This window comes from Onychomys torridus, chromosome 16 (assembly GCF_903995425.1).
Source record: "Onychomys torridus chromosome 16, mOncTor1.1, whole genome shotgun sequence".
NCBI classification, from domain to species: domain Eukaryota; kingdom Metazoa; phylum Chordata; class Mammalia; order Rodentia; family Cricetidae; genus Onychomys; species Onychomys torridus.
In genome coordinates, this window is record NC_050458.1 from 10,803,708 (window position 1) to 10,875,796 (window position 72,089).

Consider the following 72,089-nt stretch of genomic DNA (forward strand, 5'->3'; position numbering starts at 1 on the left):
TAGAACTGTGATCATGAGCAAACAGACCACAGTTACACTCAGACTGACTTACTGGGCATGCCTTTTTGACCTTATCCAAACTCTTCCTCTAAATAAAGCTAAGTCTCACATCAGTACCCCAAAGATGGTATGGGGCCACTGGACCCCTTGTTCGTTCACCTTCTAATGCGTCTCCTTTATTGCATCTCTCTTCTGTGTTCTTCATCATTTCTTTTCTCCTTAATTGGTGTCTAGTGCCGAGCCTAGTCTAGTAGGACCTACTAGACTAGGCTTTTTGACCTAAAACTCTAGGAGCAACGTCTGTTCATAATTCTATACACTAGTGAAAATGACCATTCCACAAACCTGCTCCTCTACCTGCACTTGTCAGTTTCTGTGAGTCCCTTGAATTGAGATGTAGCTGCTTTTTTTTTAGAGTTATTGGATTGCCTTGAAGAGACAACGTATAGCCCTCTGTGATTATATTAACCACAGCCAGTGCAGAGTTAATGATTCAAGCTAGAATTTCTGTGGTTATATATATGTTTGTCCTATTTTGAAGTGTGGATAAAAAAAGGACACACCACTATCAAAAATATAAACTTAAGACTAGAGACATGTAGAAGGTAAATCCTGAGTTCTTCTTTAAAAAATAAAATCTTATGTAACACCATATAAATGTCTACTTATTATTAAATTTTCACAGATTGAATTTGAGTGAAAATCAATTCCCTCCAAACTCTAGAATTTTTTTAAAGAAATGATTATAAAAAAATAGAAATAGGCTCAGAATCCATAACAAATTAAAAACCTTTTTCTTTGGGGTTTTATGACTACAAGAATGCATTTTACAGTATTCACTTGGGGCTATTAAATGTTACACTATTTTATAGACAATTCCAATCAGTATCACTGATTTACATGTAAGGGAAATGTTGAGTCATTACAGTTTAGAAGGAGAATGTCTGGCACAGTTAAAAACTGAAACTCTAAGGTCTCGCCAGCTTCATTTTGTAAAGATTCACTAACTACCAAGCGTGAAACATGGTGTTAAAACCTGGAGATGTCCAATAGCTAATCAGAATCAGTGTCTATGTTTCTATATTTTTCCACTTAAATTGGGGAGAAAGATGTGAATGTAATTGATTAAGTATGTGCTTCTCTTCTGAGGTCTGGGGGTGGCTTGCCCAGGTATTGGCCAACTGGATTAGAGCTTTTAGAATTCTGGAACTTGGGCTAGCAAATATTCTGAAGTATCCAGGAATGAGCCAAATTACATGGTAAGTAGAACCCAAAATATAACAAACATATCCTTGGAGAATTCCAAGATCGATTATTTTGAGACGTGAACTTAAATCACCATAAATTAAAATCCCAGGGACTAGCAGTCTGGTAATCACTAAGACCAGGTATATAATGAGAATAAGATGAAAGAAAATGAGAAGATTCATGGCCAGTGTGGAGAGCAGATGGCTAGCTGGTGACTCGTTTCTGGGTACTCCTGGCCATGTAAATTGTGAGTGTAATATCTGAGGTAGAGTGACACTAGTGAATACCAGATCATCAGGGTGCAAAGCAAAGACATGGATTCTATGAAATCATATAAGTTAGTTACTGTTTTCAGCAGTCTCATCTTTGAATCTTGGGGCATGGGAATTCTCCCAGAAGCAGCAGGCTGATGTAAAAGAGGTATCCTAAAAGAACATATCCATACACACTTGCACTTACTGTATTAGTTCTTTTAATATCATAATCTTGCCTCTAGATCTAAGGGTAAAGCCATATCTTCTGGACACACAAGAAATGATGAAGAGGGCGTTTCCAAAGGCAAAACTGAAATATTGTTTCCATATTGTAAGGGAGCTAGTTCTGCAGCAGCAAAAGTTGTGGAGGGAAAGTTGATCTATCAAATACTTCCCAGAACGAGGATTGTGAGAAACAAATAAAAACAATCCCAAACATGAAAACTCAGTTGGCTGCTGGAGGCAAGTTCTGGGCCAGGCAGACAACCCGAATCTTGGTTCATCTATTTCATACTTTTGTAGTCTCTAGTTAATCAAATAATCTGAGTGTCAGTGGTAAATCTAAAATTATGATCCATACCTAATAACTTAAACATAAAGGTTAGAAGATGTTTCCAGTTTATAGATAGTTAATTATTGTTGACTTTTGAGAGAATGAGCATTTCAGTTGTGAAAACTGGAAGCTAACCTGATGACTAGAAAGGAAAAAATAAACACATCATGCCTATACTATCCATTTGATATAAGTGAGGCAATCAATAAAAGAAAATGGAGGAATCACACAATATCTAGATGGCAACAGTAGGCAAAACTTACTTTCACCTTTCTAGGATAGGAAAGAACTTTGAAAGTAAAAATAATTGGTAAAGATAACCAGCATGAAGAAAAGAATATAGAGGAAGTACAGAAAAAGGACAGAAATCAACAAGTGATTTAGCTGGGCGGTGGTGGTGCATGCCTTTAATCCCAGCACTGGGAGGCAGAGGCAATTGGATGTCTTGAGTTCAAGGCCAGCCTGATCTACAGAGGGAGTTCCAGGACAGTCAGGGCTACACACAGATACCTTGTTTTGAAAAACAAACAAACAAACAAACAAACAAACAAAAAACCCAAGTATTTAATGTTTCTCAAGGAGAAGATTATTTCTCCTTCAAAACTAAAGACAGGAACAAGAAGTTGAGTAGAGCTAGCGATGGTGACAGACAGGTGCCTGGAGTTCATCCACACTGTCATGACTGAACTTTGCACCCTCACTGTGCTTAAGTGTTCCAAAGCAACTGATAACTTCTCTTCAGTCTCTCTTCCCAGAATACTTTCTTCATTTGAATACCATGAAATCATTCTCTCTCGATTCTCACCCTTTCTTCAGCTTTGCAGATTTCCTCTTGTGGCTGTCCCACCTGATGGTCCTTAGCAGGCTTCTCACCATGGTTCGTCTCTTCCCATATTATTCTTAGCCCATAAAGTTGCCCCCTTTTGGTCCCTTAGTTATATTTCATTGTGGAAAATTAGCTATGATATCCCAACTGAAATGATTTAGTGGAAGTAGTTCAGGTCAGTGGGCAAAGAGAACAGATTGTAACCACTGACCATTCCTTACATCTGTAGCTCCAGTTTGCAGGGATTGAAAAGGTTACTACCATCTTTCCGACATTCTGTGTATAGAACAAAGACAACCGTGGTCTAACTATAACAAATTTGGTGTCCATCTTTGTGCTGAAATGTGGTTTGGTATTTAATTCAAACCCTTATTCCCAGAGATTGACTAGGATGATACTTGGAAAAGAATTCCACATGGTTAAACCTAGGGGCCTAAAAAAATTCCATTCAACTATCTCCTCTGAAACATTTCCTCTTGATTATGATTTGGATATATTTCCATTTATTTTAAGCCTTTCTGACTTGGAATCACCTAGTCTAAGATTCTCAAATCAGTGGCGAGAGAATTGTTGGCCAAAGTTACTGCTTCCTTTATGCAAATAGTCCTTTTTAATTATAGGATTTCTACTTGAAAGTGGACTTCTATGGTCAAGATGTTTTCAGTTTAAGATTGTGCAAAACTGGTTTGTGATTTTTGCCTCAGAATCTGGTCTTTTTCTTCTCTCCCTTGTCATTCTTGTGTTTTCTCTTTGCTGAGGTCATCTGGAAAGCACAAACAGGTTTATAGGTAATTGCACATTGGCTTTTTTGTTTGCAATTTAAGGTTGGAGCTTTTAAAAGAAAGGGGGCATTGGCACAGATCACAGTTTATTGCTTAGAATTTCAATTCTGCTCAACAAACACTTATGTAGTACTATCTGTGAACCATTACTGGAATCCCCTAGGTTTTCATCTTTCTAAGAAGTTGTGTCTGAGGAGGGACTTCAGTGAGTCCTAAATCACACCATGACAAGTGCTGTAAGGACAAGCAAGGCGAACTTCAAAAGCACCAATTCCAATCTGACTCTACATTGATGATATTGGTCTCCTTTCTGGCTGGGTGAGAAAAGGCCTTAGAAGAGCAGTGGTGATGAACCATCAAACAGTGTACAGGATGGAAAGGGCCTTCTAAGGAGGCAGGACTTTGTGAATCTAAGGAATTCTATCTACCTTATGAGGTAAATGAAAAATAGAGAATAATGACAAAAATCAACATTGGTGGAATAAATGATTCCATTACAAGCATTTACTATCTTCAAAACTCTAATTTTTGGGGTTCTCTAGATTCTGGTGATTAAAGTCATTTTTCTGAGTGAGGTGAAATATAGTGGTACACAATGATTGCAAAATATATTATAAAGGTGGATGTAAAGGGACATTTCCTGTCCCTACTGCTTGGTCCCAAATAACTGACTCAGAGGCTGAATATGAGTTATAAATGCTCAGCCAATAGCTCAAGCTTGTTACTAGCTAACTCACACATTTTAAGTTAACGCATATTCCTTATTTACACTCTGCCACATGGTGGTACCTTTATTAGCATGGCATGTTCGGCTCCTGTTCCTCTGTGTCTAGTTGGTAACTCTTGACTCTGCACCTTCCTTTTCATCATTTTGTTTGGTTACCCTGCCTATACTGCCTGCCTGGCTACTGGCCAATCAGCATTTTTTAAAACCAATTCAAGTGACAAATCTTTACAATGTACAAGAGATTTTTTTCCACAGCAGGTGGATAGACCCATAGGGAGGATTTGAGAGACAGAGCCTTAGATATTATGGTGAGAGAAAGAAGAAAGGGAGAAAGGACAGAGGTAGTGGTAGAAAATGAGAAGGGAGGGATTAGAAGAGACAGAGGATGTTCCTGCATGTCAAAAGCTATGATAGAAAAGTACCACAACAGAGAGAGATAGGGACTCCTAGAGAAAGGGCACACTTAGACAACTGGGCCCAACTAGGTAGCATCATTTTATTTTAACATCTCTCATTAATCATTAAACATCTTGATATCTCCAACTTCCCCTCTATCAACAGATGACAAATCAAGAGATAACAAATTACAGTAGGAAAGGCCCGATTGAGAGGTGCCAGAACCCAAAACTACCTTCTCCCATGGTAATAAACACATTCTGTGGCAGAAACAGGATCATTGGCATATGAGAATAGCAATTACATTGTGCAAGTAATATGTAAGTGAATGAATTCATCCTTGTTTACACACCATCAGTAAGCAAACAGTCACAGTGGGGTGCTTCCCAATGGGGTAGTCTTTGTTTCAACTGGGGAGATAATATTAAAATGAGTGAGAACAAATGCCACTCTGAAATTCTGAATATGTAAATAAGCATCCAGGAAAAAAAATCAGAGAGGAGTGACAGCAGCCCACCATCACTAACAGTGGCATATGCTGAGATAAGAGGACTATAGAAACTAAAACCATGAAAGGAAGGTCTTGGTCTCAAAGACTTCTGTATTAGCAATAACACTAGAAACTCAGATATTAAATATGCAGGAAAAATAATAGCTCAATTAACTCATAGAAAGAGCATACCGTCATCTCAAAGAATTGTAAATGGAGTCACTTTAAATCATGTATATTTAAAGTGAGAAGTGATCTAGAGACCACTAGCAGTGGTGTAGGTATGTGCACTGATATCAAGATTTAAAGGAAGAGAATGGTGGCAGTCTCTAAAGAGCAAACACTTAGTACCTCCATACTGAATTCCTAGCCGTACTACTTTCATCAGGGACTGATACAGAAGTCAATAGCTCTGGAGAATCTATTCCACACAATGTCCGATTCAAAAGAATGCTCTTACATCACACAAGCAAGTATAATATCCACTGGAACATGAAATAGTTGGATAATTGTAAAGATAGACCATGCTATTAGACTAAGCATAAGAAACAAGTAAACATTTTCATTTGCAAAATGATAACAGAAGCAACTAAATGCATATGTCCTTTTTACCTCCATATTAAAGGCAGGATAATGCAGGGGGAAAGAAAACCTCACCACATAACAGAGTAGTCAAACACTAGAGCAACTTGACTTTTTGGACATTACTTGTTTGGATTCAATGGATCCATCAGTTGAAAGTTACAGCAAAATATCTTAAACATGGATTCTATATATTATTAGGTAATCATGGGTAATATACAGTCCCACTAATATTAACTCAATAAACATTATTTATTTAATAGCCAGTTCACCATGTTGGAGTTATGAACATGAGCATGTTAGTGTCATTAATACAAGTATCTTGCCATCTTTTCTAACACATTGTAAATATAATTTGATTGTGAAGGAACAGATGATGATTCTCTAGAGCCTGAATATTGCTCTCATTGGTTCATCTATATCTTATCAGCCAAGATCCCCGTTAGGGTTTTAAATGGGACCACAGTTTTAAAATTAAAGGATGGCTCTCTTTTATCTATTTGACTGCATAGAACCATGCTAATGTGTCCCCATGACAACTTCTATGGTTCATTATCTCAGCATTGAGAGACAGGAAATTTCAAAACGTAAGTACATTAGCAGACATTATAATACATGCTGTGGTTACTTCCCATCCCTGCATAAATTTAAGAGTGTCAGGGTTTTCAAGGTTTGATAGTTTAAAACCGACCAACCAACCAACTACACAGAATCCAAACCAAATACCACACTTGTTTACCACACAAGAGAATGTAACATCACAAATAACTCAGCCCCAGTGTCACTTCTTAATGCAAATGATGAACTCAGGTCATTTTGTAGCATTAACTCTGATGATTTTGTTCTTATTTATTTTCTAATCCAACTTTGGTTCATCCATAATGGATTTCTTACATCATTTCTATAAAATAGCAAGTTTCATCCTGTACTTACAGGGCCAATGCCTGTTTCTCAAATTAATAGTTGCAGAGAGAAGTCTAAGTGATTTTGTGTGTGTGTGTGTGTGTGTGTGTGTGTGTGTGTGTGTGTGTGTAAGAGTCTGTGTGTTTTTTCAAAGTGGCCATTGTCACACTGGCTAGAATTGAAGGGGATATGTAATATGTAAACGCTATGTTGCTCATTTTCCTCTCAAGAATATATACTTTATATTAAAACAGTTTTCCCTTCAATGTAGCAAGTAAGAAAAGAGCTAAAGTCACCTTGGCCTTAAAACTCATCATCTGACCAATGTGTGTCAGTTTTTGTCCAGGTATGACCTTCTAAAGCTTATCCTTGAGGGATTTCTTCAAGGAAATGTCAATGGTTTCAGATTCCTTGATGGGCAGAGAGAAGGGACAGATACATTTCCAGTAACAATTTTTTTTTCCCTCAATGAGAGGACTCAACTTCACTATGAAGTCTTTGGACCTCCTGCTACATGTGTACTATCTATCACTTAGTGTTTTTTGTGGAGCAGATGTTGAAATACTTGATTGCTGGGTTAAAACAAAGTTCACAGTCCTTGTTAAGATAGGAGATTGTTTTATCAGTTTCACAGTACTGAAACCACTTGACACTTCTATATTTGATTTCACTACTCTATAAGTTTTCAAAACTCAATATTCCCTTTATCCTCACTAGATTGCTATAGACATGACTTCAATCAGTGAAATTCAAATCCCTTGGGTGTGTCAATGTTTAATTCATTTTCCCTTAGTGCACATAATTTATAAAAATAGGACTCCTAGTTCTTATTCCTTCTTAGAATGAGTATTGTAGAGTTCACACCTTTTCCCACCCACTCCATTACAGCTTTTTCCTTTCTCCTCTTTAAATTGAAAGAAACTGCACATCCAGTACCTCTCCCATAATACTGAGACTGATGTAGTCATCTGACTCGACACTAGTGATTTTCCTGCAGAGGGACAACTGTTGATTAAATAGTTTTTTACATTCTCCACATTTCCTGGTCCTGAAGCTCTTGTTTTCCTGACTTAAAGCAAAAAAAAAAATTGCTTGGTTAAAGCACCATGTTCTATTTCAAATGAGTTTGCCATGAAATTTTGGCAATTGGTATATCACTTAAAAAAAAAAAAACTAAAACTAAAACTTCCAATGTTTGAATAGTATTCAAACGACCCAAAATGAGTCAGGCATCCTCTTAGTTAGGTGATGATTTTACTATCCTGCTTTTAAATTACTATTTTTATTACCGTACTATTTTAGAAATCTAGTTTTATTTTTGAGAATATAATTGCATAATTTCCCCTGTCCTTTCCTCCCTCCAAATCTTCCCATATACCCCTCCTTTGTCTTTTTCAATCTCATGGTCTCATTTGTCATCAATTGTTCTTACATGCATAGATGTATATATACATTCCTAAAAACATAAGTATAACATATTCAGTCTGTATAATGTTATTTGTATTTATTTTACCATTTTCTTTATAGATATGGAATATCTATACTCATTTCTAGGAATTGTTGAATCTCTCTCTCTATATATGCACATATACATTATATATATATATATGAGTTATTTGTAGCATTTACATTTCCCACCTTGAGAAACAATGTCTGTTCGTTGTTGTCTAAATAATAGTCATTGTGGATATCTGAGTCACCCTACCATTTAAAAAATATATTTCACAACAAGAAAAGCATGAAAGCACCAATAGCCCTAACTCAGATTTCTAGTTCTGCTACTGATTGGCAATTCTCTAGCTACTGATTGTATGAGACATATTATTGCCACCATAAAGATGAGGTAGCTGAATCTGAGCACACTTCATTGAGTTGTTCATTGTCAAAGGGCACACTTATGGTGTAACCCGGGAAAGACAGGGGATTTCCAAATATACATGTTTGGATCCTATTTGGGGGTATTATTGTACATGCGCACATATTAAGAAACTTTGCTTCTTATCAAAGCAAAATAAATATGTGAGCTTGTAAATAAATTACCACTTTAAAAACAAAAAAAAGATATGAATGTATGAAAGGGACTTGTAATGAAGAGGAGGGATGGTGGGGTGGGGAGGAGGGTGATGGGTTGGAGAGGAGGGTGGTGGGTTGGGGAGGAGGGTGGTGGGTTGGGAAGGAGACAAGTGCGGATTCAGTGACAGTAATCAGAGTACATTTCATCCCTGTATAAAATTGTCAGAGAAATAATTCAATGAACAACATTTTAAACTAATTGAGGTATAAATCTTGAAATTCTTGGTCAGTTTGATGAATATATCCAATACTCCAAAGCCTTGTGATCCTACTTGGTCTAATGCACTGGGCAATCCCATTTAGTTATTGATATCTGCCCTTTCGTTAATCTAATTTACTCTGTAACCTCAGATCTGCTAGTTGTGTGCTGTCCGAGGGCACCTAAGATTTGATGACCTATGGAACCAGGGTCCTGGATCCTTACACAGCCTGTAAAATTCTCTTTAGAAGTCTTGGTACCTGTTTTGGTGACTGTGGCAGGATCATTTATCAGGGAATTTACAGATTTCTTCCTTTCTATTTCAGGCTATATTTCAGATGATCAAAGGCATTATTTTTTTTCTACTTAGAATTTCTGAACCTCAAGTATCATTTTCTCTCTTTCTGCTTCTCACTTCCCTAAAGTCTCTAGGTTTTTCTTTTTTTTTTTTTAAACAAAAGGTTGATCTTATGAGTGAGGAAAAGTGAATATAAGGAGGACACACCCAAATTATCCTGCCAAACACATTACTAGAGAAAGGTAATTATCACTGGCATTTTAATACTTGAAAAGGTTACCAAGCCCCAAAGCATTCTCTTTATCATTTAAGCTGAAATACAGAAATGTGGTTGATGATATTTGTGTTTTGCCTAAGAAGTAAATTATCTACCCTCCAGTTCTTGGTAATAAGTGGAAAAAACCTGATGATTATGTAGATCAGATTCTGATTTATAACCTCAATGGTAAGGGCTATTTTCTAAATTTTGTAAGATACAAATTTTATTCTCTGAAATCAAAGGAAAACACACTCAAAGGAAATCACATATATCTGCACACTTTTCTATTGTCAGCACAACAATGATAGCCACAAAATCAGATGAAGCAACAATCTTCTCCAAAGTGAAAGAACAGAGCTTTTGTGGTTGTGAGATGGCTCAGCAGGTGGAAGTGTAGGCTGAGTAAGCCTGATGACCTGAGAGGGCTCCCAAAGCCCACAGCTGACGGAGAGAATGGACTCCTAAATTCATTCCCCAAAGCTGTCTAATCTCCACATGGTCATGTTTGCAAAAACATGAATAAATGCACATACACAAACAATAAATACAGCTTTTTAAATGGTGCATTCTTCAGAAGAAGTGAACAATCTAATTTCCCTTCTTCACACACATTTTTCTTTTACTCAGGAATGTATTCTGCATAAGTGTTTACTCCAATTTTAGATAAATTATTTGGTCTACTGTAAAAAGTCCTTACTTTGCTCCACAATAAGAAATATGGATTATTTCCATTGTATTCTAGTGCTGCTGTGAAGAATTAGGCATTATAGACACTTCCCTGCAGTGTTAAGCATTGACTGTAGCACATCAGTCTGCATTGACTCAGAAGCATCCTTTATTTAAGAAATGCTACATCCTGCAAAGTGTTGGCTAGAAGCGGGGGGGGGGGGGGGGGGGGGGTGTATTTCAATTTGATCATGAGTGCTTTGAGTCAGATTTGGATTCTGCAGAGCTATTTAGCTGTGACTAAGCCCTAATTCACCCTAGGATAACTCTCCTCTATGTAAAAAATTAAAAAATAATAGTAATTTGTTTTGAGGCTTAACTTTTATTCTCTTACTTTTTTTTAGCTTATCAAAAGAATTTAAATCAAGTTAGTTCAGTATTTTAAGGAGCCTTGAATCTAATTGTATCAAACAGTTAAGCATCACTGTTTATATTTTTGTTGAAGATCTGTATTAAAAAATATTTATGAAGGTAAATGAATTTAGTGATTAGTGATTTAGAAGATGCCACTAGTGAACATTCCTTTTCATCCATGTTTACTCTAACATTAAGACTTAGCAACTGAAGGTGGGCAAGGTGGCATGGCTCTCTAACCCTAGCCTTCAGGGGGTTCAAGTGCGAGGGTTAGTGATCAAAGCACAGCCTTAGACAAACCCTACAGTCTTGTCTCAAAACAGTCATAAACCAATTATTGATTAAAATGACCATTGGAAAGCAAATGTCTTTTACAAAAGCTGGAGAGGTATCTTAATAGTCAGGGTGCTTGTTGCCTTTCAGAGAACTGACATGGAACATCTTGCAACTGCCTGTAACTCCAGTTCCAGAAGATCTAATGTATTATTCTACTGGCCCCAGGAAGAACCCACACATACAAATAAATAAAAATAGATCTTTATAGTAGAATATGCATTTTAAGTTAAATAAAATAGGTGGGGAAATGAAATTTTTATTTAAGAAATTTTTCTATTCATTTTGCATTATCAACCATAAATCCCTCTCTCATCCCTCCTCCTGCTCCCCCTCCCAGCCTTTCCCCCACTACCCTCTACCCCATCCTCTGAAAGGTAAGGCCCCCAATGAAATTTAAAAAGGAAAACATTCAGATTACAATTGACATCTAAACATAAGTGCTGTTTCTAAGTAACATTAGATTCATACTCATCACCTTGCATAAAATTCAGTTCCAAATGGGTCAAAAGATTCAACACAAAAGGAGATACACTGAACCTGATAGAAGAGAAAGTGGGGAAGAGCCTTGAATGCATTAACACAGGAAATAGTTTTCTGAATAGAACACAGTTAGACAGGCACTAAAATCAACAATTAATAAATGGTACCTCATAAAACTGAAAAGCTTCTGCACAGCAAAGGACACCATCATTAGGACAAAGTAGGAGCCCCTTCAAGGGGAAAAGATTTTCACCAACTATACATCTAATAGAGAACTAATATCTGAAATATATAAAGAACTCAAGAAGCTAGATATCAGAAAAACAAATAACCAATTTAAAAAATTGGGTACAGCTCTAAAGAGAGAATTCTCTATAGAGAAATCTCAAATGGTTGAGAAACATTTAATGTCATGTTCAACATCCTTAGCCATCAGGGAAATGCAAATCAAGACTACTATGAGATTTCATCTTGTACCTGTCAGAATGGCTAAGATCAATAACAAAAGTGACACCTCATGCTAGTGATATAGAGTAAGAACACTCTTTCATTGCTGATGGGACTACAAACTCACACAGCCACTATGGAAATCAGCAGTTCCTTAGAGAGACAGAAACTGATATACCTCAAGATCCAGCTACACCACTCTTGGACATATATACCCAAAAGATGATTCATCCTACCACAGAGACACTTGATCAACCATGTTCATTATTGCCCTTCATAATAGCCAGAAATTGGAAATAATTCAACAAAAGAATGGATAAATAAAATGTAGTATATTTATGCAAAAGACGATTAACCGACTATTAAAAAATAACATCAGGCAAATGGATGGAACTAGAAAAAATTATCATAAGTATCCCATACCCAGAAATGCAAATATGTATGTATATATATTAACTCATATGTTGATATTAGCTGTAACTCAATGACAACCAAGCTATAATTGACATGACCATAGAGGTTAGGTATAGAGTAAGGTACTAGAGGGAACAGAGTTCTCCTAAGGAAAGGGAAATAGAATAGATAGTTATGGATGAATAGATGGGTCTGGAATTGGAGCATCAAGTGGGGATGGGAAAAAAGATGAGAGTATTGGGAGGGAATATGGGGAGAGACAGTTAAACTTAAGGGCCACTTGAGGAGTAGTATGGAAACCCAATACAGTAGAAACATCCTAAAATATATTCATATATAAAGACAATATAAATGAAATCTGCAAATAAAGGGAAAGACAGAGACCTGACTAGCCATCTCTTGTCACCAAACAAAGCTTCCAGTACTGGGTTTGGGTTATATCTAATTAAATTGTTGGTCAAAGATGTACCATGGGAATCTCCAAACAACCAAACCTGTTGCCAAGACAATAGGTTGCTCTCCATAAACTGACAGCAAGACCCCATTAGTGAAGACAACACCTACACAACTTATTGAACATGGAGATGTTGATCTGATGCCTGCATAGAGCCTACATCCCTATGTTCCAGGGTCTTTGTTACAGGAAGGTACTCTGCATACTATCAAAAGAGAAACATTAAAACAAAGCCATCCATAAACTCTTCTTAAGAAATCGTGTGCTATGTGCAAGATATGCTAGGGTAATATTGACACAAATTTTGTAGGAATAGCCAACCAAGAACTCATCTGACTTAAGGGCCACTCCAAAAGATGGAACCCATATCCAATACTGCTTGAGTTTCTAAGAACTTGAGACTAGATAGTCCAGGGACATAGAGCAAAACCAAATACTACTGTTCTAAAAGAAGAAAGAAAACAGAAAATGGCTAAAAAGTAGAGATAAAATGACAATATTCTGCTATACTCCTAAATCAGTGCCTTGTTCAATCAGCATCAGAGTAGGTTCCTCCTGCAGTAGATGGGAACAAATACTGAGACCCACAGCCAGACATTACACAGAAAGTAAGAGACCTTGCAACTGTTAGCCCTAAATGGGATGTCACTATCAATTCCCTCCTCCCCTCAGAGTTTAGGGAACTCTGCAGGAGAGGAGGTGAAAAGAGTGTTAGAGCCAGAGATGATGAAGGACACCAGGAGGACAAGGCCCTTTAAATCAATAGGAGCAAAGCTCATATGAACTCATAGAGACTGAAGCAGCAAGCACAGGGCCTGCACAGGTCTACACCAGGTCCTCTGCATTTACATTGTGACTTCAACTTAGTGTTTTTATAGGATTCATGATTTTTTTGCCTTCTCTTAGGCTCTTTTCCTCCTTGTTGGTCTGTTTGTCAGACTTTGATGTGATAGTTTTTGTTTTATCTTATATTTTTAAAAAGTGAATGAATGGATGTAAATCTAAAATGAAAGAAATCAGTTTATCAAAACTGATTCAAGATGAAGTTAAAAAAATTCTGAATAACTTTATATATAATAAAGAAATGAATCCACCCACCCTAAGGAAACTCCAAACAAATATGACTCCCAGCCCAAATGGTGTTAGTGGTGAATTCTGTTAATACTTATGGTAAAAAGATGCTGCTAGCACACAGACTCTTAGAATGCTACCACTAAAAGCATAAGAAAACTGCAGATCAACACCTTTCATGAACACAAACAAATAAAAAATAGAACCAATTGTATGAAAATACCAGCATATTGAATACAGTAGAATATAAAAAGGGTGATACGTTATCACCAAAAGAAATTTATCCCAGGAATTCTAGGTCAATTTAACCTTCACAAGTCAATCAATGAGACAAGCCTGTTGGCACAGATCTATAATCCCAGCATTCTAGAGGAAGAGTTAAGAGTCTGGAGAAACAGCTCAAAGGTCATCCTTGGCTACATATTGAATTGCAGGCCCATCTAGATTGCATAGGACCTTGTCTCAGACAAAATGAAATGATAAACATTTGCATGTTAACACAATATAAAAATAAAAATTTCCGACTGGAACAGAGTCTCAGAGAATGACCAGTAATCATGTTCATAAATAAGCCCACTAGAGAAAAAGTTCAGAGAGAGTAACATACCTATGCTTAGTGGGATGATGGTTTGCAATCAGTAAATGGCAGGAAAAGTCAGATTTAAAGAGTGTCATTGATCCTGCCAAAGCAGTGATGCTTGAACCAGGTAACAACTCAGGATATAATAAGATTCCTGAAATATTTAGCTGAATATGATTGTGAGATACATAAGCTGAACTCAGCAGCAACGTGTGACGGTCAGCACTCACTCTTGAAAGTAGTTTCTTCTATACTTGACTGGCACTTTCCAACTAGCTTCAAAAGATACTCCACCCAGTCACTGAGCAGAGCCAAAGGTTCACTACCAGCTCAAGGTCCTGAAATGCCTTGATTTCAGGGTAGCATAAAAACAGGATTTTACTTGACCCCATATGCATGCTGATCTATGCCATCACATTGGAGGTTTGGATAGTCTCTGGTGCCAAAGGCCACCATCTTGTTTTTGTTTGTGGTTGCACTGAAAGTTTTTATATGATCAGTGGCCCCTGTGACCCAAAGAGAAGCAGGTGAATCTAAGGTTAGTGCAATATGAAAGTGTTTAAAAGGATTTTCACAACCCAGGAAACTCTTCAATGGGCTGGCTCTACTGAAATGTTGAGTCTTGTTTTCCATGGCATGATAGAGCTGGTGTTGTCACTCTGTGGTCAGGAGCAGGGAAGCTGGCAGGGTGTGGAGAGATTAGAGAGCCACAAATATGTAACTGGTATTGCACAGCAGCTGGGAGCTGACAGTCTACACAGACCACAAACAGGAGAAGAGCAACAGCTCAACTGAATTAAAACCATTTATGACCTAAAAACATAAGGTAGGAATGCATTTGAGTAATGGAGAATTTGGTAAATTACTTTACAGACAATTTTCATATTAATTACCTTAAAAAGCAAAGTGTTAAATGAGATAATATATGCAACGGAGTTATTGTTAGGTTGAGCATGATTAATCAATTAAAAATCTGGCAGCTTTTACTATTATGATGTACGTAGGAGTAGGTCAGCCAACCTCACCTTAGCAGCAAGAATATAAGACTGAAATTCTCCCTTCTTTTCCCCAGAGAATTTCGATCCTTCTTTGGGTTCCTGTACCTGACACTATGGGTGGAAAATCTCCACTCATGAATTTGGAAAGGGCAGGCACATTGCTACAGCAGCTGCCATCCAACCGACTGTGGTTGGTTTGGGTAACTGAAGCCAAGCCGAGTGAAGGAAGCATTAGCACTTGTGTCTTTCTATGGTGCTAAATAAAGAACTATGAGCCCATTTGGGCTGGGCAGGGGAGAAAAAAAAGCGTTCCTATCAGTAGGGAATGGCTTCACTTAAGACCATAGTCTGTGTTTAAACATTATCAAATATTGAGATAAAGCTACACAATAAAATATATTTACTTATCCAGATATTTCCAGAAATATAACCTATTGTTTTCCTGTCTATGAAATTAGGGAAAGCTAATGTAGAGCTGCTTTGTGGGGTGCCATCCTGCAGACAGGGGCACTCATCAGCCTCTGAGAAACTATTCTGTGTGAAATTTGCATAGAGATGGGGGTCTTCTGACATCTCTTCATTGGTATGAGCCAGTAATCTAGTTTCAGTTCCAAGGATTAATTTATACAGAGGGATGCACTTAATTGCCTTCACTTTTCCAGAACTATCTGAAAAGGATCAGCACACAAGGATTCTTCTGATGTTCAAGGACACTGAATCTTTTAAACTGCACAATTACACAAATTTCAGCCTTGGTGAGCAAGTGATTCAACTCGAAAGTTTAGCTTCCTGAAGTAGCAGAAATGTAAATAGAGAGTCCCAACTACCATATATTGGGGGACATAGATTGTTGCTCAGATGTTAAATTGGTCTTTTAATAAAAAATCTGGGCCAGATATTGGGGTAAATGCTAAAAGATCAGAGAGTCAAAGAAACAAGCCACTGCCACATCTTACCTCTAGGACTCCTCTGCCTGAAAAGAGCTTACTTCCTTTCGCCTCACGCTTATATACCTTTCTCCGCCTAGACATCATGTCCTTCTTAGAGCTGGGATTAAAGTCCTGTAATTCCCAAGTACTGGGATTAAAAGTGTGTGCTACCACTGCCTGGCTCTGTTTCTCTCCTAGACTGAGTCAATCTTATGTAGTCCAGGGTGACTTTGAACTCACAGAGATCCAGACAGATCTCTGCTTCCCAATTGCTAGGATTAAAGATGTGTGCCACAACTGCCTGGCATCTATGTTTAATCTAGTGGCTTGTTCTGTCCTCAGATCTTCAGGCAAATTTTATTAGGGTTACAATATATCACCACACGGATTTAAATCCTAAAACAACCACCATCTTCTGGTTTCAGTTACCTCAATGCTTACATGGATTCTCAGGAAGTCAAATGTTTGTAAAGAGGTACCCACCATTCAGAATAGATGCTTAAGAAATTTGCTAGTTCATCCAGTTGATCTTTTAGCCTTTCCCCCCCAATATTTTTATTGGTTATTTGGGAATTTCATACAGTGCACCCTGATCACAATTTTTTCCCACTCCTCCCAGGAGTCCACCCTCATACCCTTGCAGTCTCCCCAATCAAAATAAATAAATAAACAAATAAATGCACCAAGTCCAATTTGTGTTGCCTGTATTCTCATTGGAGCATGGTCAACCTCCCAGTCCCAGCCCCTTAAAGAAAACTTAATCATTTCCTATCCCCACCCCTGCCAGACACTGTAAGGAGCTATACCTCAGCATCTTTATCACAATTTTAAAGGACTCTCTTCAATGGCTTTCTTTCTAGACTGTTTATTTTGGGTGGCAGAAGAGAGATTGTAGAAGAAGCCTTCAATGTCTCTCCTTCTCCATTGGGGTCTGGAGTCACCAATACTACTGCAACAGAGGCTTCCTTGCTCATAACAGCTAGTAGTGACATATATCATGAACTTACACATGGTTTCTGGCAACTGAAGAGGCCATGCCTTCTACATGTTCTCCAGCAGCAGGACAGACCACAGACCTCATCATGGCCTCCAGTGGTAGTATAGACAGACAATGGACATCAACACAGCCTCCAGAATCTTAAGGGTAGCTTTAGAAGCATAAATTCTCAGCCTGGAGAGCAACAGAAAGAAAATGCTAGCATTAATCTTTTGGGAAAGGCTAATTATAAAAATACATTGTATTATTTATCTTTTATGATTTATGTGGACTAAGCATCGTGGGCAGTTGTGGCATTTCTGTGCTGAAGAAGTGCTCTAATACCAAGCTCATCATATTTGCCTTATACCATAAAAAAGAATGCCAGAAGAAATAATGCTGTAACTAGCATAAGACATTATGCCATTTTGAGAATCAACTAGTTCACCTAATAATCCTGTGAAATAATTTGATTATTTTCACACTCAGTGGGAAATTAATTTTAGGAAAGACATTCATGTTGCATTCTTTTCTTACCTGGTAGAATAGGTAACTAAAGGGAATACTCAGTAGCTACTAGAAATACTAGTCTCTGCTTTTGCTATCGTACAACTTAAGAACACAGGGCCTGTAATGGCCAGCTGCTGTGTAATAGCCTACAGTGGAAGCATCTTGACATTTTGAAATGAGAAGGCTTACTTTGGGTACAAGCCCCAATCATAGACAAATTTTTCAGAATTCCCAGAGATAAGTGTAGTTATCCCTTGTGATGACTTGCAGTAGTATTACAGAAAGAATGTAGCCAGAGAGGAGTTAGCTGGGCAAGAGCATGAAGAGGCAAGCATTTTTGAGGGAGCATTAATGCAAAAGCAGAACTCTAAAGCAGTTAAGTGATAGACTTCAAACAGATTTAGAGCAAGCTCTAAGAAGCACACAATACAAAATCAGTTTGTGTAGGGCAAAGAGAGCACATTCTTGGAAATGTGGAAAGTTGTCAAATCTAGAAGAATCCATTTATAATAAAAACATACATGGCCACAGTTCTGGTCAGTCTTTAAATTCTTAGACAAGTACTGCTTTCAAAACTATATTGAAGACTATTTGGCTTGTATGTAATACCTTGATTTAAGTTTAGGTCTGAAGAATTACATATTCTTTATTTCAAAAATTTCGTATATCAGTACACTGTGTTTGCATGATTTTCACCCCTCACCCTCATACTTCAATTTCTCTAATGCCCATTCCCTAGCCCTCTAGAGTTCATGGCCTCTTCTATAATTATTGTTGTTATATGTGCATGCCTCTGTGTGTGTGTGTGTGTGTGTGTGTGTGTGTGTGTGTGTGTGTGCATTCTAAAGTCAATGTAGATTAAAATATTTTCAAATTTTCCTATTGTTTTCACAAAATACTAAATTAAACATCCTCTTGGTTGGGATTCTTCTGAGGCATGTGTTTTTACACAAATACCAGAATTCCCATTGGGAATTCATTCCAGTTGTCACTGTGGTAGATGGTATAATAACACTTTCCAGTGTTTTTGTTAGACATAAATGCTCAAATTAGATGACTCAACTTGACTTTTACAGTTAAATACTGATGCCTGTATGAGAAAGCTCAAACAATCACTAATCTTTCAAGATTTATTGTTTGACTAAGGTGTTGCCAGGACCTCTACCTTGTACCATAGTTTCTAATGTCAAATGCATGAATTTCATGAAGACTTGATACTATGTGTTGTTCAAGTGACTATACCGAACTCCACACATGGGGTGAACCCAGGGGTTAATCCTTTCCCACTAACTGTGAAAAGTGGTGGGCCAGAAGCAGAGCAGAATTAATCATCCCCACCTTCCAGGGAAAGAAAAAGTTCTTAAAGGAATCTGGAAGTTGGAGAAACTCTCCACTCCCTTTCCTCTTCATTTGGGCTGCTTGTTTTATACAAGTGCCAAGTTTTCAGGTGGGGATATACTGTGCTGGGTGGCACAAGAACACATCTGTAGTCCATTCTTCTTCACCGAGGCACTTTGCTTTGCCATTGCCTATACCTGGCAAATTATTTGAGCTATAATCCTTACCTTAGGTTCTTCGTGGCAATCTAAAACTAAAACAGGGTATAATCTAAACTTGCTTAGAAGTTTCTAGAATGTGGCTCTCACTGTGGTTCCTCTGGAAAAGGAAACATTTTTTGTTTCTTCACATTGGAATAGTGGTCCTATACAGCCATCAGCATGCAGTGAGCATCCTCCAAAATCTAACAAGAAACTCTTTCAGATACCATATATGGTAATTGAATTAACATTTTAAAATCACAATTAGTGGAACCTGATGAGTAACCAGGTGTTCAGATGAATGGTGCTTCTGTTTCTACCCAGTATTATAAGCTCTGTAAAATAATTCTGGCCATAGCCTTATTCTATTTTCCAGAGCACATGGAAATAAAATAAAAAAAAAATCTATCAGCCTTTCATGGAGCTCAGTGGCAAAGAATTTATATTTAGAAAAAAATGACACAGAAATCTGGAGAATGTGACACACAGCTTAAAGAGCACTAGGATGAAACATGGACCTCAGCCCAAGCTGCCCACACCAGCTGAAAGATTCCCATCCCAGAGAATGTCATCCATTTGGAAATTGACAAGAATATATAGTATCGATATAATTTAGCAAGGGGAATTGTGAAACTGGGATAATGTGACTCATATTAATTTTTTAGTAAGAGGATAACTAGAAAAAGAAAAGCAAACAAATGAAAAAGGCAGAAAAATAAACACCAACTAGCTCTTAAGATGGAGCTATAAGCCGGGTGGTGGTGGTGGTAGTGGTGGTGGTGGTGGTGGTGGTGGCGATGGCGGCGACACTTGGGAGGCAGAGGCAAGTGGAACTCTGTGAGTTCGAGGCCAGCCTGGTCTACAAATTGAGTTCCAGGAAAGGTACAAAACTACACAGAGAAACTCTTATCTCAAAACAAAACAAAACAAAACAAAACAAAACAAAAGAAAAAAGAAGGAGGAGGAGGAGCTATAAATTATAAGACTTACATATAATGTGAGACAATATTGAATATAAAATATTGAAAGGTGATAACTTATTACTTTGCTGAAAGAATTTACTTTAGCTTACCAATCTAGGCCATGGTACATCATTTCAGATAAGCCTAGGTAGAAACTGAAGGAGCTAGTCACCCAACATCCACAGTCAAGAGCAGAGAGAAAAGAATGCAACCAAGTCGCCAGTCTCCAGTCTCATAGTTCAGGAACCACTGCCTAAGGAATAGTGTCACCCACAACAGGCTAATTATTTTCACATCAATTAACAATCAAGACAACCCCCCACCCGCCCAAACATGTCACAGACCAAACTGATCTAGATAATTCCCCACCAAGAATGTCTTCCCATGTAATTATAGATTTAATAAAGTTAACAGTTAACTAACCACTACAGGTACTGGTGACATGGCTCAGGAGTTAGCAGTGCATTCTGCTCCCGAAGGGAGGCTATTCCTCATAGCAGATGGCTTACAATTACCTGTAACTTCAACTCTAGGGAATGCAATGTCATCCATTAGTCTCTGCTGGAACCTGCACTCATATACATAGACACAGAATCATGTACGTTATTTAAAAATAAAATAAATCTTAAAAACCTAAACAGCACAATTATTTTGGGGAAGAACTATGTTGTTTTAACATAAGCACTCATATCTATAGATTTCTTAATTAGAAGTGCTTTAGCAATATCACAAAAGTCTGGTAAGTTGTATTTTCACTTTCATTTGACTTTAAGAATTTAAATTTTTTGTTCCTGATTTCTTCAGTGTCTCATTGGTCAAGAATATGTTATTTAGTTTCCAGATCCTAGGGTAGCTTCCAGAGTTGGACTAACAGTTGGTTTTTAGCTTTATTCAGTATGCTCTACTAACATACATAAATATTTTTGATTGTATTGTTTGATAGAACTTATTTTAACTCAGGAGAGGTCTATTTTATAGACAGTTCCATGGGTTGCTGAGATGAATGTATATCCTGTTTCTGTTGGATAGAATCTGCAGATATCTATTAGTTAGATATAATTGAAAATGTGTTTTAAGTCTAAGGGTTCTGTGTTGATTTTCAATTTAGGTGATTTAGCTAAAGATAAAAGTTGCATATTAAATACATCCACTACTATTGGTTTGTTTTTAATTTTTAAAAATTTATTCTTCTCTTATATATTGCATCCCAAGTATTCCTTTCTCTTATACCAGTCCCCATCCCCCAACTTCCTTCTTCCCCAGATCCAATTTTCCTCCTTTCCCTTCAGAAAAGGGCAAGCCTCCCAGGCAAATCCACCAAATATGGCATGTCTAGTTATAATAAAACTAGGCATATTAAGGCTGGTAGTAGGAGGAAAAGGGTTCCAAAAGCAGGCAAAAGAGTCAGAAACAGCCCTTGTTGCCACATTATGAGTCTTACAGGAGCACCAAGCTACACAACCATAACATATATACAGAGGACATAGGTCAGACCCACATAGGCTCCCTGATTACCACTTCAGTTTCTGTGAGTCCCTATGAACCCTTGTTAGTTGATACTGTAGGCCATTTTTCTCATGGTATATTGGACCCCTCTGGCTCCTACAATCTTTCCTCATCCTTTTCAGCAGGATTCTCCAAGCTCTGTCCAATGTTTGACTGTGGGTCTTTGCATCTGCTCCCATCAGTTGCTGGATAAAGCCTAACTGCTGATGATTATCCTAGGCTCTAGTCCTCCAGTCTACAAGTGGAGCAGAATATCATTAGGAATCATTTAATAGGAATCATTGACTTTTTTTTTTTTTTTTTGATCCTATTTGGTTCTATCCCTGGTCTCTGTCAGGGTCTTGAGAAGTCCCACAAAAGACCACCATCCATGTATGCAATCAACAAGAACATTTATTATCTCTAGAAAGTTTCTAATATACTGGAGCCGACCATTCTACACAAAGGCAAAATGGAGATGATCCTGAGAAGGGCATGTGGTCTTCTTTTAAACATAGCCAAGGGGAGGTCCTAAGGCAGTTAGATCATTTTAGATATGGTTGGATTAAGCAAGTGGCAATCATATTAGTGCATTCTAATTGGCCAGGACTATTCAGGGGTTGGTCAGGGCTACAGTTTTCCATTTTTGAGCAGGCCTGGACAAGTTCCAGGCTTTATCCTTATTAGGTTATTATCTTGGAGCTGTTGATTGCAGCTGGCTCAGTGGCCCAGGCTTGCTGTGTCCTATCTCCCTTGTCCCTTTTGTCAAGCACACCCATGGTTAATTGCCCTTTGTTTGTGGCTTCCTCAGAAACTGCTTGTTTAGTGTCAGGAAACTGAAATTGAGGCCTGATCTCTGAGAGAAGGCTAAGCAGGCTGTAATGGCATCTGCTCTGTCCTCTCAGTCTCTGGGCGACCCAGACTCTGGTTCCTGGCCCTTCAGTCAGTGTCAGGGATAGACTCTCTCTCATGGCATGGGTCTCAAGTTGGATCAGTCATTGATTGGCCACTCCCACAATTTCTGCACCACCTTTACACCAGCATATCTTGCAAGCAGGATAAATTGTAGGTCAGTGGTTTTGTGGCTGGGTCCACTATTATCATATCAGGATCTATGTATTATGCCTATTAGTATTTTATGAAATTGGTAACCCCAAATTAATTGTTCCCTTTATTTAAATGTTGTGACATTCTTTATCTCTTCTGGCTGGTTTGGTTTTGACATCTGCTTTACCAGATATCAGAGAGCTTTCACATCTTATTTTCAGCTTTTATTTAAATGATAGACAGAGTTCCAGTCTTGACTCTGAGTCTGTGAGTATCTTTACCAAAGAGTTGTTTTTCTTAGAGACAAGAGGTAGTTGTATCTAGTTTTATGTACTTTTATTTTTGTTAGTTAAATTTTGTTTTCTTTCTTTCTTTCTTTCTTTCTTTCTTTCTTTCTTTCTTTCTTTCTTTCTTTGTTTTGTTTTTGACTGGAAATCAGATCCATGACTTTAAGTGTGCTGGGCCACAGCTACTGAGTCAGCTCCAGGATCCTGTTTTGTAAACCAGTCAACCTGTCTCCATCTATTTATTAGTGAGATAAGGGAATTTATATTTAAGGTTATTGTTGCAAGTTGTTTACTAATTCCTTTGGTTTTACTGGCTTCTTTTTTTGAATAGTCTTTTTCCTTTTGGGGGGTTGAGGTTTGCTGGTTTACTGTGTTAGACATGATGGATTCTGTCCTAGCTATCTTTCTTCATCTGTTTCTCGAATGGAAACTATTTTTTCCCTCGTTCTTATTATTGAATTTTTTTCCTCCTCTATACACAGCATTCCTTTACATATCTACTGCAATGCTGACTTGGTTGTTATGAACTTCTTGAGCTTGTGTTTATCTTGAAATGATTTTATTTGTTCAATACTTTTCCAAGGTAACTTTGATAGTTATAGTTGGTTGGTTGATACATATCATTTTGTGCTTTCTTGACTTGTATCGTTACTGATGAGACCTCTAATATTATCATTGTGTGTTTAATGATTTCCTTTTGGGCTTTTGATATTGTTTCTTCACTTTGTATTTTTGATATTTTGACAACAATATGTCACAGACAAGTTCTTCTCTGGTTTCGTTTGCTTGAAGTTCTAAATGTCTATTGCATCTGAATGTCCACTTATTTCTTTAGATGTGGGAAAGTTTCTGATACAGTTTTATTGGATTGAATAGAGTCTCTATATCTTTCATTTTTAAATATCAGATTCTTTGTATGTCTTGTGAATTCTCAGGCTTTGTCTCTTGATCTCATAATTCTGAGATGCTCATTATATTCCTTAATGATATCTAAATGGAAAATTTTCTCAACCTTGTCTTTCATCCCTGATATTCCCTTTTCTGATTGTTTGAGACTTTGAAATTCCATAGATCACTTTTACTAGTAACCTTTTGAGATCATAATCCCCCATTTTGCCTACTTTACATATCTTTGATTTCAGTAGTTGGTGAGTCATCATTTTTTAGAGAAGACATGTTGCCTTTTTTTTTTCATATTTCTGTTTTTATCATGCGATTTGCCTATCAGTTGGTTTGGATAACTCTTCTAGTATTATTGGGGATGTTCTTAGTGAGTGGCCTACTGAGCAGCCTATTAGTGAGAGTTCAATGTTGAACTCCACTCACTGCTTAGAAAACAAACTCTGATGGAAATAGTATCAAAACAAGACACAGAACTACGCTTAAAACCATCAAAAGCCTGCTAACTCATCACTACTGGTCATTAACTGGAGAATGTGAAAATTAACACAGAATATTCTCTGAAATTAAAGTTGTTTAGAATAAATATGGAAACTGTAAGTAAATGAGATGAATGAAGAACAGGAATGGGGAAATAAAAGAGGGAAACAAAACTCAAAGAAAAGAAGAAAGAATAGAAAATATTATAGAGGAAAGAAAAAAGAGTTATCAATTAGAAAAAGAAAAATTACTTTTCAATAATGGGAAGGTTCCAAGCAAAATTACATAATTATAAAAGGGGGGAGATAAAATTAAACTCATGGGCTTCTTTTGAAACAATAGAAGCAACAAATACCCTTAACAATATAGAGAGAAAAGAGGGAGGAACCACATAAAGATAAAAGAAATGTAGAATAAGAAAGGAATAAAGGGGAAAATATTGATCAATAACAAGAAAAATATATTAACAAAATTAGATGAGTGTATAAATGGGTATAAAAATAAAGAACAGTTTTTTAAAGACAATGAAGTAAAAATGTTGCTATAGGATTTTTTTTTTAAAGAAAGTGGATGGGGACACAGACAAAAATTGACACTGTGTCCTCACTCATTTTCTTTCTGTTACCCCTTTAGCAGTAGTTTTACATCATTGTACTTACTCTATGCCCACATGTACTTGTAACTTTAAGAACTAAGTATTAATCTGCTAGAGGATGCACCTGTGGGTACCAAGCACACAACTAGAACTTGTGAGTTTTCAGATTCTGTACCAGGGGACAACAATGAAAGGCTCTAAAGGTTGATACACTCACTGAGTTGGGCTTAGGGTAATCAAATGTATGGTTATCCTCAGTTGATGAGATTGTTCTCAGCAATCCAGGACATGGATACCTTTCTTTATCCACTTTACTGCCTAAGAGACACCTCCTGCCAACCCAACTGCACTTAATCTTATCAGCACCCACCCCCATAATTGCTTTTCAGGGATATCTCTCACCAGGGGTCTGGAGCAGAGCAAATTCAGGCTCTTTGTCTTGTGGCTGCTCCCCTTTCTTGGGCTTCCAGAATAATTTTTTTCAAACAATAAATTCACTGTCAAGATAGCTCCTGGCCAAGCCATCGGAATTGAAGAGAGTGACAGGAAGATTCTGCTCCACTTTTGAACCATCTACTGAGAAAATCACTGTCTCACTAAATCCCACAATTGGTTTTGAGGCCTGTGAGATCTGTGGGTAGGACAGCAATCTCTTTATTCCAGGGCCATCTGGTTTACCTTTGGTAGGAGTCTTTTGCTTCTCTCTGACTAAGGAGCCTCACATAAGGAGTTGTGTTCAGCTTGGATTCCTTTCTGTGTGAATTGTCTGTCTTGCAACTGTCCTTCCCATGTTTTAGGTCCTGTAACTGCCTTGTGAGTTTCTGGCACTCTTGCTCCACTTTTCTCTTTGGGATAAAGTTTGTTCTTCCTTTCTGATTCTTTCCCTTCACTAGGTTACATGGAAGCAGCTCTTAGTTTGCTACCTTACACAGAAATCCTACCTTGTCCCCTCCCCCTTTCTTTTTCAAGTAACATACTTTGCTTTCTAAAAGAATGTATAATATTTATTATGTTTATATTCTATTTAATTCTCCTTGTTCTACTAAATGGAATGTAAACACTTTGAAGGCTAGAATGTCATAATTTTTAACTGATATTTCTCAATATTATAGAACTATGCTTGACATATAATGGGTACCTCAGGATTATTTATGAAACAACTGAATGGAAATATTATTCCCACTGCTGTCACTTCCTGGCACAAAGCAGTTACTGAATATCTAAACAACAGAACCAGAAAATATTAATGGGTTTGACAAGCAAAGTTATACACGTTGAGAGGAAATTTCAGCATAGTCTTTCCTATGGACACAAACCCCCAAATGTAAATCAAAACATTATTCAAAGGGTGACTAATTATTTCCAGTCATTGGCACTTGTGGTTCATTCCTCAGCTGTGAAATAAGTCATCATAAACTCCCTATCTCACTTTCCCACACTTGAAGTTAAAAATTGTATTTAAACAAAACTTGTGGTTCAAATACAGTTCTAGAAGATAATTTCTGGCATGGCCATACATGTGCTAGTGTAAAAAGAAGGAAACAGAATCTAGACTTTTTCTATCAGTGATTCCAAACAGTTATTCAAACCCATGTTTTCAAACAATGTTAACTAATGAAGCAGAGTGTGTAAATGCTAACCATGACCATAAAAACATTAATAGTCTTTTAAAAAGCTTTGTTTTCAAATAGTGAATTAACATGTAAAATGCATTATGCATAACAGTGAGCTAGAATTAAATTAGAATGAAATAGTTCAAAATATTTGAAAATATAAGATCTTAAATTTAATGTGAAAAATTGAGTTTGGACTGAAGTGAATTTTTAAACAGTCTTGGTATTCTGACCTTTTCCAAAACAAATGAATCATGAGCAATCTGAATGAATGGATGCCTTTTTTCCAGAAATATATCAAACTGGAGCCATTTTTCCACCATTACCTCGTGGCAAGAGGGGTATTGACAAGTAATGACAGCTACTTTAACTGAGTGATTTTGCCACAAAATTCATCTTTCTGTACTGACCAGCATTTTATTTTCACTTGGGCCAAGAGACTGTCTGCCTAATTAGCTTTGGAGCCATGAGGTTGGATCAGCTTGGGTCATTTGCAATAAGACATGCACCTTCAGGAATATTCACATACATGAGTTCTGATGAGCCACTGGCACCCAGGGCTTAGCCTTTTATTGTTCCTAGCCCACCCTGTTCTGGACCCCTGCCCCAATTTTACTATAGCTTTGAAAAGCCTGCAGACAGATTATACTTTCATTGTGACCATATGTGAATTTTAATTATGAAGCTATATTTTAATGCTGCCTTTCTCCAGGAGCAGAGGCTGCTTAGTAGTGATGTTGTTCAGCTAATTCCTCTAAATTGGAATATTCCCTGCTAGCAGGACAAGGAAAGTTCATCAGTGTGGGGTTTTAATGAGAATGTCCCCTCCCATAGGGTAATATATTTGAATGCTTGGGACACAGTTGGTAGAACTGTTTGGTTGTTGGAGGTGATATGTCACTGGGTGGGCAGGCTTAGAGGTTTCAAAAACCCACACAATTCCACCATTCTTCTCTCTTGCTCTCTCTGTAACTCAACTGTGGATAAGATGTAAGCTCTCAGCTACTTCTTTAGCATTAAAGCTGCCTGCTGACATGCTTGCTTCCATGATGATCATGGAGTCACCTTCTGAAACTGTAAACAAGTTCCCATTTAACTGCCTTTTTTATTGACTGCCTTGGTCATGCTGTCTATTCACATCAATAGAAAAGTAACTAAGACAGTAAGACTCAGGAAACTAAGAAGAATGAAATACACAAAGCTTAGAAAGTTGAAAAAGTCTCAAGGCTCCTCCTTCAGGTTGTATAAGCAGTAATAATTGCTGGGAGTCTTTCCATCAGCTTAGCTGCTTGTACATTGTGCAGGGATTTCCAGGGATGCAGCTTTCATGAGTCCTTAACCATGCTGTGCTGGGTTTTTCAAAGAAGCAACTGCCTTTGGGCCACCCCTCCCCTTAATGTTTCTGTAAAAAACTCCAATATATATGCTAATGAATGTCCTACATTCCAGGGATGAGTCTCACTAAAATGATGTCTATTTTCCTCCTGAAACAAAGCTCTGGGACACAAAATACATGGGCCAATATCTACGTTTTCAAGGAACTACAATGTTCTGTAACTTGTAGCAGAATAGTAAATGAGAAGTTCAGATGACAATGAAATAAAAATTCCAATTTGACATCTTGGTTTTGATAATTTATATAGTGATTTAACAGTCTAGACACTGTGCTCTACACTTCTAAGATCATTATTATCTCTATCATCATCACCCTCTCCAGTTTTGTTAAGTTCCATTACGCAAAAACTAGTTAAAATTATCATTAACTCCACCAGCAGACCATAGTGAACTCATACTTTTCCTTTTTACACCCATGTCCACCCACTAGGAGAAACAGTGAGGAAGCTGTGGCCCCAAGGCCTGAGGATGATGAAGTGCATTTGTACTATCTGTAAAACCAAATGATGTTGGTCCTAAACAAAGGGAATTTAAATGAAGTAAAAGCTTGCTGCAAAGAAAAATATGACACAGTCTGCATAATCTAAAACCAAAGCAGGACTGACAATGAAGTAATATTTCCTGTTCCAATGAGCACAGTGATTTAGAAAATGATTATCTAAGAGAGCTTGAACATTTTTTAAAGGTTGATATATTCTATAATTTCTATTATCATGTTTTAAACTCAATCAAAAACAATTTAATAATTTATCCTTAAGTTTATGTTTTAAATTACATTGAGGATGATATTTATTGTCTTCCCAATCATAATTCACTTTTTGTTTTGTTTTGATGAAATTTCATTTGTTCTTTGAAAATGTCATACACGTATAAAAAAAGTATTGACCAGATTAATCCCTACTCTCCTCTTCCAGTCCCTCCTAGACTCCCACCATTACGTCTCCCATCAACATCTTATTTATTTTCCTTTATTTCTTTATGTCCCACCAAACCCAATTAGTGCTGAACATAAGTGCACAGTTGCAGTTCCACCCACTGGAGCCCTTGGTAACTTAAAAGTGGCTGCACAGCCACAGGAAAATGACTCCTCTCTTAGGACCCATTGCCAATTGCTCCTTAGCTCATGAGCCTCTCCCTGGTCCATCCTGAAAATTTGGCTAGTTCAAGCTCACACAAGTGTTGCATAGGTAACCATAGCTGCTGTATTCCTGAGTACAATAGTCACATCATGCCCAGAAGACAGCATTTTACAGCGTTCCTGCCCACCCTTCACCCCTTAAATTCTTCCAGCTTCTCCTTCTGCTAGCTAAGATACTTTTAGGAACACTACCTCTTGTATATATATATGTGTGTGTGTGTGTGTGTGTGTGTGTGTGTGTGTGTGTGTGAGAGAGAGAGAGAGAGAGAGAGAGAGAGAGAGAGAGAGAGAGAGAACAGGTGCATGCAGGTGCCAGCACAGACCAGAGAGGTTTCAGATCCGTTGGAACTGGAGTTACCAGTGTCTGTGACCCACTTGATGTAGTTGTGACATGGTGTTGGGAACCAAGCTTTGGTTGCCTGCGCAAGCAAGTGCTCTTAATTGCTGAACCATGTTTCAAGCCTCATGATCTCTGAATTTAGAGAGAAATTTCCATCACACACACACACACACACACACACACACACACACACACATTGCACACATGCATACATATGCATGAATACACACATACCTATATAGATAGACATAAAGAAACATTGTAAATTACTTATTGTTCTTCTCTATGAGGGGGCAAATAATAAGTAGCTTTTATTTCTCTTTTATATTTTTCTAAGACTTTTGCTTTGTTTTACAATCAGAAAAAAACATTTGCTTTAAAATAGTGAGCATTCTGAAAGACAAAGAGGAAAGTCATTTGGCTAGTTGATAGAATTTTAATACTGAAGATAACCTATACTCAGTTTATGGTCATATGTTGAATTTCTTTGCCTGTGATTATTTATTTATTTCTGTAATTTTCTGATTGATTATGAAGCATATCTCTAGGTTAGAAATGACTAAAATAATTTTATGTAATATGTAGAGAACAGGCAAATTGATGAAACCACTGAAACGGTTTGATATGTCAAACTATGCTAATTGCTTAGGAGCATAAAGAAGAGACTAGGCAGCATAGTCACTAGCCTTTGATAGACATAAGCTTTCCCATACATTCCTTCTATATAATCACAATGATTGCTTAAAAGTTTGCAAAACTTCTCAAAATCTAACTTAATTCCCGATAGCTCTACTGTGACTCTTAAAAACTTCTAAAGTAGAAATAACTCACATTAATTCAGGGGCAAGAGGAGACTGATGGGCACTCATTAGTGAAGAGTATGAGAGAAGTTTAATGAATAAAATAGGAAGTTAGTAATTTATTTTCCTTAGTAAATATATTTTAATAATGAGAAGTGGTGAAATAACTGGTGATATAGAATTCATAATTCTTCTCAGAATACTGCAAACAATAATAACAAGAAAACAATAATATAAGCCATCATAAAACCAAAGAAAATACAGGATGTTTTTGAGAAAATCAGATTATTTAAATGACTCAGGAAGAGGTAAAACTGAACACAACAATAACAATATTAATAATGTATACTGACTAAAAAAAGTAATTTAAATCAGTTCTACTTGACTCTTAAGGAACAGATAATTTCTGTTAAATAAACTTTCCAAAGCACTCAATATATTAAGAACCTTAAAACTCATTCAATTAAGTTCCATAATTTTCTTACAAAACCAGAAGAATAAGGAAGAATAAAACAGGAGTGAAACAGTTAACCTTGTTTTTAACATAAGCACACACACATAGTCACAAGTTAAAATCAGCAATTTTTCAGAGAATCATACAAATTATCAAATGGCATTTATTCTAGAAGTATATGTTGTAGCATTGGGAAATGTACTAACATAATTTCTAAAAAGGAAGATTTAGAAATTATTATGTATTGTTACAAAATTTATTTCTTATGAATTAACACCATTACTAACTTCAAGCTAGAAATGAAATAAGTTCTTAAGTGAATGAAAAAATATATAAAATTTAGTAAACAGTACATTTAATAGAGAAACATGAGAAGCATTTCTACCAAAGTCATGACAAAACTCTGAAATTAAAATTTATTTTTAACTCATAGGTAAAGATGCTTGGCTATGCCATACCAACTAGAATAAAAATCCAAATTAATCCAACAAAGCAAGAAAGGAAAATGAATTGGAAATACTGAAAAAGTGAGTCAAACGTATTATTTTTTCAAAAGTGAAGTAGCATGAGGAGAAATAAATGGTATCAATACAAGGCCATTACACAAAACTCAATAGAGCTAGTTAGAGAACTTGGAGACAAAAATCCAGCTCAATAGCAATAAAATTATTTTAAAGTCCATGAATCAGTGTAGCAGACTTGCATGACTTTTATGGGGAAAATTATGTAATTCCACTGAAGTGCATATAATTAAGCTTGAATATGTTTTGGTTAAGGAAATTCAATAGCATAACAATGTTAATTAAATTCAGATCAATGTGTAAATTATATGTAATTCCCCAACTATTCTAATGAAATCTCTTTCTTTTAAAATTCCTCTGAAAAACAAGCATTCATGAATATCTTTAAAAATGAATTGCAGGAATAATGAGAGTGTAAGCCATTAAGGATTTCATTCATTTGTTTCATAGTTTTCCTTAGAAACTATGCTACTCTTTTTAAAGGGAAGTATTTTTGAGGCATAAATACTCCAAGAATAAGGGTTTGAGAAGATAATAGTCTTTTCTTAACTGGTTGAGTAATTGCCTTGATCTTACCTTCCTCATAGTCAGTGTTGAAGATGGAGATTTGATGGGAAGGAATAAGGAACATTATCTTGGCTTCACCAAGCTGTATCCTTCTGCTCAGTATAATGGAAGTTTTGTATTTTGAGAGATTATTAGTCAATGCTAAGCCAGTGTCAATATTGGGCTGTACATTTTATTCTCATCTGATTCTAAATGCTTATTATCAAGATTTGAAGAATCCAGTGAGACTGGTACATCATGAGCACCACCAACTCTCCAGTTAGGAGGTGCTTAAGAAATTTAAAAAAACCCAAAGGGCCAGAAGGCATTGTCAACTTAAAACACACATACATGATTTAAATTCTATTCACTTCCTAATAGCTTTTACATCTTTTTTTCTTTGTTTGTGTCATTGTGTGGCTATGTCTGGGTGTGTGTAGTTGTGTGATACATGCCTACAGAGGCCAGAAGAGGGTAACAGGAGTGTGTGAGCCACCTGAAGTGGGTGCTGGTTTCTGAGATCCAAGCTATGCCCTCCAGATTGAGCAGCAAAAGCTCTTAACAGCCCATCCATCTCTCTAGTGCCACTTCCAAGTCAAGAATGCTTTCTTGGCTGCAACTCCTAGATTCTCCTCATTTGCTCAGTTTACAATTCTCAGTTATTCCCCTAAGAATCCCGGGTTAGCAGATTTCTGTCTTAGCACCATTTCATGACAGCATTGACTTAGTTTACCCCAAACTTATCCAGGCAAAGTTTATCCAGGCAATAGTTCAAGAATTCTCCAGTGTTCCCAAAAGGTAACAGAAAAGGAAGAAGGCGTGAACATCTGTGAACACGTACACTAGACAATTGCTGTTCAGCAAACTGTGGAGCATGTGTGTTGGCCAAAATAATGCTTACTTAGATTTGAAATTTTCCTCACTTTAAGATAGGAACTCAAGCATTTAAAACAAAAGAAAAAAACTTGTGGGTGCAAAGGAACATAATTTGGTTTGTGTATAATTTCTAGATGTCTCTCTTGTTGAGAAGTTGGCTCTACCTGCTCAGGATGGCAAAGTGACTTTGTCACTTATGATTTGTTTCGCCTCAGGGTGTCTGGTGTTTGGACCTGCCAAACAGCTTAAATAGGTCTCCTGCCATTCCCTGGAGACTCTCCTCAAACAAAATGGCTCCTGACTTTTTATTCCAGAGACTTCTTAATGCCTCTGCAGATGTATACACATCTCCTAGAGCAACAAGTTCTGCATATGAAGGAAATGTGGTTGTTGATGGGTGACACTATGCTCCTGACAGCCTTGGACAAGAGTGCAGCTTGTTCCTTCACTCCAGTGACTCTTCACAGAAGGTGCAGACTGTTACAACATCATTCTTTCTTTACCTTTGAAAGGATGCACCTGGTAAGTCATGTGTAGGGGGAAAAATCCAATTCTGTTTGTTTACTTCTCAGTCCCTGGGTGGGCAGCTGTGTATTTGTAGAAAACAGACATATTCGAAACAATGTAAGCCAATGTGAAATGTGTTGTGTCTTCTTCCAGAGAAAGGGTTAAGGAATCACAGCCTCTAACTTAGAGACAGTGTCTGCTTTATCCTGTTAGGAGAGTGGGCACTGTTTTCATAGTAACGAACCATAATTTTTCTGCTCCACAAAATTCTAATGCTGTCAAGTATGGTAAGACAGATGATCCTACTTAAAATGATATTTTACAAAGCAAAACAGATATAACTCAGTAACTGTGCATCTAATTGCCTTAATTGCCTCATTTATCACATGACTTAAGTGAGCTGATGTTTTCTACTTTGCTTCACCCATGTAATTCTTGTAATATAAGAGCTGAGATACAGTGCCAGGCATGAGCGAGAAATACTCTCTCCTGAGAAAAGATATCATGGAGTGATGTTGGATTTGGGTTCCAGTTTATTGAAAAATCAATGTCCATTTGTATGACCAACACATATGGCTTTCTTCCAGGCTGATGATGGCTTTGGGAGCCTGGGTATCAACTAATGAAGTCAGATCATCTTACCTAGCACCCGAGTTACAGTTGGCAAAGTGACTTTGTCATTAAAACCTGGTTTATCATTCCTGTTGATGGTTTTCTTCCTATCTCACCCTCTTCTCCATTTCTCCTGCAGTTGCAATGTTGTTTTCCTCACACACAGATAACAGACTTAAGGCACCAAACTTTAACATTTAAAAGGGACTCAGTATGATACTCACAGGATAAACAGTTTTCTCATCTGTCTTTGTTTTCTCATCAAGGGCAAGTAAACACACACACACACACACACACACACACACACACACACGCACGCACACACATGCACACGTGCACACACACATGCACACAAGCTAACACACACTTTATATATGGTCCTATTCAGCTTTGACTCAAAACTGTCATTTTAGTGGGCCACAACCAGATTTCTAACAGGCTCAATAGAAATTTGTCAGTTTGACTGTCATGGGTAAATCAACAAGGCTCAATTTGTCTAACGTATTGATGCATTTCAAAAACATACTCCAGCTGACACTTCATACAGTGCTTTCATAATTAAAAAACCTTAATTCATCACAAAGCAATGCTATTTCCCCATTATAAAATGGAATGGCAATGTAAATTGCAATGCTGTTCTCACCCTGGTGTTCTTTCCCTGGAGTACACTCTTGGCATGGCAGTCATTGGCCACTGAGGCTCTGGCAAGACAAGCTTTATTTTCCTCCCTGAGATCTGCCAGGAGTAACAAATATTTCTGCCAGGAAGTGCCAACTCAGCCACAGAGCATGTTTCTTGAGTTCTTATTTGGTCCCACCATGTAAAGAACTTTGTTTGTAAAGACACCATGAAGTCATGGAATCCATGGGAGGAGAGAAAACCAGATATAGAGACTGGATATACAGCATCACACTGCTTTGCCAAGTAGAAGGAAGTCAAGGTCTTTTAACACAAGCTGCATATGGGAACTGAGAAAAACTGCTATGGAGGAGACTGACTGGTCTCCTTTGTCTCTGTATTCAATGCACAAGTCCCTGCTCACTGGTACTGGGACATTTGCTCTGACTGGTAGTTCCTTTGGTTGCTCAGTCTGAGAAAAGGTAAGTTTCTGGGGAACTGTTTTCTATGACAAATGTCATCTATAGTCTAGAGAAGAGACATTTAAGGTGTGTCCAGTTTCTAATGTGTTTAAGTGTGGTTGAGATGTCCAGAACTCATGGTCAGACAAGACACAGGAGGGCTGGACTGGTGGCTTAGTTGTTAAGACCACTTAGTGCTCTTGAAGAGGACTCAGGTTCAGGACCACACTGGGTGGCTCACACATGCTTGTAATGAAAGTTTCAGGGGATCCAGTGCCATTTTTTTGGCTTCTGAAATCACCTAACAGGCACATACACATAATAAATAATCTTTTAAACAAACTAGAAATAGTAAAAAAAAAAAAAAAAAGCATATATGGCCATAATGTTTTCAACATCCTTGAAGAGTTGAAATCAGACATGAATATCTTGTTTTGCATTGACTGTATCTGGTCTGAACCAAAAATTACAAAGTAGAAGTAGGCACAGATACCTTGAAAGATTCAGGCTCACTTAAAATTTTGAAGAGTAAAGATATCTATTTACTGTTGTATAGTAATAAAATACATTAAGTGGCTCCTATAGGAAGCACAGTAACTAGGAAACCAATAGATAGAAGAATGAATTAGTTAGAAAGTAGACTTTACAAGGAGAAACCCCCAAGATTAGGACATAAACTCAGTGCTTTACAGATTAATAAGGCAGCTGAACACTGGTGGCACATGCTTTTAATCCCAGCACTTGGGAGGCAGAGGCAGGCGGATCTCTGTGAGTTTGAGGCCAGCCTGGGCTACCAAGTGAGTTCCAGGAAAGGTGCAAAGCTACACAGAGAAACCCTGTCTCGAAAAACCGGAAAAAAAAGATATTATTTTGGGGCTGGAGATTTAGCTCAGTGGTAGAGCACTTGCCAAGTGAGTGCAAGGCCCTAGGTTTGATCCTCAGCTCCGGAAAGGAAAAAAAAAAAGAGGAAAACAGATGTAATAAGGCATACACAAGATATTAATAGAAAACTTGGAGTTGCTACCCATATGTGAGACTTTCTCTCTTTCTCTCCTTCCTCCTCCTTCTACCCTTCCTCCTCTTCCTCCCTGCCCTTCTACCCTCTTCTTTCGATTTCCTCTCTTCCTGCTTCCTCTCTGCCCACTCCTTCCTCCCCCCTCCTCCTCCCCCCTTCTTGTTTTTGAACAAAGAATTTACGTAACCCCTGTTTAGAGCTATTCAAATATATAAGGCAGATAAAATTACTCAACTCTCTCCATGAGTATTTGGCTGAATAGATCACCGTTAGATACTGTTAAAGAATTATTAACTATTCACTATTATTGTTGATAGGCTTTAATTTTAAATATCACCTTTACCATTCATTTTTCCTTTCAATAAACTAAGATGTTGGGGCCAGGGGAACTTGATCCCTAATTTTCAGTTGTGAGGCCCTTCTACCTGCCTTGAGGCTGCCCTCATGGAAGCCAGTGACTTTGAACAATTCTCTGATGCTTTGAAGAAGCTAAAACTACAACTGTGGCTGTTTAGACATACTATAGCTCCAAAAAGCACTTTATTCTAGCCAAGACTTTTTCAAAGAGCATGTTCAAGAATGTTTGCCATTAAAAGCCCTAGAGAACTCCAGTAGCCATGTTCACTCTGGCCAGAGTGGGAAAATTTCCCCTGGAGGTCCATCGGAAGGCCCGTGAAAGGTACAAACACAATCTTTTGTGTGCATGATTGATTCGAAGGCCCTTGCCACTTTATTCATGGTGGTTATGTAAGTAGAATCTTCAGATTACTTTCCTAGTCATTCAGGAAACACCTTCTTTTTTGGTTGTTTTGTTTTGTTTGTTTGTTTGTTTTTGAGACAAGGTTTCTCTGTGTAACAGCCTGGCTGTCCTGGAATTCATTCTGCACACCAGACTGGCCTCAACCTGACAGCGATCCACCTGCCTCTGCCTCCCAATTGCTGGGATTAAAGGTGTGCACCACCAATGCCTGCCAGGAAACACCTTCTTGTGTCGCCCCTTGGTAATGAAAATTAGATCAAGGAAAGATTTCTCTCTAGTGGTCTTTTCTTGCATGTTTTTGATCTTTATCATTAATAGAATGGGCTGAAGGGTGACCTGAAAAGGAGAGGGCAGCATTGGTAGCAGCAGCACTAACAAAAAGCACCAAGAGGACACCTGAAGACTTCTTGAGAGTGGCTGGCTGGCGGCAGAAACAATGGGGAGCAGAAGCAGCAGGATACAGAGGGAGAGATGGGAAACTGTGGGTCCTGGTAGATAAGAGTTAGGAGGCAGAGATGGGAAACTGTGGGTCCTGGTAGATAAGAGTTAGGAGGCAGAGATGGGAAACTGTGGGTCCTGGTAGATAAGAGTTAGGAGGAAGTGGTCAACTGTTATAAGGGTGTTAATGTCGTGAGCCCAAGACAAAAAACAAGCCCTTGTAGACACTGAGGGTCCCAAACCTGAGCTGCTATCCTCCTCCAGGCACTGTCTGATGCTGCCTCTTACTGCCACCTAAAGCTAATGATTGTCATGGCTGCGCAGTGCCAGGGCTGCGGATGGTTAAAGCAATAGACCTCCAGTCTGACTACTGAGAGCCACATGTGTCTGGATTCTAAGGCCTGGAACAACAGACATCTAGCTCTTAGAATTTTAAGCTGTTAGCTTCTGGGTCTGCTAGGGTAGCCCTAGACATTGGAGACCTCACTAATACTAGAAGAGCTTTTCTTCATTAACTTCAGATTTTTCCATCTTGGCGTTTTTCCATCTAGGGCAAAATATTCTGGCCAGGTGATAGTGATAGAATGATTTTAAAAACTTGCAAATGAGGAAAGTAATTCTACATTTACTGAATGCGTACGGTATACTAGGCATTTTCCACGTTGTATTGTTTAAGTCTTAAACATTAAAGATGGTATGGACTGTTCAAGTTACAGATTGTAAAAACAAGGGTCACAGAAATGTCCATCCTCTGCCCAAAGTAACAAAGAGAAAGTTGATTTTGTGTAGCTATGTATGTAGTAAGAGTCACATATTGTGTAACAATATGTGTATACTCAGCCTTGCTCTTTTCTCAATCTGTCCAGTAATAATACTGAAACAACGGGTAATGTCGCCTTCAGATGAATGAATTTAATAGAAAGTTTTCCATCATCATCTAGCACCAGGTTTAGCAACTGTCACTCATGACACAGGCCCTTCCTTGAGTTATCCTTCTTCACTGACCCTCCTGTTCTTTCCCCATCTAATGACAGATGCTCTTGCCCCCACTCTTGTCTCCTGGCTCTTCCTACTATTTCCAAATCATCTTATTACTGAGAAGGAGGCATAATGTGATTATGTTGACAGACCAGATTTCTAATTTTTTAAGTTCACTATAATAAAATGGTCAATTTCATGTCAATATGATACCAATAGAATTATCAACAATATTTCCAAATTAAAATTTAAAAGTACATCGACTGATTATATTCTGCCACCTCAAATAAGTCTAATGAGCTAAAAGGAATACCCCTTCTTTTATAGCATCTTGTATTACAATGCCATCATGGTTCACTTTTGCAATTTTATATTTATTTGCATTATTTACATTATTTTATATTTATTTGCATGATTAGCCATTCAGTAAAAACATAAATAGTGTAGGTTTTCGAATTGTTTGAGATTTCTTCCATAAACAGTGAGAAGCAGCTGCAAAGTAGTTAAGTAAAATGCTGTTTGTCAAGGATAATGACATCTAGCAAGATACTGAGAGATACAGCAAACGCAATGGGTGATGATTGAGGAAGATGCTTTAGGAAAGGATGCCTGCTCTGAGGAGGTACCAAATAATTTGAGACCTGAATGATGAAATGAAATAAACCACATTGGGTGTGTTGAAACAGAGTATCAAAAATGGAAGGTATAGCCAAGATGGAGATAATTTGTATATATTCTAGTCACTAAATGTAACCCTGGTGTACAGTGCAAGAGGTACAGTGTGTGTGGCTGCCCATGCAGGGAGGGATCCCTACAGAACAAAGAAAGTCTCTGCAGATCTTTGAACTAAGGAAGAGATAAAACATCAAAGAAGAAAGCTGAAAGAAAAGCCACACTTATGAGAAAAGCTAAACAAATATTGGAAAAGGAACCTGGCTAGGGGTATTCTCCTTCCATACCATGCTCTTTTTAGGAGAGAGATGGTAAGATGTAGTGAGCCTTTATCTGATGTGTCTAAAGTCACTACATGGTCAAAAACAATCAAAGAAACAGAAAAAAAACCCGAAAAAACAATGAATTCAGAAAACTGTTTAGCTAATATGGTCCTTGCATACAAAAGATGGAGCATAAAAATTCTATCGACATCTAATTGTTGGCATGTGCAGGCTGATAAGTGTTACCAAATGCCTTCCTAAATAAGTATGGAGTGGTGTGGAAAGAAATGTGTCTCAGTTGGCTAAATGGTGAAAGCAGCGACCTATTAAGAGAATTATTCTCAGAGCTTGGATGTAAATTGATTTTATGAGCATGTCAAGAAGTCAATCAATGGCAGACTCATAGCAAAATAGCAGAGCAAAGAATAATATACGAAGCAGATTCTAGTCAAATATGAAAGCTCTGATCTTATCACACAGAATGTCCAGTTTAATGACCACACAGCTGTTCTTTACTGCGGTTTGCCACTTAGGAACTTCAGTGACATTGTTTCAGTTTCATTCTGAACAATTACACATACATGAAGTGTTTCTTTTCTCAAAAGGAAACCAACTTCATAATCTTATTTTTTTTTAATCAAGGTGAAGCTTGGGCAACACATCTTAAAGTCTACAATCACCCTCATTTAGTTCATTCAGTGTAGTGCATATTTCACCTCAAACTACTTCTAAAAAGTAGAAACAGTTCAAAGTCTATCAATGAACAAATGAACAAAAGGTGATGTAGTCATAAAATTGAATATTCAACTAAAGAAGGGAAAAAGTATTGATGCATGAGGCCAAGAGAATGAACCGTGAAAAACAAGCTAAGTAAAAAAAAAGACACAAAATTTCACATTTTCTGTGACTTAATTTATTTGAAATGTCATATGCTATGTATAAATATAGATGTAAGTACAAATGTATAGAAGTATATAGATATATACACATTGTGCTTGTAGGGTATTATTATAAGTGTTTGGACCTATCTAATATGGAATTATGAGAAACAGGTAATATGAACTTGAGTTTCTTGAGTTTTACTGGAATCTGATGCCTACAGTTAAACTAGAAAGATGAGATGGTTTGGGGGAGGGGATACAAAGAGAAGCTGGAACCTGTGGATTGGTCTGGAACCCTATAAAATGAGTTGGAACTCATGTGACTTCCTCATCTTCTTTCAATTCCTATCTTTAATAGTGATGGCTTTTTATTTTCAAGAAGAGCTTGTACCCTTTGTCACAGAACTAACTGTTACCTGATCCAAGAGTTGGAGAACTAACTCGGTGCAGAAGATACAACAGCAGCTGAAGGGGTTGGAGGCCTGGTTGCTCCCATTCCACAGCTATGAAGTAAGAAAGTTAGCACCAACCAGCCTGGGCTACCAGAGGACCAAAGACCTGAGCCGCGTCAACCATCTCTACTCCAGAAGATATCTGGGTTTAAACTGATTGGCTCCAGCTTAGCTAAAATAATGTGAGACAAATCCTTTACAGTATCCAAGGATGCTTATAGAAGCAATGAGTAAGCCAGTGTGAGACCAGGTTTTAGCAAATATTTTAATACTTCCCTTGTCTAAAGAATGTTCAAAAAGTATTTGTAAATAACTTATATAGATTAGAAAATAGATTGAGAATGTTTTCAAGACTCTGATTTCATTCTGGCCTCATAACAACTCTGCAATATAGTTAAAAATGTGTTTTGGCATCATGAAAATGTGGTACAGAGGTACAGATTCCTAAGTACCCTAGGTAGCAAATTGCTAAGCAAAGAAACCAAATTTAGATCTATCTCATTACAATGTCCATACTCTTTCAGGTCTACCACTCTGCCCCTGTACCCTTACTCTGCCCTGCTCCATTTTCCATGTAGGAAAGCTTTGTACTTTTCTATCCTTTCCCTTTTCCAGGAATAAGAGAGACTATATATTTTCTTTTCTATGTGGCTATACTGGAAGATAAAGCTCTGAAATTTGTACTTTTTCAGGGATTCTATAAAGTTCCTTAGTTAAATGGACATTCATCACCTGCCACTCATACTCTACCCTGAAACAACAGACAAGCAAATTCTTAGGTAATTTTAATCTACATGTTTGTTGGTGAATCCTGGAGATTAAACACCAACATGTGCCATTATGAAATGAAAAAATGTTTCATATTATCACAAAATATTTGCATATTATTTATGTAGCCAAAGAAGCAAATTAAATAATCATATATAACCTTTGCCTATGATGAGGCATCAAAGTAACAATAGCTAACATTTTTTAGAACTATGTGCATGTTTTTTTTGCTAAGAGCTACATGTGAATTATTTAATGCATATTAATGACCACTGAATGGAAAAACTAATTATGTATTTTGATTAATGCAAATGATTTTAAAAACTTGCTCAAAGGCATAGATAGTGAACTAATTTAATCTATTTAATTGTGAAACACTTGATCTTAATTATTATATCATTTAAAACTCATTAGCAAGTATTTCTGGTTATTTAACAAGTATCAACAGAGTGACTATTAGGCGTTTGAATAATGACACCAAATTAAAACAGCCTGAGACAGGATAGAATGGTGAATATAATTACAATCATAGTTTTGTGTTCTAATAATTGTTTTCAAAGCTATTTTTCTGAAAGATATATTAATGTGTGGCAGATGAAAGCACAGTATTTAAAAAGCATCCCTGCAAAAGTTGAGTGTATGATAATCCTTGGCATGAGGACATTAAAATTGCAGATTCTGTTTTCACAGACAGCAATTAAATATAATCTTATAACTGTAACACTGATTGATTGAAAATTAGCACAATTTATGAACATGAAAACAAACTATCAAGAGTTGTCATTCATTTTCTCTTTTCATAACTGCACATACAGAAGGGAAAAGTATAAACAGTGGTAACAAAATGCTCATAGAGATTGCTGCTGCTGGTACAGCAGATCCCCTTCTCAGGCGGCAGATCCCCTTCTCAGGTGGCAGATCCCCTTCTCAGGCTGTTTTAGATTTTTCTTTTGCTGATTATCCTGTTGTTTCTTTTCTTCCGTTCCTCATTTTATGCCCTTTCTTCTCTGATCTTTGATGCTTCTATACTAGAGAAGCCATGGAGATTGGCTGGACTGGGAAATTACATTTCTCACCAAATATGAAGGTTGGGAAGGCAGAAGCACAGGCCATATTGATCTTATAGAAGACTGGCTATTTCCTAGTTTTCCTAAATCACACATTGGATTTGTGGATTTCCATTGGGCCCATATTTTCTTATTAAAAGCAATCTTTTAATCTAGAATTTCAGTGGATGTTATTGTTAATGAACTCACCTAGATTATTCCTCTCAGCATGGGATAAGAAGTGTATCTGATTAAACAATTCAGTGTCATTGTACTCTGAAAACATCAATGAAAGCCTTGACCACTTCAACATCAACTGCCATGTGGATCCATGTCTATTCTGAAAAGCAAGGGACTTTAAAAGAAATATAATGCTTTATTGTGCTGGAGAGATGACTCAGTGATTAAGGACATGCACTGCTCTCAAAGAGGACCACAGTTCAGTTCACTGCATACTCCATCTACAACTCCATCTGCAACTCCATCTACAGGGGATCCGATGCCCTCTTCTGGTCTCCAAAGTCACCTGCATTCACATGCACATACCTACCCACACACAAACACATAAATAAAATAAAACTTTAAAAAACCCTAGTGTTTTCCAAGCTATAATATTACTACTTTTTTGCATGCAGTGATTGTGTTCTTAAATGTGAAGTAAAATACCAGTTTCTACATGACATATAAAGTAGACTCTTCCTATAAAACCCTATTCCTGGAAAACAATCTTGGCTTGGCTTTAGTGTCTCTAAATGTGAGGATTAGTCCAAAATTGACTCTCTGGAAAGGCTGACCAGACAGCAGTTAACAAATCACCCACAAACAGAAAAAAATTCCCGGACAAGCTGGGCAAGATCTGAGCTCTACTTCCCATAAATCTCTAGCCAGCCACTGCTTTTTGTTCTCGGAATCACAACTGCTCTTCTCTTCTCTTCTCTTTTCTTCTCTTCTCTTCTCTTCTCTTCTCTTCTCTTCTCTTCTCTTCTCTCTCCTCTCCTCTCCTCCTCTGTCCTCTCCTCTCCTTCTCACCTCTCCCCTTCCCTTTTCTCCCCTCCCTCCACTTCCTTCTCCTCATATTGCCTGCTCTTTCTGTCTCCTTCACTCCCTCCTTTCCTCTCAAATGACATTTATTCTAGTTATGGTAAGTTGAATCAACCTTCTTAATAATTTATTTAATTTTTCTTCATGTGCATTAGTGTTTTGTCTGAATTCATGTCCATGTGAGAATGTAGGATCCCCTGGAACTGGAATTACAGACAGTTGTGAGCTACCATGTGGGTACTAGGAATTGAACATGGGTCTTCTAGACGAGTAGTCAGTGCTCTTAAAACCGACCTATTACTCCAGCTGCAAAGTCATCCTTACTTAAAACAAAAACAAAAATCTCTCTCTCTCTCTCTCTCTCTCTCTCTCTCTCTCTCTCTCTCTCTGTGTGTGTGTGTGTGTGTGTGTGTGTGTGTGTATCTGTGTATCTGTGTCTCTCTGTGTGTGGTGTGCATGCCATAGTTTATGAATGGAGGTCAGAGGGCAGCTTGTGGGACTCAGTTTTCTCTTTCCCCTATGTAGCTCCTGGGAGTTAAACTCAGGTTGTCAGGCTTGGTGGCAAATGTTTTTACTAGCCAAATCAACTTGCCAGTCCCAATTCAATATCTGAAAATCAGTAAGTTAACACAATACATTACAACAACAAGCTAATGAAGAAATCATATAACCATAATACATGCAGAAAGAGTAAACAAGAAAATCCAGTATCTAATCTTGACTACAAAAAAAAACAACATAAACAAACAAAAACCTCCCAGCAAACTGGAGACAACTTCCTAAATTTGGTAGAGAACACCTACAAAGACAACGTTACAACTAACATTATAGTTAGTGGTTTAGAAGAGTACTTGCTAAGCCAGGAACAAAGCATTTCTTTATTCCTCACTCCCTTTCAGCATCATACAGGAAATCCTAGAGAGTAAAACAGGACAAGGGAGGGGAATAATATCAAGAAAGAAGAAATTAAATTTTTCTCATTCACGCATGACATGATTAACCACCTAGGAAATCTTAAAGACATTAAAAAAACCTATTGGAACTAATAAACAATTATAGAAAAGTTCCAAGATCAGTACACCACTTTAGCAAATCACTTTCCTAAATATTAGCAATGAAGAGCTAAAACTTGAAATGAAAAACAAAATTCTGTCTACATGAGTATTCCTACCAAAATGAAATAGGGACAAATATAACAAAATGTAGAGGATAGCTATCCAAGGAAACCTACAAGTTCCAATGAGACAAATGGAGAGGAAACAATAGAGGATATTCTACGCTCATAGACAGAAGACACAAAATGGGCAAGACTTCCCAACTCAACCAGTAGACTCAATGAAATTCCAATTAAAATGCCAGATGTTATTCTATGGTATACTGAAAAAAATGTTTCTATCGTTTCTGTGAGAGGCAAAGATCAAGAATAACCATTACAAAATAAAAGCAGAAATATGTAGCTGAACCATTGATACCACCTAACTTGAAGACTTACAATGAAGCTGTAATTGTGAAATAGTGTTATGGGGGAAAAAGGACAAATAGATCAATGAAACAGATCAAAGAGTCTTAATCAGATATATGGAAATGTAGTGACTGATCTTTGGTAAAGGAAGAAAGTCAACAAAATTGAGAAAAGTTAGTCTTCTTGACAAATGTTGTTGAAATAACTGCCTGATAGCTTAAGCCAGAGGGAGAGGAAGAGAGAAAGGAGAAAGAAGAGGGAGATGGGAAGAGAGGGAGGGTAGGAAAGAGAGAGAGAATACCAAGTAAAGATCTTATGTCTTTTATACAGAATATGGATTTAGAACTAAATGTAAAGAATGAGATTGTTAAACTGCAATAGGATAAAGAGGGGATCTGTTTTATCCTACAGGGGTGTGATGATGGCATTGTTGATATAATACCAAACATGTGATCTTTAATGAACTAGTAGATTAGTATTGCCATGAACCTATAACAGGTCTAAAGAATGAGTCTCAGTGAATATGGCTATGAAAAGTGGCCGGATGGGGTTGATATGAAAAGGCAGAAGACCCTGGGGAGAAGACTGGACAGAAGTCATCTGAGATGGCCAGAAGACCCTGGGGAGAAGACCGTATAGAAGTCATCTGAGATGGTCAGCTGGGCATGTTGGAAAGGTAGCAGCAAACACTCTCTTCCTTATCACTAAATAGTAAAATGGGTGGGATAAACTATTACCCAAGCAGTTTTGCTGCTTCTATTTGGTTCTGGGGGAAACAACCAACCAAGGTTAACTAGGTGGAAGGTGTCACAGGTTTGGGCATTCAAAGGTAGCTGAACAGGTAGGTCTTCGTGTCATTTTTACTTCCTGATGTGTCTTGTATTAGACTCTTGCCATGAAGTCTGTCTCATGGTATGTATGAAAGTACAGCTCAACCCCCATCTGACACTTGTTCCAGGATCCAGTTAATTTGTGTATATTTTGCTGATAATAGTAGATTCTGATTTAAAAAAATCTGTATTTCAGGAATTCAGCTTCTCTGCTAAGTAAATGTATGGGTTGGAGCTGCATATATATATATATATATATATATATATATATATATATATATATATATATATATATATATATATACTTGAGTTAGGGCCACAAAAACTGGTGGGTAAAGAGAATTCTAAAGGTAGGTTTGCTTACTTTACATGCATGTCTTAAATTAATCCCAAGAATTAAGTATGCCTGCAGTATTTATCAATAATCAATGTTTTGAGAGCCACCAAATACTAAAAACTGTGGCCAGCACCAAGGATTCAGTCCTGAGTCAATATAAGGGATTACATTTCTTTTTCCTGGAGCTTTCTGCTAGTTCTTTGTGAAATTCCTGTACAGCAAAGTGGATGTCAGGATTTCCATATCGTTTGCTACTGTTGACAGATACAAATACACGAACTGTTTAAAATTCCATTTTATCTAGCTCTGAAGACTCAGTAAGGGACCGTTAGGTTTCTCTATTGTGAATAAATGCTGCCCCCTTCTGGATCATGTCAAAAATACCTGAAACACTGAAAGATCTTGGAGTGTTTGTAAAGTTGGGATTAGAAGGAACCTCAGTTAAATGTTATTGTTTAAACAATGAAGAGTTCTATGTTTGAAAAGCTCTATTTGCCTGTCTATGTCTCAGAACTGAAGTGAACAGAGACAGGGAAAGGTAGCAGGAAATGGAACCTATGATACATCTTCTGAATTCACCAGATCAGAGACAGGATTACCGACTGCTTCAGTGTATATATTTTTATCTTCCCATATTCCTTACATTTTCAGGATTACATCCCATTTTTTCAACTCCCTTTTGTTTCCTACTCAATCCCACACACCAACACTATAGGTTTGCCTTATGGACACAAAGAAGGTTACATGCTGTCAACCAATGCTTCCTCTAACTTGTGGACCTCTTGAATGTTTCTATACCTGACTCACTCTGAGATTATAATCTGTAGACATCCAGGTAAGAGAGTCTGGGGTATCAGAAGGCTGTCAGAGGAGCTACTGTCTTACCATCCAGGTTGGCAACATTCCTTATCAAAAACAGGAGCACAGATGCCAAGCAGCACTCAGAAATTCATAACACTCCTATTCCACTGTTCTCCCAGTGAGAAGGGCACAGATTTTCATAGTTCGAAGTGAAAATGTTTTATCTAGTTTTTTGTTTGTTTGTTTTTGCATTTACTTTTGAAATTGGTTTTCACGAATTTACATAGATCAGTTTCATGGTTTGTACTTTACTTGGTTTTTTACTGAGGGCCCAAGTTAACTTGTGATGAACACACTCGAGATATCTAATAAAGAAAACGCCAAAACAACACTAGAGAAAGACCTAACAATGGGATGGAAACTGAACTTCACACCATGCAAAACATTCGGAGAGTGAAGATTATTTATTAATTTCTTTCTGTTGATAATAAATCAGTGTCTTTTTTAGAGTATAATGAAAGAATTAAAATTTAACTAAGAAAAAAATCATTGAATAAGAGATTTAAAAAAAAAAAAGAACTGCAAAGGAGTTAGCTCAGCAGGCAAAGTACTTGCTATCAAAGCATGAGGAGCCAAGTTCACATCCTCAGAACTCTTGACAATCCTGGCTGGGAGTTTCCCTGGCACCAGATTTCTCCCTAACCCCCAAATGCCCCTCTCTATCAAGATATCTCTTTCATTACTCCCCTCTCTCTCCAGCACTCAACTGGACCAACCCAATCCCTCATGTTCTCATCCCCCATCCCATCCCAGCCCAGCCCAGCCCATCCCCTGCCTCCAGTTTACCCAGGAAATCTCAGGTGTTTCCCAGGAATCCACAAGGATGACCCCAGCTAAGACTCCTAGCAACAGTGGAGAGGGTCCCTGAACCGGCCTTCCCTAGTAATCAGATTCATGACTACCCTAATTGCCAACAGAGAGACTTCATCCAGTGGAAGCAGATACAGAGATCCACAGCCAAACTCTGGGCTTCTGGGCTGAGCTCCTTGATTAGAGCACTTGACTAGAGGGAGGAGGGATTGTATGAGTCAAGAGGGTCAAGATCATGATGGAGAAACCCCTAGAGACACCTGAACCTTAGCTACTGGGTGCTCACTGACTCTAGACTGATATCTGGGGAGCCTGCATGGGATCCACCTAGGCCCTCTTCAGGTGGATGACAGTTGTATAACTTGGTCTGTTTGAGGGGCCCCTAGCAGAGGGATCAGGACCTGTCCCTGGCTCATGAGCTGGCTCTTTGGAACCTATTCCCCATACAGGGATGCCTCGCCTAGTGTTGATGCAGGGAGAGGAGCTTGGTCCTGCCTCAACATGATATGACATGCTTTGTTGACTCCAATGGGAGGCCTGGCCCTTTCTGAACAGAGGAGTGGATGGGGGAGAGGTATAGACTGGAGGAGGTGGGAGGTAATGGGAAGAGAGGAAGGAGGGGAAACTGTGGTTGGTATGTAAAATAAATGAAAAAGAAAAGAAAAGAGAAACTCCTGGCTGGATGATGTGGTCCACCCCTAATTCCAGGACTCTGAAAACAGAGATAAGGTGATCCCTGGAATAAGCCAGCTACCTAGTTAGTCAGTCTAGTCCATTCAGTTATTTTTGGGTTCAATTAAGAGAGCCTGGCTCAAAGAATTAAGTAGAGAGCAGTCCAGAAAGATCCTGACAATCTCGAGCCTCCACATATGTGTGCACATACAGGCACAACACACACATACACAGAGAGAGATATATAAAGAGAGCCAGACAAAATGGTGCACAACCAATCCTACCAGGTGGTCGAAGCAGGAGTGAGTTTTATAATGAGTTCCAGGTTAACCTGAGCTACAAAGATTGCATCAAGAAATCAAAGAGGGAGAGAGGGGGAGGGAGGGAGAGGAGAGATGAAGGGGGTGGTGAGGGATAGGAGGGAGAGGCAGAGAGCAAGAGTAAAAGCAAGTGGAGAGAGAGAGAGAGAGAGAGAGAGAGAGAGAGAGAGAGAGAGAGAGAGAGAGAGAATTATTATTGGAGTTGGCATTTTCTTTGGGTCACCAACCAACTCTCAAATAAAGACACGGAGACTTATTATTAATTATGAATGCTCAGCCTTAGCTTAGGCTTGTCCCACTACCTCTTTTAACTTAATTTAACCTGTTTCTGTTCATCTACATTTTGCCTCAGGGCTTTTTACCTTTCTTTCATTCTATATGTCCTACTTTCCTGCTTCCTCTGTGTCTGTCTCTCTGGCCTCTGACATCTCCCTCTTGTTTCCTTTTCTTTCTTCTTTGAGCCCAAATTCCTCCTTCTACTTACTCTCCCTGCCCTGGAGCCTCACTTATACCTCCTCCCTCACTGCTGGCCATTCAGCTTTTTATTAGACCAGTCATGTACCTTACTTAGGCAGGCAAGGTAAAACAGTAACACATCTTTACATAATTAAACACATGCAACCCATCTTTTCATAGTTAAACAAATATTCCACAGCAGATAACTTCTGTATAGATGTAGATTTTATATATGTCTTTAAACACCCAATCTCAGATACAGGGCTACTTCTAGCTCCTAGAGAAAGCAATGTGTCTTCTCTGGTACAGCTCTGGGCAGGCAGAGTGTCAGGCATTTGACTTGGTGAGAGGAGTAAAACTTGTATCTCAACTTCTCTTGCACCTTAGTCTCATCTCTTTTATGTACTGACTAGCCTGCCGACTGTACACAGACACCCTCTTCAGATACATTAACCGTAAAATGGAACTCATGTCAGTTGTGTATATTTCACAAGGTGGATGAAGGGATTTCATAGAAACACATGGATTCATGAGCATACAATATCATATATGAAATCCAATGTTCAGTGTTTGGAAAGGGTGTGGCTCAGAGAGCTCGGAGACTATTATAACAATAATCAAAGATTCTCTCATAAGAGACTCTCCTGAGAGCAGAACTTGCAGTTGTTAATTAGACACCTGTTATAAACACTACTCAGAATGGCCTCAGGATGTTCATGTTCTGTGAAACATAGCAACACTGATTTCTTGGAAGCCTTTTCTTAATTTACCAGATTTACAAATAGCAAACTCACAGCCTGTTCAGAGGGTTGGAAGCCCGGTTGCCTAAACTCACAGGTGGCTGTGAGATGAAGATCTGCTGGCAGGGGATGGTAGCAGATGCAGAGAGCCATCACTGTTCTATTAAGCATACCAGAAACACAAGCTGAGCCAGGGCTCTCCTCTGCCTTTGAATGGATTCACTCCCCAAGTATTTGCTATTTCATTTTTAATAATTAGCTCAATGTGTGTCTGTTTCAAAATATGTCTAATGACTACATTTTAAGTTTCACGGTTCAATTTAATTTAGGAAGATTCAAATTATTGAAGTAGAAGGATCCAATTTTCTCTTAGAAAAAGCCAGTGAGTGTACTTTAATGTACACTACAAACTCAAGCATGGGAGGTGTGTGCCTACATCAGAATCTTTGCACTTATAGAACTTCTACCCGGATGCTTTTCTGGGCATTGCCACATAAATAAATTGCTCATCTCCTTTAAGTCATATGGTTTGATTTAATGATAGGATCTGTATGATTTTATTCTAAGTGGTACAGGGACAATTTGAAGGTTTCTAATGCTATGGTGAGACTTTGTTTTTAAAGTCTTGAACTATACTTGGACAGAAGAACTGTACTTAGGAATATTTCATAACAGATCAATATAGCATATAGAGACAGCAAGTAATTATACATTATAAACACATATGTGGGCATGTGCTCAAATGTATGGTCTACTATGGCACATGACTGAAAGCCATTCTTTACTGTAGCAGGAAAGCCACTGAGAGAGTGGTATTACTTGAGAAGAAAATAGGCTCCCCAATGTTCCACTTCAAGGAGACGATTACAATACCATCTGCTAAAGGTGAAACAGGTGTGAGATGCTAGGAGCTCTACCATGTTAGCAGGTGGGAGAAATGCAGGTGGGTCTGACTGAGTCCTTAATCATTCAATATGCTCAGTATAAAGACTTGAAGTTTAAATGTGAGCTTGTGCCCAAGTAAGTTAATGATATCTATTTTTGTTCCAGTTTACACAGGGCATCATCTGATCTTGGCTGTTCTGAAACTTGTTATGCAGCTGCAGATAAACATGAACATCATATCTCTTTGCTTCTAGCTTCTGATTCTAGGATTGGAGGCACGCACGCATGGTGAATACGACACTAGCTATCAAATTCAGGACTTCCTGCATACTGGGCAAATGTTCTACCAACTTAGCTACAAACCCTGCTCCAACTTCCTTAATGCAGATGTTTTAAGCCTGTGGGTCTCGAATCCTTTGGGAGTCAAATGACCTTTTCACAAGAGTCTCCTAAGACCATTGGAAAACACAGTTATTTACATACAATTCAGAATGGTAGGAGAATTATAGTTATGAAGTAGCAATGAAAATAATTTTATGGTTGGGGGTCACCAGAACATGAGGGATTGTATTAAAGGGTCACAGTGTTAGATAGATTAAGAACCATTACTCTAATGGATTATTAAAACAATACTGAGGTGATCATCATATAATATTTATGATGTTCAAATGTGGTATCAATATATCAATATAAAGATAACAGTATTTCTTTTCTTTCTTGTGATATCCAAAGAGTCTATATTCTTTTTTATTTAATTTTTTTATTCATTTTACATACCAACCACAGATCCCCTTCTCATCCCTTTTTCCGCCCCTGCCTAAGCCCCTCCATCAATCCCTCATCCCCTCCTTCAAAAGGGTAAGTTCTCCCAGGGGGACAGCAAAGCCTGGTACATTCAGTTGGGGCAAGACCCAGCCCCTCCTCCCTGCCTGAAGGGTGAGCAAGGTGTCTGACCATAGGTAATGGGATCCAGAAAGCCATGCACTAGGGATAGATTCTGATCTCACTGCCAGGGACCCCTCAAAAAGACCCAGCTACACAACTGTCTCCTGTATCCAGAGGGTCTAGTTCAGTCCCATGCAGGGTCCAAAGCTGTTGGTCCAAAGTTTGTGAGTTCCAATGAGCTTCATTCAGGTGTCTCTGTAGATTTCCCCATCATGATCTTGACCCACCCCCTTGCTGATATAATCCCTCTTCCCTTTCTTCAATGGGACTCCCAGAGCTCAATCAGGTGCTTGGTTGTGGATCTCTGCATTTGCTTCTATCAGTTACTGGATGAAGGTTCTACAATGACAGTTAAGGTACTCACCAATATCACTTCTAAAGTAGGCCAGTTCAGGCACCCTCACCACTATTGCTAGTAGTCTAATCTGGGGTCATCCTTGTGGATTCCTGGGAAATTCCCTAGCACTAGGTTTCTCCCATGCTCTATAATGTTTCCCTCTATCAAGACATCTCTTTCTTTGCTCTCCCACTCCATCCCTCTCCCAGCTCTACCATCCTATTCCCTCATGTTCTCATCCCCCCTCTCCTCCCCTCTATTGCCCCCCTTCATCCCCAGGTTACTCATGGGAAGCTTCTGTAAGGCAAAGTACACAGTAATTAAGACAAAATGACAGTCTACAGAATGAGAAGAGCTCTTCACCAACCCCACATTTGACAAGGGGCTGATCTCCAGAATATGTAAAGAACTCAAGAAACTAGATAGCAAAATGCCAAACAATCCAATTATAAATGGGCTACAGATCTAAACAGAGAATTCTCAACAGAAAAAAATCCCAAATGGCTAAAAAACATTTAAGGAATTGTTCAACATCCTTAGTCATTTAGTCATCAGGAAAATGCAAATCAAAATGCCTCTCAGATACCATCTTATACCTGTCAGAATGGCTATGATCAAAAACACTGATGACAGCTTATGTTGGAGAGGATGTGGAACAAGGGGAACACTCCTCCACTGTTGGTGGGAGTGTAAACTTGTACAGCCACTCTGGAAATCAGTATGGCAACTTCTCAGAAAACTGGGAATCAATCTACCTCAAGACCCAATAAATACCACTTGATAAGATAAAAAGATAGATTATCTGAATCTACTTTTAAAAGACAACTTCTAATTTTAAATATTTTACATTGGATTGGATTTTTGTATACTATATATAAATTATGTATATTGATACAATTTGAGATTGATTTTGTTAGAAAATACTGTACATATGTTTCTAATCTTGTTCAAGGTACTGTACCTATATAGTTCATCTAACAATGTAATGCAATTTGCTAGTCCTTGAAAGTTATTATTACCAACTAATTAGGATATAAAGAAAGGAAAGTTAGTAGTCAGTCATTGCAATTGAACTTGTAGTCATATTAGGCATGTTTTCAAGGTCAAATGGAGATATATTTTAGATAGACAGGTCATCTTCAAACACATCAGATATCTACAGAATATGGTATTTAAAATGTTTTAATAATATAGACTTTTTTCTTTTTTTTATGACAATGAGACATGTCTGCTTCTGGCAGCACCAATCTACTTCAGAGAAGATGATGGGCATTGAAGAAACTTCTTATGGAGTTCACTTTCTTTGTGGCAAAAGTTAGCCACTGGGCAAGAAAGTGCCTCACGTTGACTGATGACAGTATGCTGTCCAAAATGGACAAGCAAGACATAAAAGAAAGGACTACTGATCCTTGCCAAGACAAGGTAGGAAAGCTCTTTAGAAATCCTGCTTCATAGATGAGTCTGTCAGATATGCTAAGCCTATAGGCTGAAGATGGATGCCCCAATGTTGCAGAGAAACCTTGGGTGACTGTCCAGGCAGCCAGCTGTTCTTTGAGAGTTGTTTGTTTGCACCTCCTGTTTTATTAGGTAATATTATTTCCTTCTTGGTTCTCTGAGGGAGTCGAAGACTAGATAGTTATAGTTATAGTTTTCTTTATTAACAAATTCAGAAAAGAAATTCACTAAAGAGGTATAAAGTATATAAGTTTGAAAGACAACAAAAGATAGTTTTTGGCTGGTATATAAGTTAGGGTAGAAAGTGAATTAGGTATGTTTTGAACTCACCAAAATAGGATAGATAATAGGATATTTTCATTGAATTTGTCAAATGCAGATAGATAAGACATTATTGATGTATTTATTGTCTGCATATATTACATAGTTATTGTACTTATTGTATATAGTTTTTATTATATTAGTTATAAAGTTTTTTTAAGACAAAAAAGGAGAAATGTGGTGATATTCTATTTGTGCTCTAACAAATAAAGCTTGCCTGGAGATCTGGGGAAAAGCCAGCCACTATATTAAACATAGAGGTCAGGCAGTGTTGGCACAAGCCCTTAATCCTAGCATTTGGGAGGCAGAGATTCATCCAGATCTCTGTGAGTTCAAAGCAACACTGGTTAGCACAGGTATGGTAGCACATGCCTTTTAATCCCAGCACTAGTTAACCATAGAGGTCTGGAGGTCTGTAAAGACAGACAGGAAGTGATAGAGCTAGGTAGAAAGAGGAAGTGATGCAGTTGTGTGGAGAAAGGAAGTAAGATGCCAGAGCACAGAAAGATGTAAGGCATGAGTATACAGGAAGTAGCTCTCTTGGGCTAAGGATTTCCTAGTGGTAAGAACTTGTGGCTGGCTTGTTCTATATCTCTGATCTTTCAGCTTCCACCCCAATAGCTGGCTCTGGGTTTTTTTTTTATTATTATTAATAAGACCATTTAGCAATTCATGTTACATACAATTCATCTTACAACCACTCTTGGGCATATCCTCAAGGGATGCTCAATCATACCACAAAGACACCTGTTCAACTATGTTTACAGCAATATTATTCTTAATAATCAGAACCTGGAAGCAACCTAGATGCCCCTCAATGGAAGAATGGATAAAGAAAATGTGGTATATATACACAATGGAGTATTATTCAGCTGTAAATAGCAATGACATCATGAAATTTGCAGGCAAATAGATGGAACTAGAAAATATCATCCTGAGTGAGGTAACCCAGACTCGGAAAGACAAATATGGTATGTACTCACTCATAAGTGGATACTAGATGTAAAGCACAAGATAATCAGACTACAACCCACAGCTACAGAGAAGCTAGCTAGCAGGGAGGACCCTAAGAGGGATGTATGGATCACCTTGGAAAGGGGAAACAGAGGAGATCTCCACAAGTATATTCAATATTTTAAAAAATCAAACAAACAAAAGGAGATAATGAATAAAATACACCCAGTATCCAAAATACATATATAAAAAGTACAGAGATATCTATCAATAACATTTTGTGTGTGTATTAATATATTATATCCATATATGCAAAGTGTCCCAATAAAAATTAGGGTGAATTTTGAAAATATACTACTAGGTTATGGATAACCAAGTTCTTACTCTATGTTTTTTTGTCTTTATACATAGAAAGGATATTGGCTTTGAAGTACTTTTACTCTGATCCCCTCAATTTAGTTTCTAAGAACATATTCTGGTGATGATAAATATATTTTTTAATTAGAGATATAAACATTTATACAAATGAATTATATTTTATGTTCTTTTATTATTTTTTGTTCATTTACAATGCTTGTTATATATACATATTCATTGATTGATTATGTTTCTGAGGCAAGGTCTTATGTATTTCAAGCTGGTCTTGAGCTCCTTACTTTTAGAAATCCATCAGTCCCTTGCTTGGGAAAATCTATTCTACCCTAAATCAGTTTCTGTTCTACCTAAGCCTTCACAATATCCCTATACCTAAAGCCTATATTTCTCAAGCCTCACCAAAAGTTTTATGACTTACTTATATGCAACTTTAGACCTAACTTAGTAGATAGATGATAGATAGATAGATAGATAGATAGATGATAGATAGATAGATAGATAGATAGAGATACTTGCTGCAGCCTAACTTCTACTATTACCCTGTTCTTTATTTACCATTTTACTCCTGAAGAGTATCACCACATCACTTGATTATCCAAGCATCCCATTTAACCCACAGTGTTCCTTCTCTTTTTCTTCCATAACCAAGTTCCACATTCTAGTGCCATATGTGGGAGTCTGTCTAAGTCCAGCTCCAACCTGTTGGAGGTTCTTGGCAGTAGAGGAGAGAGGAATGAGGAAGTATTTGATAGAAAGATAGAAGGAGGTGGTATGAAAGACAGAGACACAGGATAGCTTTGGGAGGGCCCTGGGTCAATACTCAGTCACCTTGAAGTTTATTCTGAAGGGCTTTTTATACAATGCCCCTATCAAGATCAAACACACCATACAGTCAAGAGTAGACCCTTCAAAACACCTGGTACCACACCTGTGGCCAAATCATCTCATTATGCAGCCCTGCTGGGTAAAGTAAGCTCAGACTTTCTGACCTTAAATAAGGTCTTACCAGCAAGCCTCTGTGAGCCTACACACTTAACCTCCTACCTCTACTTCCCAAGTGCTAGGATTAAAAGTATAAGTCTCCCCCACATCCTGACTTCACTCTTAAATTAACAAATAATTGTATACATTTATGGAGTGCAATGTGATATTTTAATACTTGTATATATTTTGAAATGATCCATTTAGGCTTATTAATGTCTCTACATCTTAAATACTTTCCTTTGTGGTGAGATAATTTAAAATCAAGTCTTTCAACTCTTTAGAAATACAAGTTACCATTTACTACACTCACCAGAGGTGCAATAGATGCCTAGAGCTATCTCTTGCCTGAGACTTTGTTACCATTGACTAACATTGTTTATGAACACCCACCTCCAGCCCTTTAGTTTTTGTTCACCAATCTACTCTCTGCTTCTAGGAGTCGGTGTCTTTTAAAGTTACACACACAAATAAGATGACACACATACATGAACCACATGTAAGAGAATATTTGTCTTTGGGTGTCTGGCTTCTTTCAATTTTAATATTTTAAATTTACGTAGTGTGGCAGTTCAAGGGTAATTGGTCTCCATTATCTCATAGGGAGTGTCACTATTAGGAAGTGTGACTTTTTTGGAGTGAGTTTATGGCCTTGTTGGAGGAAGTGTTTCACTATAGGGGTGAGCTTTGACGTTTCCCATGCTCAGGATACCACCCAGTGTCTCAGTTGACTTCCTGTTACCTGCCAGATATAGCATTCTTGGCTATGTCTGACTGCACATCACCATGCTTCCTCTCATGATGATAATGGACTGAACCTCTGAAGCTGTAAGTGAGCCACTGCTATTCAATGTTTTACTTTATAAAAGCTGCCATGGTCATGGTGTCTCTTCACAGCAAGAGAAACCCAAACTAAGACAGGGAGTAAACATCATCTATCTGTTTTGGTAATTACTGTTTTAATCAATAGTTTTGATATATCATTGTGAATATACTTTCTTACGAACATTTTGAATGAGAGAATAATTTACTGGACAAATTCTCCATGTTGGCAGTTGAAAATTTATCTCCATTTTAAAGACTGCATCCATGGCTGTCTTAGTTGGAAAACCATTATGAATTTGGATATTTGATTTCATGCTGTTTGGTAATCTAGCAAACACAGTAATGGAATAGGGTGCAAGCTGTATACATTCAAAATAGAAATCTGGGGTCTCTGAAACATTGGGGGATAGCATCAGACTTTAAGTGTAAGGGACTTTACCAACCTACCAGTTGATAAAGGCTCATAAGAAATCATGTTTCTTTACATCAAAATTTCAGCTTGAGAAGTTTTTAGGATGTATATCTAACAAGAGAATTTCCATAGCAAATGCTATGCACATTGCAAAAATTTCCACTAGAAATTTTATTTCACTTTACTTGATAACTATAAAAACATTTCAGTGTCTCAGTGAATGGTATAATCTTCCATTGACTAGACTATTTGGAACTATGTGTGAAAAAGAAAAACATGGGAACAAATGTTTATTTAAGTTTCTCTTTTTCTTCCTCGTGATATTTATGTCGTGATCCTGAGATTTTTGTTCACATAAACAACCTTTTCAGGATCTGAGATAATTTTCAACACACATAATTTTGTTCTTAATTCTCTGACTTCCAAAAATACACAAAAGCTAAACTGAATTTCAAAATCATTCTACAAGGGTGGTCAACCAGCTGTGCCCACATTTTGTAAAATGTGTTTATAAGTATCTAAATCTATTTTAACTGAAATCATCTCATTGTGCATTGACTTTGATTAAGAAGAAGAAGAAAATAAGAAAAACCACCCAGCTTTTACTGTTCTTCAGACAGCTGTCAGCTCAGCTCCAGAGAGAGGGAAGTGAACACTGACTCCTGAGCATTGCTGGGAACTGTTGAGTGGGCAAAGCTGTGGGAAACCATTAAATAGTAGCCCAGATTTCATCCTAGATTAGAAAACACAGGGGCATTATCTATGTTATGAGACCTGCTTCCGAGGTCAAAGCTCCACAGCCAGGAAGGGAGGAGGGTCACAGGAGGCCAGGAGGTTAAAGGGAATTGAGATATTGTAAGCAGATAAGCCTCCATTTGTTAACAGGCACAGAGGCTGCTGAGCAGACACCTTGGTACACACAAGCTACAGATACAAAGACTACTGCACAAACACTGGCTACTGGTAGGTACACACAGACCTACACAGGAAGGCTGGCAAAGGCAAAGGAGGAAAGAACAGGCCTCTAACCTCAAGGCTTTGTTTATATAAAATCACACAAAAGTGGCATTTTTCCAGGAATAGCTATTGCTTTGCTTTGTGTAGCTTCTGGGATTGGTCGATCTGGGGTGGTAGGGAATGAAGAAAGGACAAACACTAGGACACACAGACACAGAAACACTGAGATCAAGCTAGACTGGGTTCTCTGATGGAGATGCTCTGAAAGCTCAGAATCTTTATTACTTTCAGGGAGATGGGGTTACTGCATATGAATCATCAAGGAGGCTACGTTACTATACACAGCTGAACAAGGGGGCAGGTTAGCTAATCTCAGGTGTAGCAGTCTCTGTATGGGAACAGTCTCAGGACAAAAACATCTGGGAAGAGAAAGCCAAAGGTACTGTTAACATTTGCACATGAACCAGTCAGAGGAAGGCTTTGGCAGTCTTCTGGACCTCCCTTGGGGATGACTTTGATATTCCCACTGTACTGTGGCCTTGGGATCCTTGGCATGCTGTGCTCATGTCAAACAAAAAGCATTCATTAAATCTCCACAAGTTATATAACAGATTACATCACTACATACTTTTGAATTCACTGAATATCTGCTGTCAGCCATTTTTATTCATTCTTATCACCCATAGATATCCAGTGTCAGCCATCTTACATCACGATGAATATTTATACTAGCACCATGTTGTCTAAACATAAACTGACCAGTATGGCCTTCAATAGAAGGTGCCTTCACACCTTCATTTTGAAGTTCATTTGAATGCCTTTCTCTTACCTTTATAGCTGCTCATACATCATGAACAGCTGATTTTGTTATCTGTTACTATCATACAAATGTTAAAAATGTTTTAAAACAAGAATGTTGTAAGATAAGCCCTACTAAATTAGGCAAAATATAAGAGCTCTGAAAGCAGCATATGCTCCCATTTTTCTACCTTTGGTGTCAAGCATACATTTGTTTTAAAGGATAAACCCAACACATGGTTCCCGAATAGAGATGTCAAATTGAGATGCAAGATTAAAGCATTCACTTCAGAGACAATTTTTTTTAAGTCTGCTAAGTTAATCAATATTCATTGGAAGTCCACTATGAGGGACTTGCTGGAGCTATGGCAGTGGAAAACAAAACAAAACAAAACAGCATTGCCATCTCAGTTACTACTGACGTAGGGGAGTTCCTCAAATCCAACCAAGAAACAGAGATTAAAGCTAGGGAAGTGGCTCAATTGGTAAAGTACTTATTATGCAGGCAAAGTACTTATTCTACTTACTGTCAGCCACTCTACCAAATTGATGACTCTGTCTCAGGAAGTGAAGAGGAGTTGAGGAATATATATAAGTGACCCTTTGGTCTCCACGTGCACTTATGTATATATGTTGTAGAATATTATTTTAAGGTGTGTTCCTTTTGTTTATACTCTGAAACATTTGTTTAATGATGGAAAGATGTGTTTGATTAAATAAAATTCACCTGACTCAGGAGGCTGAGTCAGCAACTAGCTGACAGGAAGTGGTAGGGAGGAGCCAGGGAAGAAGGGTTTTTAAGGCAGGGAGAGGAGAAGCAGGAGGGCTTTTTGGAGGAGGAGAACAAGGAGAGGAGGTGAGCAACTTGCTATCCGGCCTCTCTGAAGAGCAGAATTACTCCTTAACCTTTGAATCTTGAGTTCTTTAGAGGGACAGATGTTTAGTTAAGTTCCCTTGGTGGCTTTGCAGGAGTTAGAGTCTGTGGGAACAGAATTCCCTCTGGCTACAGCCCTTGTGGCCTAACTAAGGCTGGTATCGGCAGAGTTGCAGTTGCTGATTCAGACAGTTGTAGCTTAAAAGGCAACAATGATTAAATAAAAAGACAACATTCATATGTACTTACATATACATACACAACCACATGCATAGAAATATGCTAGAAACACACACATACACACACACACACACACACACACACACACACACACACACACACTCCACATAGATGCATCTGTTTCAACAGAATCTTATCAAAGCTCAGATGGATCAGAGAATCGTGCCCAAAATGTTCAGACTCATAACTGGTCAAACTGATGACTCAGTGCTCAGTCCTAAATGGAACATGATTATCAGCTCTACACATGCCCGCAGATCTGTGGGCATCAAGGAAAAGGGGGAGGAAGGTTGAGGAACAATGCTGCAAGGGCTGTCCTCTGGACATGAACTGCCATTGCACTCATGTATTCACTGCAGCTATGGTTACTTGCACAAGGTCAAGGCAACAAGATCAATCAACATTCCATCAGATAGCACTAATTGGACTAAATGGATTATTAAAAAGGGAGAAAGTACATGAAAGGAAGGTAGGTGGGGGGGTGTTGTGAGTCAGTATGATCAAAATATGTTATATAAAATTGTCATGGAATAAGTTAAAGATAGTTTTAAAATAGAATTATATCAAAATTGGAAAAGACAACCCTTGACTCCTCTTCCTCGCTTTCTTTGTTTGGGCAGTCTGTCCTTGCATTTCCTGAGCCTGCTCCAGGCTTGGGATTGTAGCTTTGCTTTTCTGAATGTTGGGAACTCTGCTGTAGGGTGTAATATCTTAAGGGTTTGGTTGAGGTTATCTCCATCCCATTCATCCTATGAAACCAAACTGTTTTATTTTCTTATAGTCTCTTACCAATAATGTTGATTTTTCTGTATATTTCTTTCTTCCCAAGAGAATATAAATTTCATGAAAATGAAGGCTTTTCATGAAGGCAAACTGGTTTTGTCTACCACTTTATTTTAGTATATAAAAAAAGACACAGATCTCTTCATAATCCTCCTTTCCTTCTCACTTTTTATTCCAATTACCACACATCAATTTCCTGGAAATGTATAAAAACTAAAGCATGCTTAGTCTTTGTGCTAGTTCCTCAGCAAAATTGTTTATTCTCTTCAAAGTCAGTTTGTAAAAATTTATAGTTTTATCAAGTATGGTTTGGGTGGTGAATCTCAAGAAATTTTTTGTATTAACTCAATGTCAAAAATGTTTTCTACCATGCATAATTCCATATATTTTATATTTTCAAAAGTCCCATTCAATGCTAAGATTAATTTTAACATTCAGGCCTATGATTACTGTGGCAATGCAGTATAGCTTTGTGATTACAATGGGCCCATATGGATAATCCACAATCTCCTCCTTCCAGGATCCATGACCCAATCACATCTTCATTTTTGCATTTCAAAGTGTCATACTCATGGGGTGTTATGGTTGGGAAGCTGCATTCCTAAGGAAGGTGTAATCCCACCTACCACAAGTGGACCCATATGAGCAGATATACCTTTGTATATCTTTGTATTATGTGAGTGACCATCATGTCTCTCTAAAATGGTTTACTGTGGTGAACAACAAGAATGGAAAGATTAACTACTGACAAAACCTTAAAACTTTGCCACCAAAACCCCATTCAGATGTAGTGAAATAATATAGGCTTGGGAGCCAGTGGGATTTGGGTTTTAAATATAAATAAAAAAATACTCAAGGATTTAGTATTTTTTTGCAATGTGACCTTGAACCTTCTTGTTTAATTCTGTCATAAAATTACTATTCAAAGTGTGCTATAATGCCTACTTTGTGGATTATCTGAGGAGTAAGATATAACAAGCTATAACAACTAGAGGAACCTGGGACATAAAATGTATGATGATGATGATTTATATTTCTTCCTCAAACATTTGCTTCCTTTGTGTTGTATTTTTCCATGCAGTAAATATGCTTTGTTTATTCCTGACTTATCTGCATATATGTTATTCACCTTGATACCAGTGCCATGACTGAGACCATGTGCAGGGTGAGTTGTATGGCACTTTAATTGTAGAGGACCCAGACTAAGTCTTCACATCATTATGTTCCCATACGGTGAGATCAAGCCATTTCTACTCACAGATGGTCTGATCTTGTAAATTAGGGAGTAATTAGATCTACCTACATCAGAGTGGTAGGTCTAAGATAACAAGTACTGTGAGGGTCACAGGACTGAGAACAGACGCTTCATGTTCATGGTTGTTGCTCTGTGGTGCAGTGAGTTTGTTTAACCCCTAGAGGGAGCTGCAAGCGAGAAAGAGGTCCAGGAAGTGGATGGAATAGATGGTGTTTTTCTCTTGGATTCTGCTTTTAGCAAAACTGATTAAGGGGTGATTTAAATTGCACAGATTCATCGCCATGTGACATTATGTATGCATTCATTAGATTGTGAAGCAGAATTTAGGTTCATTCTGGGTTGACAATAATTTGAATTATTTCACAAAATGTTCTTAATGTCCTTGGCAATACTGGAAAATTCAAATAATTTCACATACCAGAGTAACCTTCAGTGACTGACCAAATTTGTAAAGCCCATAACTTATGATGTGTATTTTGGTGTATATATATATGAATTTGATTACCCTAAAATAGGCAAGGCAGCAATCACTTTGAATCTTACAAACCATAACCTTTCAGAGAAATTAATTCTTCCTGTGGCAAAGATTGCTGAAGCAATAAACTATAAATGGCTTTTACGGAAGCAAATCCAAAAGAGTTACAATTAACATCAGAACATCCAGATAAATCAGAACAGCCCTAACTTCATTTTCAGCTTATTGAAAATGTGCACTAAGAAATATATAATGCTCAACACCAGATCTAGGATCTAAGATTAATGAGTAAAGAGAGGCATATGAAAGAACACCTATGTGACATTTACTCTTCACAGGTCAAGGAAAAAATCATGTAGTTTCAAAAAATGGTTTTCCTGAACAATTACTGAATTCAATTCTTGAAGCAATTATATATGAGCTATTGTCTAAGTGAAAGAAATGATTTTCTGTTTTGTTGTGAACTTACTGTAGCCAGAATTTGATAGACTCTCATTAGCATCATGAGGTATGGTCCTGAGTTTAAACTTTACAATGGTGCTTTTCTGTTCCCTAACACAACGTCAGCTGTGAAAGTGCTCATAGTTTGTTTGGAGATTGTGTTCATTGACTGGTCCCTTCTCTACATTCTTGACTCCCATCAAACCTCCCCTTAGGCTTTAGGGAGAGTTCAAATATTCTCTTTGCTCTTCAAAAAACTCAACCATCCTGTCTACCTCTTCTCCACTCCATTTCCTCTTAGGTATCCCAACACATATGTTCTGTCCTATTTATTACTAGAGTCTAGACTTTGTGTGTGAACTCTGTTTGTACTTCATTTTCTCTGAAAATGAGAACCCATCAGGGTGTTACACAGTTATGAGTGAAATTGGATTATTTTGGCAGTTATGGGGCTGTGTATCATGCTCCCTGTTCAGTCTGAAAGATGAGGACACTAATGCTAATGATATTGATTGCACATGAAGCCCCATTAACAAAATTAAGACACCAATGTATCCTTTCCTCTCTTTCCAGAAATAAAGTTACTTATTTTTATGGTCATTATAAGAATGTTGATTAAAATTTGCCGATTAATTCTTAGGAAAATGAAGAACATGCTTAAGTTACATATTTTTCCACAGACCATCTTAGTCACTGTTCTGTTGCTGTGACCAAGGCGACCTATACAAGAAAATATTTAATTGGGCACTTGCTTATGGCTTACAGAGAATGAGTCCATTATCATCATGTCAAAGAGCATGAGACTGGTGGGCAGGCATGGTGCTGAACAAGTGGCTTAGAAGTATATCTTGATCCGCCAGCACCAAGCAGAGAGAAAGAACATGGTCCTGGCTTGGGCTTTTGAAACCTCAATGCCTATCCCCAGTGATATATTCCTTCCAAGAAGGTCACACTGTAAGCAAATGTTTCTCTCCTACTTGTCAGTTCCCAAATAACCACTCAGTGTCTTATATTAATTACAGAATGCTTAGGCTTATTACTAATTGGCTCTTTCATTTAAATTAATCCATTTCTATTCATCTATGTATTGCCATGTGGTTCACGGCTTTACTGGTCCTCTGGCATCTTGCTTCTTGGGCAGCTAGCTTGTGTCTCTCCTGACTCTGCCCTTATTCATCCCATTACTCAATTTGATCGTCCCACCTAACTTCCTGCCTGGCTGTTGACCATTCAGCATTTTATTAAACAATGAGAATAATACATAGTCCCAGCATACAGAAACATTATCCCCCAGCATCACACCCATTCCAATAAGGCCACACCTCCTAATCCTTCCCAAACAGTTCCACTAACTGGGGACCAAACACTCAAACATATAAGCTTATGGTGGCAAATAAGTTTTATGTCTCCTGAAGGCCTCTCCACTGTTGCAACAAACCAAATCAGACCTAATCAGGAAAAGTCCAGGTTTAATGGGTAAAGTGCTCCTGGGTGATTCCCTGGCCCTGCAGAGAGGAGACCAGGATGAGAGACCAGAAAAACCATGTGTCTGTTTTCTGGGATGCAGCTTATATACTCTGTGGGAGTGGTCTTGAGCCTCTCTGGGGGAGGAGCTGTGTTTGGCGGACTTTGAAGGGGCAGGTTTAAGGAGGAGTTATGTTTGGTGGGCTTTGAAGGGATGGGTTTAGGGAATTAGATGGGAAGGGGAGTTGAGGTGGATCTTCCACCAGACTCCTTCCAAACATTCCAGACTCTTGGGGTATAGGGGTGCCAGGATGCCAGGGGTTGAGGCGGAGCTCCCAGCCAAACAGTGGCCATTCTCATTCACATCATCACATAGAGTATACAACTCTTCTCTTGGACTGACGGTGGTTTGATTTTTTTTTAAAGAATTTAATTTAATTTTCTTTATTTTTCTCTCATATATTACATCCTGATGTCAGTTTCTCCTCCTTCCTCTCCTCTGAGTCCCCCCTTCTCCCTCAGATCCACTCCTGTTCCTTTTTTTTTCAGAAAAGGGCAGGCCTCCCAGAGATATTAACCAAATGTGGTATATCAAGTTATAATAAGACTAAGGACTTGGCAACACAGTAGGAGGAAAGGGGTCCCAAAAGAGACAAAAGAGTCAGAGACAGTCCCGCTCCTACTGATATGAGTCCCACAAAAAGATCAAGCTACAGGACCATAACATATTTATGCAGAGGACATAGGTCAGACCCATAAAGGCTCCCTGATTGTCACTTCAGTCTCTGTGAGCCTTGGTTAGTTGATTTTGTGGCCATTTTTTGTTGTTGTTGTTGTATCCTGAACCCCTCTGGCTCCTGTAATCTTTCCCTGTCCTCTTCTGCAGGATTCCCTGAGTTATGCCTAATGTTTGGCTGTTGGTCTCTGCATCTGCTCCTGTCAATTGCTGAATAAAGTCTCTCTGGTGGTCATTATGCTGGGCTCTAGTCTACGAGTATAGCAGAGTATCACTAGGATTGTGGGGGACATCCAGTTTCTTGTTCCTGGCCCTCCAGGCAGTGTCAGTGTGGGCTCCCTCTTATGGCATGGGTCTCAAGTTGGACCAGTCATTGGTTGGCCACTTCCACAAGTTCTGTGTCATATTTATACTATTATATCTTGCAGTCAGCACAAATTATAAGTCAAAGGTTTTGTGGCTGGGTTAGTGTCTCAATCCCTTTACTGGACAACTTCCTGAACAGAACACCAATAGCACAGGCACTAGGATCAACAATTAATAAATGGGACCTTGTGAAACTGAAAAGCTTCTGTAGGGAAAAGGACACTATCAACAGGCCAATCACAGCCTACAAAATGGGAAAAGATTTTCACCAAATCCACATCTGACCAAAGGCTAATAACCAAGATCTATAAAGAACTCAAGAAATTATACATCAGCAAACTAACTAATTCAATTAAAAATGGAGTAGAGATCTAAACATAGGGTTCTCAACAGAAGAATCTCAAGTGACTGAGATGTACTAAAAGAAATGTTCAACATCCTTGATTATCAGGGAAATGCAAATCAATATGATTCCAAGATTCCATCTTATACCTGTCAGATCAAAAATACATGTGACAGCTCATGCTGATGAGATATGAAGCAAGGGGAACATTCCACCATTGCTTCTAGGAATGCAAACTTATACAGCCACTATTGAAATCAATATGGTGGTTCCTCAGAAAAATGGAAATCAATCTATCTCAAGACCCAGCTATATCACTCTTGCCACACACCCAAAGGTCACCCCATTCTACCACAAGGAGACTTGCTCAATTTATGTCCATAGCAGCCTTATTCATAATAGCCAGAACCTGGAAATAACTTAGATGTCTCTCAACTGAAGAATGGGTAAAGAAAATGTGGTACATTTACACAATGGAATATTACTCAGCTGTGGAATATTACCATCAATTGCTGAATAAAGTCTCTCTGGTGGTCATTATGCTGGGCTCTAGTCTACGAGTACAGCAGAGTATCACTAGGATTTGGGGGGACATCCAGTTTCTTGTTCCTGGCCCTCCAGGTAGGGTCAGGGGTGGGCTCCCTCTTGTGGCATGAAATTCACAGGCAAATGAATGGAACTAGAAAAAACATCTTGAGTGAGGTAATCTAGACCCAGAAAAACAAACATGGTATGCACTCACTTATAAGTGAACATTAGCTGTAAAGTAAAAGATAATCATGTTACAACCCACAGACTAAGACAGGCTCAGTAACAAGGGGGTCTCAATGAAGATCCATAGATCTCACTTAGAAGAAGAAATAGAATAGATTTTGCAGGTGAACTGGGAGCAAGTGAGGATAGGAAAAAGAGGGATTAGATGAGGAAGTGAAGTGAGAAAGTATTGATAGAGACTAATGGAATTGGGGGGCATTCACGGGTAAGGAACTCCCATCTGGACCAGATGTGAGTACCTGGGGTCATACCCAGAGAGGCCTGCCCCCAGGTCCTATCCCTGGGCACAAGCCATTCCAGGGAAGACCTGCCCAACTTGGCCCCAGGTTCTGGCCATTGGGCAAGACCCCCCTCCACCCCCACTGGGAAGGTTCACTTTCTCCAAGACCCCCAGCAGAACCTGTAATCTCCACACCCTGCCCCCACACCCATCTGCCTGAGACACCAACCACTTCCTGAGACTCAGAGACCAGCCCCCAGCTCCCATCTGGGCCTGGAACTCCCATCTGGACCAGAGGTGAGTGCCTGGGGTCATACCCAGAGAGGCCTGCCCCTAGGCCCAATCTCTCAGCACAAGCCATTCCGGGGAAGACCTGCCCAACTTGACAGGTTCTGGCCATCGGGTGGGGACCCCCCCCCGAAGGTTCTCCTCCAAGATCCCCTGGCAGACCCTGGAATCTCCATGCCCTGCACCCACACCCATCTGCCCAAGAACCCAGCCACTGCCTGAGACTCGGAGACCAGCCCCTAGCTCCCATCTGGCCCAGAGCTTCCATCTGGACCAGAGAGTCTTCCTAAATCTGTCAGCTCTGTCTGGACCAAGAGTGCTGATAAGACCAAGAGCGAATCCACAAGGAGATGGGCAGATGTCAAGGCAGAAGTACACACAACAAAATAAAGAGCAATACAGTATTACCAGAACCTAGCCTTCCTCCAACAGCTAGACCTGAACATCACAAAATAGAAGAAGCAGAAGAAACAACCTTATGAATAACATCATGAAGATGCTAGAGGCTTATAAATAAGAAATCAAAGATGAAATAGAGGAACAGATAAACAAAAAGTGGGAAGAACACTATAAAAGAACTAAAGGAAAGGACAAATAAAGCAGAAGAAAACAATAAATCCCTGAAAGAAAACCATGGGAAAGCAATGAAACAGATGAGGGAAACAGTCCAAGACCTGAAAAGGGAAATAGAAAAAATGAAGAAGACACAAACAGAGGGAATGCTGGAAATCGAAAATCTGAGTAAACTAACAGGAACTTCAGATGCAAATATAACCAACAGAATGCAAGAGATGGAAGAGAGGATCTCTGGCATTGAAGATACATTAGAAGAAATAGATTCATCAGCCAAAGAAAACACTAAAACCAACAAAGTCATGACCCAAAATGTCCAAGAAATTTGGGACACCATGAAAAGACCAAACCTACGAATAATAGGAATAGAGGAAGGAGAAGAATACCAACTAAAAGGCACAGAAAATATATTCAACAAGATCATAGAAGAAAACTCTCCCACCTTAAAGAAGGAAATGCCTATGAAGATACAAGAAGCCTATAGAACACCAAACAGTCTAGACCCCCCCAAAAGTCCCCTCACCACATAATAATTAAACAACTAAATGTACAGAATAAAGAAAGAATATTAAAAGCAAAAAAGCAAAAAGGCCAAGTGACTTATAAAGGCAAACCCATCAGAATAACACCCGATTTCTCAGTGGAGACTTTGAAAGCCAGAAGGACCTGGACAGATATAATGCAGACACTAAGAGACCATGGATGGCAGCCTAGACTAATATACCCAGCAAAACTTTCAATCGTCATAGATGGAATGAACAAGACATTCCAAGACAAAGCCAGATTTATACAATACTTATCCACAAACCCAGCCCTACAGAAAGCACGAGAAGGAAAATTCCAATATAAGGAAGTCAGATGCACACTTGAAAATGCAGGCAATAGATAACACCACAGCAGTAAACCCCAAAGAAGTACACACAGACACACACACACACACACACATACACACACACACACACACACACACACTACCACCAAAAAAACCCCCAAACAAACAAAAACAACAAACAAACAAACAAAAAACAGGAATGAACAAACACTGGTCATTAATATCCCTTAATATCAATGGACTTAATTCACCTATAAAAAGACATGGGCTAACAGAATGGATACAAAAGCAGGACCCATCTTTCTGCTGCATACAAGAAACACCTCAAATTCAAAGATAGACACTACCTAAGAATAAAAGGCTGGGAAAAGACTTTCCAATCAAATGGTCTTAAGAAGCAAGCAGGTGTAGCCATCCTAATATCCAGCAAAATAGACTTCAAACTAAAATCAATCAAAAGAGATCAAGAAGGGCATTACATACTCATCACAGGGAAGATCCACCAAGATGAAATTTCAATTCTGAACATTTATGCCCCAAACACAAGGGCAGCCACATATGTAAAAGAAACATTACTAAAGCTTAAATCACATATAAAACCCCACACATTAATAGTGGGAGACTTCAACACCCCACTTTCACCACTGGACAGATATCCCACATTGAAACTTAACAGAAAAATAAAGGACTTAACTGATATTATGACTCAAATGGACTTAATCAACATCTACAGAACATTCTATCCTAACAAAAAAGAATATACCTTCTTTTCAGCATCCCATGTAACCTTCTCTAAAATTGGCCACATACTTGGCCACAAAGCAAATCGCAACAGAAATTATCAAATTGAGAGCTGAAATCAATAAAATAGAAACAAAGAGAACAATACAAAAAAATAATAAAACAAAGAGTTGGCTCTTTGATAGGCAAGCCCTTATCCAAACTAACCAAAAGACAGAGAGAGAGCATCCAAATTAACAAAACCAGAAATGAAAAGGGGGACATAACAACAGACAATGAGGAAATCCAGAGAATCATCAGGTCATACTTCAAAAACCTCTACTACACAAAACTGGAAAATCTAAAAGAAATGGATAATTTTCTGGATAGGTACCACATACCTAAGTTAAATCAAGACCAGATAAATTATAGGTACATATACACAATAGAATGCTACTCAGCAGAGAAAAACAATGACATCATGAGATTTGCAGGCAAATGGTAGGATCTGGGAAAAAATCATCCTAAGTGAGGTAACCCAGACTCAGAAAGACAAACATGGTATGTACTCATTCATAGGAGGATACTAGATGTAAAACAAAGATGACTAGACTGCTACTCACAACTTCAGGGAGGCTACCTAGAAAACAGGGCCCTAAGAAAGACAGAGGGATCACCCAATGACAGAGAAATGGATGAGATCTACATGAATGACCTGGATTTGAGTGGGGATAATGAAGGGCAAGTTTTGAGGGAAAGAGAGCTTAGGGGAGCAGGAGATCCCAGCTTGATTAAGAACGGAGAGGGAGACAAAGGAATAACAGACCATGATAAATGAAGACCACATGAGAATAGGAAGAAACAAAGTGCTAGAGAGGTCCCCAGAAATCTACAAAGATACCCCCACTGTATACTACTGGCAATGGTAGAGAGAAAGCCTGAACTAACCTACTCTGGTGATTAGATGGCCAAACACCCTAACTGTTGTGCTAGAACTCTCATCCAATGACTGAGGGAAGTGGATGCAAAGATCCACAGCCAGGCCCCAGGTGGAGCTCCAAGAGTCCAATTGGCAAGAAAGAGAAGGGATTGTGTGAGCATGAATTGTTCAGACCAAGATTGGCAAAAGCACAGAGACCAATAGCCAAACTAATGGAAACACATGAACAATGAACCAATAGCTGAGGAGCCCCTAACTGGATCAGTGAGACAGCTGATTAGCTTGAACTGTTTGGGAGGCACCCAGGCAGTGGGACCCAGACCTGTCCTTAGTGCATGAGCTGGCTGTTTGGAACCTAGGGCTTATGCAGGGACACTTTGCTCAGCCTGGGAGGAGGGGACTGGACCTGCCTGGACTGAATCTACAAGGTTGAATTGAATCCCCAGGGGAGCCTTGGAGCTGGAGGAGATGAGAATGAGGGGGTGGACTGGGGGGAGGTGGAGGTAGGGGCAGGAGGGGGGAGGACAGGGGAATCCATGGCTGATATGTAAAATTAAATTAAATTATAAAATAAAAAAAGAAACCTAGTGAAATAGAAACTCTCAGGAATCTACCACGTGTTAGGAACTCAGTTCACAGAGAGGCAGAATGCCTAGGTATTGTGAACTTTAAGAAGTAGGATCTAATGGTAAGCCTTTATAATTGGACTATGCCCTCAAAAGGCATGAGAGGTGTGTTTTCCATAAGGGATTAATAGGAAGACTTGACCCTGGCCCCATCCTGTCTTCCTTGTTTCCTATATGAAGATTCAGAAACCAGGGAAAAACCAAAGCACATAAGTTTGTGTGTGTGTGTGTCTGTGTGTGTGTGTGTCTGTCTGTGTGTGTGTGTGTGTGTGTGAGAGAGAGAGAGAGAGAGAGAGAGAGAGAGACAGAGACAGAGAGAGACAGAGACAGAGAGAGACAGAGAGACAGAGAGACAGAGACAGAGAGAGAGAGACAGAGACAGAGAGAGACAGAGAGACAGAGAGACAGAGAGACAGAGACAGAGAGAGAGAAGAAGCCATAGATTGTAGTGGGTAGTCTTTCCAGCTTTGACCTGAAAATATCACCCCGATTGAGGCTTTGGTAACTGTCACACCTACAAGGTGGAGCCAAGAGAGGAGCCCTGAAGTCCTGGAATCCAGATGGGGGAGCTCTCTTGGCTCCTGGACCCTGAACACTGGAGGTAGACAGAGCAGAGTTCTCCAGAGAACACCACCGGACTGTGTTACACCTTTCCCAGACCCTGTAACCTATCTCTTCACTTGTAAGCTACCCCACAAAATAAATGTCCCTTTTAATTAGTGGAGTTGCCTTAAAAGTTTAACCAATAATAGACCATATCATTTACCTGTTAATTCCCTCTGTTGAAATCTGAATTCATTAATAATAAAACTAGATTCTTTATTTAACACCCCAGACCTCAAATAATGTTATTTTTCTCCGGTCTACTCCATTTACAAGCTACACTGTTTTTCCTTCTTTCTTTCATTTCGATTTCCAGCTGTTGAAAGGACTTTTCTCCTGCAACAACACTCTTCCCTTACTTCTCCAAGAAACTCATTTTTTCTCATTGTTTAGAACTCAAGGGAATTTCTTAGAATTTGGGGGTTGACTCACCTAGAAAGTTCCCCAAA